Raw genomic sequence first — 62,373 nt, forward strand, 5'->3', positions numbered from 1 at the left:
AACAAGATGCAGGAAAAATACAAATGTGTAACAGCACTTTTGCATGAAGAATCTGTGATATATATTCCCAGATTTGGCATGACTCTCTTTGTACATCCACAATTTTTAGGAATTACTCGACTCGAAATGAAACCTTACAGTACTAAGTAATGACACATTGATTCGTGCATTCTGTACATTACGTACTGCATTGTCTTAGGTTAAAGTTAATTTATTGAGAACATTGTAGTAATGAAAGCATTCCTGTATGCAATATGTATGTATGTTGTAATAATCTAGGAGTTCTTGAAGATGAGTACCATGTATTATTTGTATGTGAAAGGTATGCGCATCTCGGAACAAAATAATTACATAGTATCAATTTCAAAAGTCCGTTCTCGGTACATAAAATACCCCGACCATAACTTCTCTCGCTATTTTCAAGATACATGTGTTTTCCTTTTCATGAAGATGTACATATGTTCTTCCTGTCACGTGTTATGGTTATGTCGTCACAATCAATTGTACTTTGGGTCACATGGCCAAACTACCGAATAAATAAATTGAATTGAAATGAATCAAATTGGTGCCTCCGTTTCGATGGATTCTTGTCTTCATCTTCATTTGAAAGTTTCTGCTGCACGATGTAAAATCAGCTGGTATTTGGTATACAACCAAAGAGGATGCCACCGGCTATAATCACATTTGACGTCATGTCACGTGACACCACCTCTGCTCATTAACTGTCGGGTGTTTCCGTAATAAGAGGAAATCCGAGGTCATTTTTCACGTTTTTTATTGCGATTTTACAAACCTTTTGCGATATTTTGATACGGAAAGTGATCTTTAGGATGGCATTTTCCATATATCAAAAATAGTTTTACGTTAGCATTCTCCTTTGAAGAGGACAATACAGTATAAAACACGGGCTATAGGTCACCAAAAACTGAAGGTAGATCACCATACTAGGGACCATGGGGATCTGAGATAGATACATTTCAGGACCAACTGCTCAACCAGCTTCAAAACACAAGTCAGAACACTCAACGAGGAAGAACCCCAAAATGAGCGAATAATCATATCCATTTTTTAATACGTTAGGATCCCTTGATGACATTGTCCCAGCAAAGCCATTCAGGGCTCATGGCTTGTCGCCATCAAGGAAGGTGAGGAGAAGATCTCCTATTTATCTTCCGAAGAATTTTTGAAAAGCTAACTGGACTTTATGAGAAACTCTCTGTCGTGAGAACCTTAAACCTGAACTTTTTCATAATATTCCCGATGCCATAAAATGTTTATCATATAAACTAAAAAACATAGCTGGCGGGTGTATCCCAAAGTCCTCTGCAGTTCCTCACGTCCGATAAGCATGGTTTAACGATGATTGCAAACAGGGTAGGAGTGAGTGAGTTTAGTTTTACGCCGCACTCAGCTATATGAAGGCGGTCTGTAAATAATGAAGTCTGAACCGGACAATCCACTGATCAACAACATGAGCATCGATATGCGCATTTGGGGACCGATGACATGTGCCAGCAAAGTCAGCGAGCATGACCACCCGATCCCGTTAGTCGCCTCTTACGACAAACATAGTCACTTTTTTATGGCAAGCATGGGTTGCTGAAGGCCTGTTCTACCCCGGACCTCCAAGGGTCAAACAGGGTAGGAAGGCGCGGATGAAAGTTGAGCATTATTTCCGTCGCCATCCTATGGTCCACAATTTAGACAAATGTAAATTTTAAGCGCGAAAGCAAGGGGTACTTTCAACAAAGTAAACGCCACTCTTGGCGAAATTATGTATCAAAAACTATTTCGCGTACGCCGATGTCAAAGGTGTGGAATATGATTCAGAAAATCAAGAGTAAGGGTTCTAGACCTAGCATCCACCATATAAAAGATGGGAACCAATTACTGACTAATAAAGAAGATATTGCAAGTAAACTTGGTGAGACGTTGGCGAAACATTCTTCCTCATCTAATTATGTTCCTGAGTTTCAAAAATATCAAGAAGGCAGGAAAAGAAATCTATAAATTTTAATGCAGATAATGGGGAAAACTATATGCTTCCTGATCAGGCTCAAAATACTGCTTCTGGGCTGATAGCATACCTTATCAACTCGTCAGGCACTTGCCTGAGTGAGTCCTGTTTGGATACACTCTTGGATACATTACATATTTTGTTATGATATTTGGACAGCTGGAAACTTTCCTTCATCCTGGCGTGATGCTATAAGTGTTCCCATCTCAAAACCTGTACGTGATCATACAGACACTTCCAATTACAGGCCCATTTCACTAACTAGCTGGAACGCATGATCAATAATCAACTTGTTTGGTACTTGGAAACCAAGAACCTAAAAACAGATATACAATGTGGTTTCCGTAAAAACAGAAGTACTATCGATCATTTAGTGCACTTGGGATCTTTTTTGAAGAATGCCATGATTGTCGATCTTTTTTCAGACCCTGGTGAACTAAATCACGGTCTATGTGCAAGCTCGAGGTGGCTGTACACGCTTTCTAAGGAGATTGCCACCTTTCGCGTTCAGGGATATCTCCATTTGACGGACTTTGATCTTACTGCAATTCGATGTCAACAGCAACTTCCATCTGTTAATCTGCCAGTGTTAATATAAAATAAATGATTATGCATAAATTTGTTTGTCTTCTATACAATACTTGTCTAAAAGCCAGATGTCTTTTTCCGTTCAGTAATACTATATATTCCTCGGTCCGCGCTACACACGCTAAATTAACGAAAACCATACATTCAATAAGTGTATCGTAAAAAGTCAATACTTACAGCTTAACCTTGAAAACTGCAACACCAGTATTTTCATTTATCTAGTCAGCATTGTATTGGAAAACGACGATCGTTTCATCAGCGAGGGCGAAAGTTGGTATGAGTGGGCGTATTGTATCCGTATGTGACTGCACAAAAGGCCGAATGTCATATGTAGTGCTGTATCAATATCAGTATGTTTATTCAGAAGGATTAGTTTATCGACTCATCGTTCACAAGGGACAGTTATTTCAAATCAAGAACTATGAAGGACCTTTTCAGTAACGTAAGTTCTCATTTAATTATTGCATTTTTGAAAGAATTGGATTTTTCGGACTTGTAAATATATACGTATTTTATGATCGGAAGTTGAATTAGAAACTGAGATTGTTAGTGGCTGAATCCTCGAGAGGGGTTGAAGTACCGTAAAATTATTGTAATCCTGAGAGGGTACGTAAGTCCCAAAACATCTGAAGTCAAATTTAATCTTCCATTTTTTTGTAGCCGTAGTATTTTTGTCATGTTAATTTGAGGGTAATCATGCACACAATCACCAGCAGCTGAGGGGATGGTGTAAATCCAGCTAAGGACCATGCGGGTAGCAGAAGTACTGTAAGTCCCCATGGCCTCTAGTATGGTGATCTACCTTCAATTGTTGGTGATCTGTAGTCTGTTTTTGTATATTGTATTGTCCAAATAGTGATATTAGTTTTAACCTTTCACGCTAGTGTTATTGCTTATTGTGATATTCTAGTTGTTTTACTGTCCTTCGTCGACAGGTTTTTTACCATTTACATCAATCCCTTTTTTCAAGAATGTTCTCGTCACATTATGGCTGCAATACTGCCGATGCGACGTTAAATATTTACTCACCCACTCACTTATTATCGACTCATGCGGTTCATTGAAAAGAGGAGTTATGTATATTGAGGGTAACAAATAAGGGATCACATGAAAGAATAAGTGTTTCTTAATTTTTTCCAACGTTTTATCACAGGCTTTGTCTCGCATTGCTTGTGAAGAAACCTGAAAAAAAATGTGATCCCTTATTTAACTCCCTGAATATATACATACATCATACAACGATACACGATAACATCGATAAACCAAAACTAGAAGATGCTTTCTTCAGGTACTTTTACAGATAATTAGTTGTTTAAGTTGTTTTTGTTTGTTTGTTTTTCGGTCATAACAGGATATGCAGGCAAATCTTCATGATGCACATCCGTAACTCCTGTCGGGAAAGAACGAGTACAACGACAGAAGTTCTCAAAAACTGAAATACTGATTATTGAAATTTTACAGACCCACTTAATTTTCCTATGGCTCGATTCTAGCATTAACATAATCAAACATTCCCGAGCCCACTTGCACAAAGCGACTATCTTAAGCCCATGTACAAGAATGGACAATCATTGTAGTGGTAAGATCGCGTTGTGAGCATCGGTGCACCCACTTTCAACACTGCTGGCGGGTGGCCAGAAGCGGCGTAAAATCCGGCTTTTGTTCTGTTTGTGTTTTTGTTTGTTTACTTATGAGCCAGCCTGGAATTTCTCCTGCTTGAGTTGACATCTGTTCACGTTTCTACGTGCTATAATATAGCATATCTATTACCCTGACGAAGCAGATTGGTCTCCACTGTAAAACCATATTTGTTGATAGCCCACCGAATGTATGGACTAAGGATGTTGAACATTTCATCCTACACCATGGCTCTTACCATGCCGCCTGGTTCGTAAAAGCACAAATGAAGGTGTGTAGAATCGACATAATCTGATGAAGGATCTTCTGACATCGGTGGTACCTTTTGCCCATGCTTATTGTCAGCTCATCTACTGACGAAAATCCTATAAAACTGAACATCTTCGCAGTCTCTAAGGGCATTCGAGGCGTCTGTTTATACTTTAAGGATGTTACACTTGTAACCAATTACTCTATGTTAGTGGAATGTACAGAGAGACAACGACCGGACAGTCTGTTCAAACTGAAGCACAGACTGAGAATACACCAGTAGCTGTCGTGCTTCTGATTGGGTACGGAAGCCCCAAAACATTTGATGTTAACTTAGGTCTACTAGGTTTTTAATCGTATTTTGGTTATTTTACTTTTGGCTAACATTTCTTATGATCGACAGCAGTCGAAGGGATGGTGTAAATCCAACTAAGGTCCAGACAGGTTGCAAATGTTCTGCAAGTCCCCATGGTCCTTAGTATGGTGGTCTACATTCCGTTGTGTTGATATATAGCCGGTTTTATTTTGTATTATCCAAAGAGTGCTATTAGTTTCAACCTTCGATGCTAGTTCTATTGTAAAATTGTGATAAAAATGTCGCGTTGTCGCATTGTCCCGTGTCGCGTTTTAGTAAATATCTTATAATACATGCCGTAGTCAATATTTTAACAAAGCGCGACGCGCGGCGATGCGTCAATGCGACATTTCATTAAAATGTTATTAGTTACGGCGGAATGTAAAACTATCACAAGCATGATTATTTTTCGATATTGTAAAATGGTTCAGATACCCAGGGATCGAAATCAGAACAATAATAAATGAACGCACATATAGCCGTGAAGTCCAGAGTGGTTGTGTGTCGTTACTTAACGGAATGGTTCTATTCAGACTGACCATTTTGCTGAAAATTATTATGGTATAGCAGCCGTAGGTTTGAAACGATACAAGTACATGTATATTGCTGGATATAGTATCCGTATGAGAAAAGTTTGAGGTATATTGTGAATCAGGCTATGTGCAGGAAAAATGATATAGGATTCAAACAGACATGAAAACGGGCACCACAATACATTATTGTAATGAAATACCTTGCTATTTCCCAATAAACCTTGGGGGAGTGGAGTGGAGCGGCGGAAGAGTGAGAGGAGCGGAGTCGAGTGGAATGAAGTGGAGCGTCGCGGAGTGAGGGGAGTGAGGGATTGAAAGCTGGTTTCTGGCACTACAAGTGTACGCAACTCTACCAAGTGATGTATATAATTGTTTCTAACATCCTACTGCCAACAGTCCATTTGTAAGGTGTGTTCCCATCATCACGTTCAAAGCCGACCTAAAGTGTCATTGAGGTGACGGATGGTTAAGTGATATCTCATTCTACTCGGCATCCATCCACTCCGGGCTAAACAGAGGCAGAGATCTCAGAAAAAGTCATCAGCGTCGGACAGGACTGTACCATGAAACTGTCAGGAGCCACATTATGGAACATAGTGATCCATTGGTCACCTGATGTTTCTGCCGATGTGGCTTGAATTCAACAATATTTTAGCTTTTCACAACCTGTCATCACAACCTGTCATCGAAATGCCCAAAGTGATTAATATGTATGGAGCTGGGATTCGAACTTATGATAATAGCTATCTGGTGTGACTAAGAGACTAACTCTGAACAGCAAACTGCCCCGCCTTACATAACGGGCGCAGTGTGTCATGAGTACAATGAATAGTTGCGCTAATAATTCATTTTGCTGCTAGAACACACTTGACTGCCGAAATACATTTGCAATATGTAAAACAATAGATCGACAAAGAAAGATTTGCATTACGTTCAAGAAGAGAAGGCTCATTGCCATTTCGAGCACTACTTAATTTTAAAAACCATTGGAGGTAACGAAAGACCTGTGAAGTCTGGAATAGAGAATAATATTTTCTGCGTATGCGTAGATTAATTGACTTTCTACACATGCGCACCGCTGACAGAAAAGGGCGACAATGCGACATATATTTTGTCGCATTGTCGCGTTTTAGTCAATTTGTTAAATGCATATTATGGTTAATATTTTAATAAAGCTCGACATCGCGACATATTTTGACATTGAAAAGTGTCGCTATGTCATGTGTCGCACTATGGAGGAACAGAGAAAATGTTATTCGAAACGAGACACGCGACAATGCGACAAATAGGCGAAATGTCGCGTTGCCGCATTGTCGCGATTTAGTTAATTTTTGCCCCATTTTGCTTGTTTTTGAGAGGATGACAATGCGACTACGTCCCTTCTTGACTTCCACAGTTACCACATATGCGAACCCTCAGTAATAACGCTATGTACTCGAAAACCAATAAACATAAAGTGCTCAACGAAACGCTGACCATATTAAAAACATTAGGCAAATAGTGAACTGTGTCAATATTCTAATGATATTCGTTTCAAGTATCGCCGGGGCACAAGGTAAATCATTAATAGGCTTTGTAGGAAATAATCCATACAACTTTCTTGTATGTCGCGATGGTCACAAGGTAAATATTTCTACTCCATTAGTCATTGGACAGTCGTCATTTCCAGCTCTTCACCGTTGCATCCACATGTTTGTAACTTGATACATCGATTATTTTCACTATATCTACCTATAAACCAAAACAGTGAGTCACTCCAGCTTTTTTTTGCGTTGTGGTACTAGAATGAGAAAATACCCTGTATGGCAGGCTATGTTTGGCCTCTTCATACTGTTTCTTGTGATCTGGATAGAATCGTCTTCAGGTAAGGAGACTTTTACTAAGCATCATTATTCAAGGGTCACCTATGGTCTGTGTGTAGTGAAAACGTAACGGTAATTTTCACTTTTAAAAAAACCCCTCTAAATTAAATAAAGTGGCATTAAGAATGCGCATTCTCATAATTATACATTGCTAACTGACCATTTAGACCTCAGAATCGTATTCATTTGTTGAACAAACGATTTGTTTAAAGAGAAATCGGTCGGTACGATTTCATTGGATACAGACTAGGTATGTGGAGTATCAAAAATATACCAACAGGCATATTTTTATGTCTGGCGTCTATATTGCCCAGTTTTTGCTTTATCTGTGATCATTCTGGCAGTTATAGTAACTTCTTCTCGACACGAATAGCTAGCAAAATACTGCTGTGGTTTAAAGCAATATTTATTTATTCATTCATTCATTGTGAATATTTTTTTCACTTTCGATGCTACCGAACTGCACCTGAATGCAGATGACATGACATGACGTTTTATCTGTTATCACATGTGTGATCTCTCGGCAACAACGCGGGGTACACTAGAATACTTTGTAAATTCAAACGAATTACACTTGCTCATGTACCGAAACCATGCAGACATACATAATGCAACAGTACGTCACATGCATCATAGTGATACTGTATTTGCAAAGGATTATCTGATGTATATCTTGGTTTCCTTTGTTCATATATGACTGGTAGAGGTATCTTACATTTTAGTAGGAATAATTTTGTTCACGTATATGTGTTATTATCGTGTGACCCCAGGGAAAGAAACAGGAAACGCAAACGGTAATCGACCTTCAGGCATCTCAGAATTGTCAACAGTGCAATCATTTGCTATCCGCGTTTCAGTTGTATCAATAAATTATGTTTTTCCCCGGACTACCTGCAACCTGATTTCCTTTAAATACGTAAACAAAATACTGCAATGCAAAGAAACGAAATAAGTGGTCATGTTTAATTGCATGCAGTTCAATTTAAAGGTGCACAACTCTCAAATGCATCATGTTAATCCAGAGCTCTTTTCCAAGATTCTGTCCCGGGATATGATACTCTTTACTGGAATCAAAATTCTGTATTTCAGTGTACTGATACATATACCACTTTGACCACTTTGTTTAAGAGCTGTTGCTGGAGAGTTCTGGAGGGGATTCCGACACCCTTTAAATTGTGTGTTACTGACCATTCAATCATATTATCAGATTCGTCATCCTGTCTTCAAGCTCCTAAGACAATTCATGTCAAAACTGAACTAGATAATGATACTGCTACTTCCCAGTGCGATATCGTCTTTTGCTGGCTGCCCAGCCATGTTGGAACCACTGGTAACGATGTGGGTGATGCAGCTGTAACAGCAGCTCTCAACAAGTCTGTGACACCACTTCTTACACCACGCTCTGCTTATTAAGCTGTGATTAGGTCATATATCCGCACTCCAAGGAAATAAAGTGACAGCTCAAACCAATACCGCATTGTTTTGTGGTCGCGTAACTGCCCTGAACATACAAACACATTTACGCACTGTCCATCTCCTGTGTCCGACGTCCCTCTATAGCGCACAGGCAACAGTTGCATTGCGTTTGGCTACGCGTTCAGAAAAAAGCGGGTACTGACGTCATGGAGGGGCAATTGAGATCACCTGATCTCAACCCCATACAACTATGCTTTTTAAAAAAATCATTATGCCTTGAGAACTGGGCGAGATGTTGCTTCAAGACTGCTGTTTTCACTGTGTTATTTGCGTTATTCAGTGAGAAATTATTGCCTTGGTGTTGTCTATGCCATTTGGGGGGCATACGTAGTAATGAGCTGATGACTGGTCCCTGTGAAATCAAAATTGACCCCAAGCGCACTTTAATGCCGAAACCTGTTTTAGTTTACTCTCATTACCTCCATAAACAGATTTACCCACAAAAAGCACACATAAGTCTATAAAGGCATGTATGGGATATAAAGTAACACATGCGTTATTTTTCTTTCCTTTCTTTAGCACTAATTAACCATATTTGTTTGCTTTTAGGTTCCAAAAATCTTGCACTCCTTCGTCCAGCAACAACAAGTCAGGGCATTGATCCCACGGGGCCAGATAAAGCCGTGGATGGGCTCAATATCACAGTCATGGATGTCTCGAATGGCCTTTTCTGTACCTTCGTGGAGACATATTCTATTTCAGGATGGTGGCAGGTGGATCTACAGACGACTGTCAGAGTAGGGAGTGTCAGGATCACTCCTGCCGAATATGCATGTATGTACAAATGCTGCAAGGCGAGTTTTTTCTCTGCATGTCAAGTTCTGTATAGTTTATATGCCACTGAGTATTCCGTTCATATAAATGTCAACTGTTTCATGCAAAAGGACGCTTGCAACTAGCACAGTTTAAAGGGTACCGTTCAATTTCACACACAGTAGTCAGAACTCCTGGCCCCGATTTCTCCAAACAAACTTAAGTATCAGTTTTTACTTAAGTTTGAGCTTCCACTCAATTTTGAGTAAACATCGGAATATTGATTTCCCAGAATGAACTGAAATCAATATTAAACTCGAACAGAGTAGACAGTTTGCGTTTGGTGGATAGATTAATTAAATGTGTATGGGCTTTCTATTTTAAAAATACAGTTGAGTAAATATTCAGCTGTATCATTTATCAGCTGTATAAGAACATAAGTTTGTTTCGATAAATCTGGGTCTGGTTGCAGTACAAAATCTGGTGTAGCCAGTCTTACTGTTGATCCTTTCTGTGCACTTTGACCTCGTACTTCTTAGTGGGTTCATGGTGTATGGCATCCCACACCTGGCGCAGAGCTCTCTGCAGTGTTCTCAGATCATGTGACACAGGGAGGTCTTCGGTAATCACGGCGTCCAAGTTCATCCCATCGGATTAAAGTCGGGGAGGAAGAAAGCTAGTCCATTTTCAAAAAAACCTGTTCTGAATATAGTCGTTGACCTGTCCACGGTTCGGTCAAACGTTATCATTCTTGGCGGATTGTGACTATTTGTGTACAGTATGTAATGCTTTGGAAGTTGAAGATGAGAATCATGTCCTTTTCAAATGCACATATTACGAATGTTGGTGTGAAAACTGTTTCTTACAGCTTCGAAAGTGTATAGAGGTCCATTAGCTTTAGAATCAATCCTTAAATCAAGAAACAGTCAGGTAATATATTTACTGCCTTAAGTTTGCATAATATATTATAAACAAGATCTGCACCCAGTTGACCTCTGGTCGACCATCGGTTATTATAGGCCAGGTATTACGCAAATAAACTGTCCGTCTTGGCGGATTGGGTCACTTGTGTAGTGGGCCTCATGAATATGGTACCACAATTGGAGCCACTATCGCATCCCGCATCGCATCCCAGTGCGATTTCCCACAAGAACAAGTAACCGTGCACTTGCTGCAGCTGCGATTCTACCCCAGATCACCTAAGAAACCACCACCGATTCAATAATGACTCACAAATGCAGCATCTTCTAAACGTTAACGACGTCGTCTCCCAGGGCCATCATGAAATAGAAAATTAAACCGGCTTTCAACAATCAACAACACTCACGACCACAAACGTTGATTCCTACACTGATGACGTGTGCACCCTAGTAAACGTGATGTCAGTGGCGAACGAACAGCTGGTAACGGATACTAGCTGGACGTCATCGGCATGTTGCTAATATGTACTTTAGAGGCGTTGTTGTATCGTCTTCTGCAATTACAATGTTATATTTTTTCATGTTAGTTTTATGTTTATATCTGTGATATTCTAGTATTTTAGAATCGTTGGCAGGTTTTTTATAATGTACATATTTTCCATCTCAATGTTAAATGTTCTCGTCACGATCTGGCTGAAATATTGCCGATGTGACGTTAATTATTAACTGACTCACTCAACTGGCGTTGCGTATAACAAGGCCGGTGAGGTTCTGCCTGTGGGTGGTAACCCTACATGACGTCCAGATCTTTGGACATACGACCCAGTTGCCCGATGCCCCCGGCCCGAAATCCAACAATCACGCTCTGAGTGACGTTAAAAAGTGGAGCGACCTGACGTTGGTTACGTTTCCGCTTTGAGCATTTTAACGATTCTGCCTGTGAGTGGTAACCCTATGACGTCCAGATCTTTGGACATACGACCCAGTTGCCCGATGCTCTCGGCCCGAAATCCAACGATGACGCTCTGAGTGACGTGGATCAACCTGACGTTGGTTACCTCCCGCTTGGAGCATTTGAACAGCCAGACCTCAATTTTCAATACTCGTAACATCACAATCTTTCAAGAGGATTTTCACTGTCAACCAGGCCTGAAAGCACGTGCTTGTCACCCGATTTGCACGTGACCATACCCCGATTTATATGTGCAAGTCGTGGATAGGTTTGCGTTTGACTCTAACGATATGCGTTTATACATGAAAATCGTCAATTGTTGGAATAATTCTCACCGTTTGTTTACGTTTTTCATTATTTTCTGAGGTTTACAATTTGTTCCCTGTGCTAATGTCACAATCGTTAATGATGATTTTAACCTCTAACAACTAAGTTTGTCTTACTGTCAACACTAAATATGATTAAAGTACCACCAGTCATTAGGTGATCCTTCAATAGTTGCTTTGAGTATATATCGTTGCGGCCATGGTTGTCATTGTAGATTCTACGTTTATTTAATTTTTGGCTAAATCTGACAAAATCGTTAACACTGGAATGGATGGTGTAATTCTACCTAGGCACCATGCAGGTAGCAAAAGTGCACGAAGTCATCTTGTCTCGTATGCGGATGTAGCTACAGTTGCTAGCGATCTGTAGCCCTTTTCATATCGAGTTGTTCAGAGGTTTAATTTAAAGTCCCTCTCCAGTTTTAATTCTCTATCTGTGGTAATCTGGTTGTTATTTTAACAGTGTACAGACTTATCATTTTACTGTAATGTGCATTTATACTCTTTCCCTTATTGTTGGGTTTAGTATTAATTTACAATTTTCACAGTCATGATATAGCTAGACTAATGCCGATCTGCCTTTAAAGTTTAATTTACTCACTCCAGCAATAATGTTATATACGGATAACAGGTATGTAAAATATTAAATATTATATGTGAAGAACAAATTCAAATAAAAGAATTTTGAAAATGTCAGACGGTGCGACACATTGCCAGTCATTTTGGTATTTATTTAAAAAATGAGATTTCGGAACTTATTTGTCTTACCTCGGTACTATGATACTCTTGTCTTTTACCCTTTGCGAACATTGTGTGTTTAAGGTATGTGTCCCTTGATTTATCTGTGTGCAAGATCAATTTGTGCTGCTTGTTTTGATTGTTTCAACAATTATTAAGACGTCCTAAAACAATAGTCATTCTTTGTAATTAGTCTTTCTTAAGTATGGCTAAAAACTGTTCATTCAGGATGGATGGTGTAAATCCAGCTAGGGTCCATGCAGGTAGCAAAGGTACTGTAAGTGCCTAGTGTGGTGATCTACCTTCAGTTGTTGGCGATCTATTGCCAAGATTTATATTGTGTTGTCCCTTACAGCTAAAGTGTTTCAGATTTATTTACTAGTTTTACATGTATATCTGTGATATTCTAGTTATTTTACTGTCTGTCCTTCGTTGACAGGATTGCATAATCTAGTCACGATATGGATTAAACATTGTCAAAGTGACATAAAGTTTAACTCACTCACTCACTCACTCATTCAGGATGGAATATTGATCATTCCACGGTCATTCAGTTCGTCTTGCTATAGAAATACGTTCCATATTCATTTGAAATTCACGTGAACAGTCTTTTTCACAGATGGGTTACCAAAGGACTTTCAACTGGTTATATACCCCGATCCAATGTGTCCACCAAATCCACGACTTTGCTCTGAGTATACTGGAACGTTACAAAGAAGTGTGGCGAAAACTATCTTCTGCTCCACGCCAACAAGAGGACGTTTTGTTCGCCTAATGCAGAAACAACAAATGTTCTTATGTGAAGTGGAAGTGTATGAATACGAAAACCAGTCACAAGGTAATCATGGTGTTAAACATTTGCATTTATTAACGCAGGTCACAATGCAGTTTTCTAACCCACTAAAATGTCGTGTCTATTCTTTAGTTATATATTCATGTCAATGGTACATTGTTCACTCATTAACTTAATTTAAAACGACACAGTTTTCAAGCTATCAACATGAGAAATAGACACGGGCGATTCTCATTTGAGTTGTCATGCTAGGACATGGCCATGCATTTTGACTATCCTTCAGTCTAAATTGGTTGTTGATAGTACAGCGTATCATGCCGTTCTGTCCACGGGGGCAAAGTGAAAGTCTTCATCAATAATCTTTCATAAAGAATATACGAAGGTTCTGCTTGGCTCAGATGAACATGCTTGGCCCTTACTGTGACAAAAGGGATAGCTATTTCAAATTTTCCTCCATGGAATATCTTGGTTTTGTCATTTCGATATTGCTTTTCATTGGAATCAGTTGAGGTTTTCGATTCATCGTGATAAACATAAGTATATATGAATAATATTTAGTAAGTACATATTATACTTTTGAAGAATGAACAGAAATGGAAATGGTATCAGAGTATTTATCTGAAAGTACAGTTCGATCAAGTCGCAATAATTTCAAAGTGACTTACAACATACCCACTCACTCACCAAATCAAAAGAAACAGTGACATGTGACAAATATGATACTGCCTATTTACGTTTGCACATCGTCAAACTTGATACAGACACTGTACTGCATCATGTTATTAGATTATCGTTGTGCTTTCAGGAGTCATATTTAACAAGACACCTGAAGAGAAGATTGATCTGGCAGTGCCTGTTCAGATGGAGACCAGGTCCGCTCTCGACTGTGCAAGACACTGCCTGCAACATGGTTCCTGTCCTGCTTTCAGTTTTAGAAGAGAATCCCAACTGTGTGAAATCTCATTGAGTGGGAACAGCAGTGGACTGACTACGGGAAAACCAGAATGGGATGTCTATGTACAGGATTTGTGCTTGGATATTTAACATTTCAAACGAACGGATTTGGCAAACATTACATTGTATTTGCCTGCACTTTGGTTCCTGTCCAGTTTTCAATTTTAGAAGAGAATCCCAAGTGTGTCAGATCTCGTATAGCGGGAACAGCAATGGACTGAATACGGGGAACCCAGAATTAAATTCCTACTCCGAGAGGGGTTGATGATAAGAGGAGATACATACAATGTTTTTCTGGATGCATTAGACAAGCAAAGGAGTCATATTGCAACAACTGGAAATAAATAAATGAGTAAAGATTTTGTTCAGAATATTCACATCGGCAATATTCCATCTATGCCATGTATTGATAATGATACTAGTAACAATCTGATAGTAAAATCTGCCAACAAAGGAAAGCCGAACAAGTCCAGTACCTCAGATATAAACTAGCATTTAACTTACAACATAAGTACTATTCGACTGAACAGAATTTAAACAAGCTCTAAAAAGATGCAATCATGCTGACGGAAAATCACCATACTAGGGACCATGAGGACGTGCAGTACCTGCATGGACTCTTACATCTGAGAAAAAAAGCATTAAAGAAACGTATTGAAACGGTTCCCATGCCAGTCCAGCACATATTGAATTCATATAATAATTTTAGTGTTTATTCACTGACATTTACTCAAGGGGAACACTGCTGAAACATTATAGCCGCTCCCCTATGGCTATCATACATCATTCAGTTCAGAACTCTGTTCTGTATGTTGATGATTGGAAATATTCATGTACCTCTGTGCCATTGGTTGTATTTACCGTTTTTGTGATATAATGGTGAATATTACCATTACAAGATGACTAATAAAGCATAATATATACTTGTCGGTTGGGCGTATGGTTTTTGTTTGTTTTTCTGTTTTTTTTCTTCTACATATTCCTTTTCCATTTTTGAATGCGAGATATAAGTGTACATGCATACAGGAAGACTCATTCCAGTGAGAGAGGATCAAGATCTGTCGAACAGACACAATTAAGCAAAACCTGTGTTAGTGGTTTTCAAGACCGAATTCATCTGAGTGTAATGTACTCTTTGTAAATAATTCGATTTTAAACTGGTTACAGCTGACTCACTCTTGGAGATGATGGAGCATCGCCCCATTCTTATGCCATGATTAGTTGTTACTGATTCATTAACACCTGGGCACAATTGACATGTGACAGCCAGCGAGTGTACAGCTTGGACACTTGAAGGTAAAATCCTTGCTGAATTATTTCAGTCCACTATAGTTGTTTCATTTCAGATTACATGGTGTAGCGCTCCATGCTCTGTCTTCTCAATGTGAACATTTAGTTCAGGCGAGGTGAGAGGATGATGTTAGCAGATAGACAGAGGAGCGTAAATCCAAAGTAGTCCCCAAAGTAGTGTCGAACAGCTCAGCACCCACTCCTTATATACAAACCTGTCACACATCATTGAATACTATAGCATTTGTTAAGCCTCACTGCGATTTTTCTAGAACTTGGCAAAAGAACGCCGAAGACCGGAAGCAGCAAACAACCAAAGGGAGAAAAGCGCAGCTCCTTCCCTGAACAGTCGAAATTAATTTGCCTCAGCTCAAAGTGCCACTGCAAATCACACTCATCGCGTTACACTTTTGTAGTCCATAACAATACAAAGACAATCAATACTTACTTGTACAGGTAACAAATATAGTATCCTGTACGTTCGCCACATGGCGGCATCATTGCCATCGTTCTCATGCCACCAGTGACCGTGCGAATGTCCCCAAGGCCGGTCGAAGGCTGCGCCGAGGCTGTCAGTGAAAGGAAGGGCTCTAAGAGATGATACCCTCCAGAAGCGAGCATCTAGTGGAATCATGGTCCGAACTAAACAGCGCGTAATGCACTCACGTATAATACGAGTCGGGAAAAATGCAGTGACCGTATCGAAGACGTGGAGAGGAACTGGACAAAGCCTTCCACACGACGGTAGCCAATGCTGCTGCAACCTACGGCGAGGACGTCAGATCTATTTTAGCACTCAGGATCGGGAACGATGGGGCCAGTCTAAGTCAGGGGCCCCTCGTACGACCTGATCCCCTACTCTACGGCCTTAAACTCCTGGAAAATGTCTTTAACCGAATCGTGGAGAACGTACGTAACCGGGGCGATTTTCTTTGTTTAAACAAAGACAAAGTTTCAGTTACATGTCAAAAGAAGGCCCTCTGGATACAGTGGCGCTTGGGAAAATTAACAATCCTAGATTTGTTTGCTTTTTCAGTGTGGTTTGAGTTGGGCTTATTCCACGATATAATAAACATATTCACACGGCCATCTTTGCGTATGTGCAATAGCCAATTCACAGACACTGAGCATAATATTGAATAAAGTGTATGCGCAGAACAACAGAATTCACCTATGCCTTGATGCACGAGTGACAATGTCTGTCATGGAAACGTTCATAACTTGTGGAAATAGAGTTATTTACACGAACATACGAGGTCAAGTAAAGGTTGTTGAAGATAATTTAAATCACGAAGAGGAATATAAGACGTTTTCGTGTTTTCAATGGGTTTTCCTTTTTTATATCCATTTTAAGGAAACATTCAGATATATTTTTCCGTCAGTCTTTCATAATTTTACAGCATGAGATAACTGAAGCATTTTTTTTTTACTTTCTCATACTTCAAGATCTGAGTGAGTGAGTCAGTTCAGGTTTACGCCGCACTCACCAATATTCCAGCTATATGGCGGCGGTCTGTAAATGATCTAGTCTGGACCAGACAATCCAGTGACCAACAACATGAGCATCGATCTGCGCAAATAGGAACCGATGACATGTGTCAACCAAGTCAGCGAGCCTGACCATCCGATCCCTGAAACACACACACAAACACACACACACACACACACACACACACACACACACAGAGAGAGAGAGAGAGAGAGAGAGAGAGAGAGAGAGAGAGAGAGAGAGAGAGAGAGGACTTCGATATGAAGCTGTATAGTCGATGCCAATGGACGGTATGCTCTCTATGAAACAGAACAAATAGAACCAATGGATTGTCATACATTCAGTTAATTAAGGGTGAAAAGAGATGAAGGGTAAATTTATTTCTAAAGGTACTAAAGACGTACATTACTGCTAGCCAGAAATCGTTAACCCTAACGTGTATAGGCTCCTTGAAGGAACGACATTGGTTCTTTAAAGGGACGAAACAATTGCCTGTCAGTAAAGCCACAAAAATCAATTAGCGCAGCAATTACACGTGTACTAATAACTTGACTTTACATCAAGAATGCATTACAAGATTCCAATAAGCACTGATTAATACTTCCAATTAGGGCGTTGTATTTACACAGAGCTTGGGGTAGTACCTTCATTAGAGTTTTGCATATAAGACCATTCGACCTACAGTACAAAACAGTACATGCTATAGTTACGTTACCCAGTGTGTGTATAGTATGGGCCGAAGACACAAATTTTGCTAATAGTGTTTCATATAATAAGAATATTTTAAATACACCACAACGTTGTTAATTATGTTACATGTGAGAATGTACAGGATCAGACGTTAAACCTGATATTGCGATAATGCATTCCATTCTTGATTGAGGACTTATTCTAATAGAGTATTATGTTCTGTAGATAGATGTATGTTAATGATTGGTAGTTTAGATTAGTAACTTGAATTATTACTGGCTCTACCCTCAAAGGGGGTTGAAGTTTTGTACAGTTATTGTCCTCCTGAGAGGGTACGTAAGTCCCAAAAACGTTCAAAGTCAATGTAAACTTACCAGGATTTGTAGTATATTGTTCTTTTAAAATTTGTTTAAAACTTCGTACAATCGCCTGCGGCTGAAAGGATGGTGTAAATCCAACTAGAGTCCATGCAGGTAGCAAATGTACTGTAAGTCCCCGTGGACCCTGGTATGGTGATCTACCTTCAGTTGCTGGCGGTCTATAGCCCGTTTTTTATACTGTACTGACATCTTTACACTGCTTACATAATGGAACATCAACGGACATTTTGTTCATTAATACGTTCACGCCGAAGACCCGGGTTCGATTCCCCAAATGGGTACAGTGTGTGAAGCCCATTTCCTTGTGTCCCCCGCCTTGATATTGCTGGAATATTGCTAAAAGCGGCGTAAAACTCACTCACTCACTCACTCATTAATACGTAGTGGCAGTCGTACAACTACACGAACTGTCGACGTCTGCGTCAGCTATTGGTTGAGTGGCTGTGACTTACAATAACAAACATGTGGACCGCTGTCTCTCTGGTTGCATTTACTTGACAAAACTACGTAGACACCGTCCATTTTAGACAGAAAGGTTTGGAATACAGTAAATCAACTTGAAACTGTCATCCGCTGTGGACTATACTTTCTGTGCAGTCAGAGTGTAGGTTAATGACATCAGATGCTGTTTCGGATGATGGAAAGGCTGTACTTTCTTGAATACACGTATGGTATAAACACGCGAGAAAAAGTAGCAAACAGCTCAATCAAATCAAAGTCGGTTTCTTGGCTTCTACCACTGTAACCTGAATCCGTTGCGTTTCCCCGCTGAAACGGAAATCGAAAACGTTCTGTGTACAAAAGGCAACACATCTCGAAAGTGGAGACTCAAGAGTGTACTGAGTGAGTGAGTTTAGTTTTACACCGCACTCAGCAATATTCCACCTATATGGCGGCGGTCTGTAAATAATTGAATGTGGACCAGATGATCAACAACATGAACGTCGATGGGAACTGATGACATGTGTCAACCAAGTCAGTGCGTCTGACCACCCGATCCCGTTAGTCGCCTCTTACGACAAGCATAGTCGCCTTTTATGGCAAGCATGGGTTGCTGAGGGTCTATGCTACAAGTCAGAGAGCCTGACCACCCGATCCCGTTAGTCGCCTCTTACGACAAGAATAGTCGCCTTTTATGGCAAGCATGGGTTGCTGAAGGCCTATTCTACCCCGGGACCTTCACGTGTCCTCGGGAGTGCAAGATATAGCAATTGCTTCATACTTTCATCGTTGCATGGTGTAATTTGGTCACAAGATTGCACCAGAGTTTTACTATGCGTAGTTTCGAAGCCAAGAGACGGACTTGTACAGGAGAAAGTTGAATGAAATTGATCATTACATGAATGACAATGTTTTCAGGTGGAATCAGATCTCTTATTGATAGGCTGTCAGTTGAAGTACGACAATACTTTGTCAATAAATGTTGCATAGAAGCTTAATCATTATATCAAAAATACATATGGCACAATTACTTGCTTAATGCCCACAGTGCGACTATATTACGGCGCCGTTCATCGCAATTTGGACATTGTGGCATGACTCAACGAACTTTGACTCTTGCGAAAAGGATAGCCGCTATTTGGACTGCTGAAGATTGTTCCCCTTCCCAACCCAGGTGCAGGCATTGAAAGTCAGAGGAGGTTGCTAGGCTGTTTGTTTAACCCCGCATTCAGCAATATTCAAGCTATAAGCGGTCTGCAGATCATCGCGTCTGGGCCAGACGGGCCAGTGACTGGGATAGGATGACACGTGTCAACCAAGTCAGCGAGTCTGACCACCAGATCAGTTACAAACATGGGTCACTGGAGATCTATTCCCAATTTGTTCATATAGGAAATAATACATTTGGGTAAAAACTAAAAACAAACAAGTACAAAATCAAAAACGTTTATTCAGCAGTCTTGTTTTGTTTCTGCACCTAATATTTTACAGTTTCATCATAATATTTCTTGTCTATTGATACTTTTAACCACGTGATCGCACCTCGCCCAGAGACTGTAGTATTACAGTGTAGGGAAGAGAAACCCTCCGTCTTCATCCGTCTTTTCGAAGATCTGTACAAGACAGACCTGAAAATATTCATAATTATCAGTGCCTGTATTAATATTTCATCGTTGAATTATAGTATTGCTTGTCAATTGCTACGGTAAGCCATGTGATTGTCCCTTGATGTGATACTGTAGTGTTACTATGTAGAGAGGAAAGTCCTTCGGTTTTCATGCGTCTACGGATTGACTTGAATAACAAAAATCTGTAAACAAAACAAGTAGAATAAAATTATGAATCAACATTTCAACTAATACATCGCCTCAATACAATTATGTACACAAAGTACAACTTTTGAAGCCGATTTCTGGAATCCCCCTGCGTAACACCGTGCCTACACGCTACCCAAAAACAATTCAAAACACTAAAATCAGATACTTTTCTGACTGGAATACTGGGCGAAATAGTGAGTGAGTTTAATTTTACCCCGCTTTGGGCAATCTTCCCGTTATATCACGGCGGTGGACACCAGAAAAGAGTTTCACCCATTGTAATCATGTAGGTACTCGAACCCGGATGTCCGCTGTGACGAGCGAACGCTTTCACCACTGACTTACCCCAGGCGAAACAGACTCGACTGGGTGTATCAGGCAAATTGCGTTAACGTTCATACGAACCTGGATGCGATCAGAATTGATGTCAACATTGTTTCTCAACCAAAACAAGATCATCCAAATCGCCTGTGTGCAATCATATAATATCTCCTTATCTCCTAGGAGATATCGTTTTGACAGTAGATTTTGTACAATGTCCTCATGAACTTGATGACGTTACAATGCTATGACATCGCTACACTGCAAGTCTGGTGGTAGAGCAGTGTTGAGAGATGTACATTTGTCATTTTTTTTATGATAAATAGTTCAATTATAACAACACTCGTTGATAAAGGTAAAAATATCGTCAACAAGTCTCGGATATTTTTAATATCATCAACTCATATTGATATAATTGTTATCAGACACTTGGGTTGGATTCTCTATTCACTGTCAGTCCTAAAATCCAGGGCCTAGTTTTTCGTAGCTTTGTTAGCGCTAAGATAGTCGTAAGTACCATACAGTCACATTAACTGACTTTAGTGATAAGAGAGCTTCTCTTATCTAGGCCCAGTTAGTAATGGTCTTCAGCAAGACCCTGGGATAAACAAGTGGTGTAAGGGTTCGCCCATCATAAGGCTGGGTTTGGATTCCACACATGGCTACAATATGTTGGTTTCCCTCGCCGCGATATTGCTAGAATAATCCATACTTGCAAGAATGTTTGGATTTGTTTGCTGTTAAACGTCACACATAGCAATATTCAAGCTAAATGACGGAGGTATGGTTACATAGGGTTGGGACCAGACAATCCAGTGATGAACAGTGGGAGCATCGATCTACACAGATGGAATACAATGACAGGTGCCTACCAATCAGCCATCCTGACGACCCGATCCCTTTGATGGAGTCTTAAAGAGCATAGATTACTGAGAACTGATTCAAACTCGGGACGTCACAGGTTATAAGTAACGAGAACGAATAAAAAATACGAAAACATGACGGAAGTAAAGAGAAAAGCTCTCATTTTAAGTACGCAATGATTGAAACCGTATTTAAAGAAATACATTCATGCTTCCAAATGAGCCACTAACAGACGTTCGTATAATAATATCGTTACGACCCGATGAAATATTTTATGAACGTTTCAAAAATGCTGCCGCGCTTTACGTTTAACTTTAACTCGGTTAAGTCCAATGAAGTGTCATTAAAATCACTGACTGAAGGAAGCGAGCGGGTGAGATTGGTTTGAAGCAATATCATGGTGAACGCCAGAAATGGGCTCCAGACATTAGAGCTATGAGGGGAATCTCAATGATTGAGTGAGTTTAGTTTGGGTATGACACGTGCAGCAATATACAAGCTGTGTGGTGGCGGTCTGTAAATAATTAGTCTGGACCAGACAATCCAGAGAACAGCGTCATGAGCACCGATCTACACAACTGGCATTCAAAGTCAACGTGACTGACCATCCCGTAAGTCGCCCTTTACGAAAAGCGTGGGTTACTGATCAACTTTAACCCGGATCTTCGCTAGACGTTTTCAAGAGGAAACAGCATCGCTTCGTGAGTGGTTCTATGCACACAGAGCCAGCTAATACCGCCTTACAAACGGAATGCCTTGACGCCACCTTAGCAATATATTAGCATTTGAACTTTCAGCAATATTTCAGCATTAAAAATGGACTTCACACATTTGTGTCCATGTAGTATATCGAACTCTGGTCCTTCGCAAACATGTTTCTATATAATTAACACATATGGCGCTCCATACGTCAAGGGGACACCGTTTTCGTGGGGACAACATGGCTTTGCTAAAATACTCAGAAGACGTGTATATAGCCCCAGCTGATAATTGTGGCAGTTTCGTTTTGTCAAAGGCTTTTCTTACAGTTCAGAATCGTCTACATCAGCCCATTTTGTAGCAATAAATTGGACTATTTATGGTTAAAACTGACTGCAGGACCGCCAATTTACTTCCATATAACCGTAGTTGGTTATATGATTTTCGACTGTAACTTCGAGCAAGCGACAGGGACGTACATACACAGTCAAATCGTCAGTTCGGTTTAAGCGTGTTGGCTATATAAGTAGTGGGTGAGTGTACTTTTAAGCCGCTTTTAAGACATGGACTTCACACATTAGGGAATCGAAACCAGCTTACTGTACAGTCAAGGGTAAGGGTAGAGAAAGCAAAAGCCAACATTCGTCTCATCAAGTACTTACTTTTTAGGGTTTTCCGGATTCAATTTATCTCTTTCATGTTTTATTGCGTAATATCTTCCTTGTCTTGGGGGATTTCTTTTGAGTCGCATGCCAACTGTTTTAACTCTGAAAAAATAAATCTGTAAATGTACATAATAGTATAAAAGTCTTCGTCAGTTATAAATACTAGCACAAATGACTGAGTGAGTGAGTGAATTAAAATATATCGTCACGCGGGCAACATTTCAGCCATATCGTGACGCGAGAAAATTATACATCCATATCCAATATATATGAAAAAGTATCTATACGATATGAAACCCTCTCTGCAAAAGACAATATAACAATTACAGCTTGTTCAGCTTCCCTGATCAAATGAATACCAATCCACTGCGTGTCACAACTGGTTCGGTCTATAAAATGTGTCACTTGATTATCAACATGTCCGAACAGCCGAGACAAGGTCGCCTTTTAACATTCTCTGCTCCCCTCTTTAATGCAGTTAACTCGACCTGTCGTTTGACCTCCTGGGTCATGACTATGTAGAGTAGCACAGGTCAAACTGAACAAACTGCAGATTATCACATTATCTTTCAAACTATACATCTGGAAAAAAGTATTGCAACACTAGGATTTGGGAAATCTGCTGTGACATATACATATATGATATGGTTGTGCAAAAAATGGATTAAACCCATCATCGAGATAAATAGACTATTGACAATAAAATAACAAGAAAACTGCATGTATTCTGTCATATTTTCAATCCATTCTTGTCACTTTAAAATAATCGCACAAAACACACAAAACCGGTTGCAGAATAACTATGGTCATAGCAGTAAGGTACTATTGGTCAGAAGTTAATGGAACACTAATGTCACTAGAATTACTGTTGAAGTCCTTAAATCAGACAAGAATATCAATATCTGGTGTAACCTCCGTCAGCAGCAACAACTGCAGCAACACGCCTCCTCATTGACAGAACAAGGCGTTGGATTTGCCTTTGAGGCTATTGGTTCCATTCCTGATGGAGAGCCACATCAAGCTGTGCGAGATTTTGAACTGGAGGTTGACTTTGTCGTATCCTACGCCCTAAAATGTCCCTCACATGCTCAATAGGATTCAGGTCAGGGCTTCGTGCAGGCCAGGGTAATGTTGTAATGGCTTCCTGACGAAGATAATCGCGAAACAGGGCAGATCTGTGAGGTCTAACGTTATCATCCATAAACACAGGCCTTGTACGGAGAGAATGGTTGTCAAAGTGTGGAACAACGACCTGTTGCAAGATGTCTCTTTGATACTTAACGCCTTTGAGGTTCCCCCTTACAGTCACCAGAAGCAGTTTGCAATCGTAGGAGAAACATCCCCATACCATCAAAGATCCACCGCCGAATGGGACCTGTTCCATAACTTTCCTCTGTGTGTAAGCGGTGCCTCTCTGTCGCCAAACACGGGTTCTGCCATCTGTCATGAAGAGTAAAAACCTACTCTCATCGGACCAATGGACCTTTCTCCACGATGAGTTCCCGTTCCTGTAGTCCCTACACCAACCCAGACGATCAGCTTTGTGAGCAGCTGTCAGCAACGGACGTTTAACAGGCCGTCTAGCACGAAGACCTGCTACTTTCAGTCGATTCCGGACAGTTCTGTCGGAATTTCGTCGATTGGACAGCCATTCTCGTTTTAAAACATTACTCTGCGCAAAAGGATTTCGCCGCACATGCCTCAGAAGGGCCCTGTCTTCCCTGTAAGAAGTGCATCGAGGTCTGCCAGAACGCCTTCTGTCCTTCATATCATTAGTTTCCCGTTACTTTTTTCAAAGTGCGGATGGTGGATGATGACCAATTCGAACACTAATTTGGCGCAGTGACATACCAGCGTTCCTCATTCCAATTATCTGCCATCTCAATGCTGTCGACAACCGTGGAGGACCCATTTTCTTCACCCATGTGCCCAGAACTGTTGTGCTCTTTGAATTCGGTACTGAACTGATCAAGTTTTTAAAGTGTCTTTTTATAGGGTTCTTGGTGCATGACTTAAACGTGCATTTTTTCCTGCATGCTTCTTGCATGGGTGTGTTTGGAAGATGGAGGAGATGAACAGATGGAGGAGATGAAAAAGTACGGGTTTTCTTCTACAACTAGGTCTCTATCAAAATCAAAGAAATTCCAGCCTTCAATTATTTTGGTGTAGCAATACTTTTTTCCTGATGTACAGTTTGGGAGCATATGCCATAGTTAATTCACTAAATTAACGACACCACATAAAAAGGGTTATACTGATGGTTGATCATGACAATGAGAGCAGCAACAGTATCGTGAACGAACGATCTAGTCTGATCTCTAAAAGCCACTGAATGAAATACAAACTGTATTACGTTTTCATGAATGGTAACAATGGACACATATACGTATTGCCTCAGGAGAAGAAATTGCCTTGGCGCTTTTCTATTTGTTAAACCAAACAAGAACGTATTAGATGTTTTTCGTGGTTTTTTGGTTTTTGTTTTTCTGAGATTATACATTGGCTACTATTGGCAAAACTAAACAAACCCAATTGATGACACGCACGTTTTGAAAAGTCTGTACTTTCACAACGTTTGATGAGATGAGCAGTTTCAGATAATTGCCCTTTCGGTTTATAAATGTTTTCTTCAGAACAGAATGTCTGTTCCGTTAGAATGTGACCATGAGGAAAAGTTACAGACAAAATGTACAAAATATTTAACTTCAAAATGTTTAAGGGCGAGATATTGTTTATTGTATATAGTTATGTAATTATAGTTATACAGACTGCCTGCTCCATTTGAAGATGAGCTTTCGTGAAAGGATACAGAGGAATTTCCATGGTCTTATGTTTAATACTGGTACCTTATTTCGAAATCGTCATCCTCCCCACCCCATCCAAAGTACCAGTTTGAGAAACCGTTGATCCTCTTGAACTGACTTGGAGAGATCGCAATATTACCTCCAGCATACGAGGGATAAGGAAGCCTGCAAGGAGAAGTGCACATGTGTTATTCGTGCATTATGCATGTACTCAGATTATCAGACTTGTTTCTGTACCATGAATTAACATTGAATCACCTGAGAGTTTTGATGTTATTATCATGTTATTTATACAAAATCTACATAACAGTTAACAACAAACCCCCGGAAAACGATCTCAGAAGGGTCCACAGTCTCAGCCAAATGCCGTTTCAGTTTTTACATATTTTCTTTAGATCGCTTGGCCCGTTTGTGTTCGAGCTTGGGATTAACATACGCAAGAATTCACACGGATGCCCACAGAGACATCCATGATGACACAGTGACGGAGAAACACACACAAAGAAATGCCCAACAGAGTAGCAACAGGGAAACAACCAGAGAAAGCCCAAGAGAAAACACTCCCTCAGAGAAAGCCCAAGAGAAAACACTCCCTCAGAGAAAGTCCAACAGAAAACACTCCCTCAGAGAAAGTCCAACAGAAAACACTCCCTCAGAGAAAGGCCAACAGAAAACACTCCCTCAGAGAAAGTCCAACAGAAAACACTCCCTCAGAGAAGGACCAACAGAAAACACTCCCTCAGAGAAAGGCCAACAGAAAACACTCCCTCAGAGAAGGGCCAACAAAAAACACTCCCTCAGAGAAGAGCCAACAGAAAACACTCCCTCAGAGAAGAGCCAACAGAGAGCTATCCATGGAGAAATGCTCATCTAGAGGCCAAGAGAAAACACTCCCTCAGAGGAGGGCCAAGAGAAAACACTCCCTCAGAGAAATGCCAACAGAGAGCTATCCATGGAGAAATGCTCATCGAGGGGCCAAGAGAAAACACTCCCTCAGAGGAGGGCCAAGAGAAAACACTCCCTCAGAGAAATGCCAACAGAGAGCTATCCATGGAGAAATGCTCATCGAGAGGCCAAGAAAAACTCTCCCTCAGAGGAGGGCTAAGAGAAAACACTCCCTCAGAGAAATGCCAACAGAGAGCTATCCATGGAGAAATGCTCATCGAGGGGCACCAATTAACACCCAAAGAGACAAACACACGAAGACACATGCACATAGGCACACTCACCCAGAGAAAGGCCTACGTTGATAACCCACGGTCACAGAAAAGCAGACCCAGAGACATGCCCAAAGAGAAACGCTGATTATCAAAGAACACAGAGACACGAACTCAGAAACGACCAAACAGAAACGACAGCAAGGAAATACCAACGGACCAAGACCCAAAGAGAAAGTAAACGTGATACCGTCAGTTCACTGTGTACATAACCTTGCACCTATGCACAGAATGAACTGAAAGATGTCACTACTTCCTCATCTCATTTGAACTGGTATTTCTGTTTGTTTTCTATCACTGCTTTGCAACAGCAAGTCCGTATGACGGCGTTTAGTGGATAATTGAGCATCATAAGTATCGTGGACACAATGACATGCACCAACCATGCCAAAAAGTCTGGCTACCAACAAACCGACACACATACATACTTATATCCATATTTAGCACTGGCAGTAGAAAGATGGAGCGGATTTTCTCGACAGCGGTAGTAGTTGTTGCTAGTCTCTGGGATGAGATCAACATCGTGGATGACGATGCAGGTGAAGTTATCCGCCTTCAGCGCGGCTGCAACTCCCGCGTTGATCATAAGACCTCGATTGAATATTCCTCCCGGCGTCTGTAAAAAGAAAAAAAAACAAGATATGGGGCAAACAAGGTACCAGTGAGCAAAACGCTTACATCACAATACGCATAAGTTGCCCGATGCTTAATTTCCCTTGCCCATATCATGGGATCGTCGTTAAATATGCATATCCTTGGGTATAACATACAAATGCAACAAAAGGCAAATAAGCAAACACACTCACAAAATCTAAAGGCGACACAATGTGCAAGTTCCGATACGATCCATGTATAGATATGGATCTAGCATTGGATCTAACAACAGTAGTTTAATTCAGACGAAATTCAGAAATATGGGTAATGGTCTTTAAAACCAAAATGCATATCCTGGGTATGTTTGGATCCATAACTACAGGATTCTGGCCTTTATACCGTTTTGTGGTCCAGGACTAGTAGGGTTCTGGACTGACTTCATTACTGGATTACAGAAAGAGTTGGTCGCGTGTTTGGAGTATGAAACACCACTGACATGTGTAAGCGAGAGTGTAGGTCTAACCAGGACGACACATTTAAAATAGTTAATCTCCTTGTAATACTAGCAATCGTATTTCGGGAAATAAAATTTATATTTAAAATATATTTAATATATATGTATATCGGGGCAAGTCTTAGGTGGCTTCATAATGTATGGTTGAACTATGCAGTTAACTACTACCTTGGCAGTGTTCATGTAGGTGGGGTCAGTATTTTACAGCTGACCTTGTTTTGTTGACGTTCATCAGCTGATGATGATAGTGATTTACGAGAGCCAATTTCATGATATTGCCATAACTATTTTCAATTCAGTAACTCTCTGTTCGACTGGAAACGTAGTTATGCGACATACTGAAATCGGGAAATGAAAGACTGTTGGTCTTTTTGTATCCACCTTGACGGGGTCACCCACTGCTGTCAATATTTATAGACGCTTTGAAGGTTTTCCGCGTAAAATATAATTCGAAAGTGCCTGTCAACATATACACCAACTTCTATGCGTGTACTGAACAGCTGAGTAGTTAATGCAAATTGACAATTGGCTGTCTGAGGTACGACCAGGTGATACTGGCGGCATACATTTTGTTGCCAGTAATAGTATTTAGAATAATCTAAACATAAAACATAATCAGGAACCTGACTATGTAGTTATTCATTAGCCATTGTTACAGGTTCACATATTATGCTGGGTCAAACCTGATCTTTCGCAACTCATGTTGTCGTAAGGTGGTCGTTCTCACTTACTTGTTTCATGTATGTCATCGTATCCTACTTGTGATGAGCGATGCTCATAGTGTCATGACCAAGTTATGTTTATCTGTTTCATGTATATCATTTAGATATTACCAAAATTGAAGCCTGCATTTTCACGAACGTTACAGTAGAAGCAATGTGTCCATGAGAATGTTACACATGAATATATTTGAGTTGTCCATAAAACCAGTCACTTAATCTTTTGTATTTAAAGCAATACGTTTCTGTCGTAATAGATCGAATATTACTCTGTGGTGAAGTTGCAAATATATTGAGACTGAATCGTTTCTGAGGAACTTCTTCAACTTCATATATGTGCATGTGTACAGTGTACAGAAAGCTGCAGCTGCAAGAACTTGAACGTGTGTACTTCAGCATTTGAAACTGGACTTGCAACATGAGACTGACTAACATGTCAGCTGGGAATATACGATGACGGTTAGGAACAAACGACACGAACTGATCTGAAGGAAATTGTTGCTTGCAGTAAGATTCCATGGCTGACTCATCATTCGTTGATTAGCAATTGACCTTTGACCAGATCAAAATATGTTTGTGATAAGCATATATGTAATTACAGTGTCAACACATTTAAACAATGATTAGAGCATTCCAGAACTACTAAATTGGTCAATCCAAATCAGAGTTATTGAATTAAACCATTCATTGATCGGTTGAAATATTAACACAACTGAAACATAATGTTGAACCTTTAAAGTGCCCCTGCAGGGTAGTCACGCGCGGTAGCTGATGACAACCGGCTTTAAATCAAAGGTAAATCATTTCTGTTTCTGAAGCATCACAACTCATTCGGTCGCCTGACCTTCACCACATTTTCACCATTTTCGGGTCTAGCTTCTGGACCACACATGCTCATCTGTATTATTTACCTGTTCTGCAACGAATATCGTGAAATCCGCCTGTTGTTTTTTGAGGAAAGGGATGAGATTGTTGAGTAGGATCCCCAGATGTTGCTCCCGATCTCTATAAGGTATGACAACAGCCAGCCTCACCCTGGATCGACATCCCTTGGGCCTGTATATGTCACCGGATTGGGAGGGGTACTTCTTCCGTAACTCATCTAGGGTGATGTTGGTAAGATTCAGCTTCACGGGTTCATCTTAAAAGGGGGATAAAATAGTGAAGTAAGATTGATTGTTAGTTGTTTAACGTTGTATTCACCATAAAATTCAATTTTAATGGCGGCTGTAAGAAAGGCAAATTCGAAGCAGACAAGCCATTGATCGACATATGAGCACCGATATACGCAATTGGGATACGATGACCTTGGTGGGTCTACAAATCAGCGAGCCTGACCACCCGATCCCGTTAATCGCCTCTAGAAAAGCATGGGAGGTTGAAGATCTATGACCCTCATCGCCTTGGGTAGTGAGATAACCCATGATTGAGCTTCGTGGGATCATCTTACAATAATGAAAACGTACCAGCTGGAAGTTATGAGAAAAGGAGTAACCGTCGCATGTTATTTGTGTTATTTCGAAATTTATGCCGATACTTTAGTGCTAGCTCACACGCATAAAGTGACGCCAAGGCGATCAGTCATTGGTTCAACTCTAAATGAAGAGCCCAAGCCACAGTAAAGGGAAGTACAATATTTAAATTCTTTTGGTGTGATAGTGCCGGGAAACGAACCAGGCATTAAGTTCTCCTGGCACTACGTTATCCAAAACACACGAAGCGCCAAAACAACAGAGAATGAGCAGGAAAATGGGTATGTGTCATTTCAGATATCGTCGTAATCGGCGTGCAAGTTTACAAATGGGCCCAACATTTTTTTCGTTGCAAGTAAAATTTATAAAAGTGCAAAAGTATACAGACAGACAGACAGACAGACAGACATTTTATTCAGTATTAGGCCAGTGGCCCAAAATACAAACATAGGTATAATTAGAATTTACATGCGTTTATCTAAATACATCAGAATCTCTTATTTTCCCAACATTATATAAAAATAGGCATAAGTTTTTTATAACATCTATATTTTTTGAAGTCATAATGTTTATAAAACTGTGTTGTGATATAGGGTGTTTCAAGTATTTATCCAGAATTTTTTTTCTTATGTCTAGGTAGGCTTTACAATAAAGTAAAACATGTATTTCATCTTCAATTACATACAAATTCATTTGATAGCAAAAGTGACAGAATCTTGAATCATAAGGGATATTGTTGTATCTGCCAGTCTCAGAACAAAGTTTATATTTGCCGCATCTAAATTTTGTTAAAGAATTTCACAAATATGGGGCAATATCTATAGAGTGATAGGATTCGACATTCAAGGTGGACTTAAAGAGTATATAATTAGAACACTTGGTTGTATTATGTAGCGATGAGAACCAGTCTTGTGAAAGATTATCAGATAGTCTTTGTTTAAAAACAGACATGAAGACATCAATATTACCAATATCCTGTGCAATCCAGACAAAGCCAAACCCATGTCTATATAATATATTCTTGATATGAGACACCCAAGTCGTTCGTCCAGATTCATCTAGTGACTTTAGCATTAAATAACACTGGTGGGGCAACCTACAACTTGGGAGAGTTAAAAGTCTACACCAATATTTAACTGCCCTTGACATATAAGTAAGCTGAAGAGGGAATCTGCCACATTCACCTAGTGCCATGTTGTTGCAAGTATTTTTACCAACTTTTAAGAAATATTTACATGTTTTTATCTGTATTTGTTCGATGATTTTACAGTGGGTAACACCCCAAATTTCTGAACCGTAGCAGAGAATCGGTTTTACCATAGCATCAAATATTCTAAAAAGATCTGCACATGACAGAAAACCTACACGTTTTTGGAATCTAAAGATAGCCATAACGGCTTTATTGGCTTGTGACGCAAGAGTAGTGTGAGCTTTAGTCCACGCTAACCTAGGAGTAAACACGATACCCAAATACCTGTAGTATGAAACAACTTCCATCTTTTGCCCAAAAAGAAACCACTTTTCATACTGTCTAAGGGGCCCACTATTTCTGAACACAATAACCTTAGTCTTATCAATATTGACCTTCATACCAGTGACTCGACAAAAATTCTCAAGGCCATGAATCTTCTTCTGTAGCTGGAATGCTGTATCTGAGACTGAGGAAACATCGTCCGCAAACATTAGAGCATATAGGTTATTAACGTTAGGTGAAATAAATACACCACGGCCGCCAAATTGCTCCATACTTTGCATGAGCTGATTAATGAAGATAATAAACAGTTGGGGACTGAGGATGCAGCCCTGCCTAGTACCTGTACTACAATCAAAATAGCTTGACAGACCTTTAGATGTTCTAACACAGGCTGACAACCTATCATACATTGATACCAAGATGTTATAGAATTTACCACCCACACCAACTCTTTTCAGACTTGACAGCAGAATTTTGTGATTAACTGTATCAAAGGCCTTAGAGAAATCAATAAACAGACAGTAGAACCTTCCTTTTTTCTTCACTGAGTATTTCTGAACCATAGCTTGAAGTGACAAAATGTGGTCAGTGGTAGAATAAATGCTCCTAAATCCTAAATCCTAAATAATATTCTTCTCCTCACACCAAACCTGTAATCTACTGTTAAGAATGGAAGTGAATATTTTACACACTGAATCAATAAGAGAAATACCTCTGTAATTATTAGGGATACTTTTGCCACCAGATTTATAAAAAGGACAAATAATGCTTCTGCACCAGTGCACAGGAAAAATACTTTCCTGGAAAATCTTATTAAACAGCACTGTTAAGTAATTACTGATAAATGTCTTAGAAGCTTTAATGAAGTCAATTGCAATACCATCTGGTCCAGGGGACTTGTTTTTTGCCAGTTTATCAATGTGAAATAAGACTTCATTTTCGGTAATGTCACAGTTTAATGTTACAAGCTCTTCATCCTTGTAGACCTCTGAATTGATATCTCTGTCATGCACATTACCAGAACACTCAGAAAGAAGCCTTGAAAAGTGATTGTACCAGTTTTCACAACTTATATCGTATGTTTTGTCAGATGTTGATATTGAACCTGATTGCTTTAGTGTTCTCCAGAATTCTCTTGGGTTGTTTCTTGCTGCCATAAGTTTTTCTTTTTGAATATCAAAGTAAGCTGTTCGTTTGTAGTTGAAAGTCTTCTTGAATGATTTACGTAGGGTTTTATAAATCAATATATCTAGGTTATTATCTCTATGGTCTCTCAGTGCTTTATATTTCAAATGTTTTAATTGTTCAAGTTCTTCATCCCACCATGGGGGCTGAGGTTTGGAATTAATGTCATGGAAACCTGGAAATACCTTCCTATTGTGTTCTGCAGCTCTTTGGTACAGCTAAGTAAAAACATTTAATGAATCTTCAATATTAATGTCTATATAGTGATATAATTCTCTACATAGTTTTCCATACAGACTTTGGAACTTAGAGATAAACATATCACAGAGCTCTTCATTCCACACGTATTTGATCCATACTGTTGTTGAATTACTCTCTATGCAATTGCTAGTTGGAGGATCTGTTACTACAGGTGACTCGAGCACACCAGTAATGTTGGGTGGCTGGATATTCAGAGAACAGTAAATAGGAAAATGATCAGACACATCACATGTACCAACACCAAAATTAGCAACTCTAGGAAACACAGATGTTGATGCAATCATGTAGTCTACTAGACTAGAACCATTATGTGTAACACAAGTAAACTGTCCTTGTTTATCCTCATACAGTCTACCATTCATGATATGGATTCCAAATGTACAGCACAGTTCCATCAGTTTTTTACCACAGTTGTTATGATGTATGTTGTCTTTACTTGATCTGGACATTTCAAAATCATCTGAGGGATAATCATCAACATCTCTTACAATAAAATCAATATTATCGTTAGGAATGAAGTCTAAAAAGTCTTTAGTCCTAGCATTTAGGTCACCAGCTAGAAATAGTTGTTTGTCCGGGTGATCAGCAACTATAATATCCAAGTAATGTTCAAGCATGGCAATTCCATCACTGTCACTAGCATCATACACTGGAGAGCCCTCTGGCGAGATATAAGTAAATATGAGCAGAGTGTCTTTATCCCAATGCAAGCACTTAGTTCAGAAAAGTAAAACAACAATGTTTTGAAAATGATCATAAAGTCTTGTAATTATATCATCCTGTAGCCATTTCTCCTTTATCAACACGGTGACTCCGCCACTGTGGCGGCCTAACTGTTTCATTTTATCTCTCACAGCGTTGACTGCTCGAAAACCGGACAAAAAGGCGGAAAATTCGTTATGAGCCTTCACAAATGATTCACAAAAACATACTATATCGAAATTATGACACAAAGGTTTCACCTGGGAATATTCATTGTCATGTTTATGTAGACCGCCGATATTCCACGTCAGAATGTTGAAAATAAGGCCATGGCCATCGCATCATTCGTCGGTTTGTTTATCTTCCGACTGGGTCCGTCCTTCACCTTCCTTGTCTATTTCATTTCCGGGTCCAAACAAACTGGCCCACGTGGTTGTGTTATTGTTTGAGTATGGCGGTTCTTTGTGCGATCCTTTCTCTTTCACGATGTTTTGGGAATTCCTATCATACACAAACACTTGACCATTTACAATAAGCTTATTTTGCCTCATCTTCGGGTTGTTTCCTGCATTCCTTGCCTTCACAAACCAAGGTGAAAGTGCTCGTCTGTCCTCTCGTATTTTCTGGGGGAAGTCCTCTGTCACACGCTTGTGTTGTGATCCCTCAGTCCTGTCCGCACGTGCTGCCTTGAAGATGTCGCTCTTATCTTTAGATGTCAAAAATTTCGCAATGATTGGAGAACCTGGCTTCCGCTGATTTAGCCGATGTGCTCGTATTATCACCATCTCGTAGGCGTTGCCCATATGTAAATCTTCAGATAGAAACTGACGCACCTTAAGCTTACACTCCGATTGTTCCCACGTCTCGCCTTTATCGCCGGGAATCCCATGGAAAATTAGATTTTCTCTTCGGTTCCTAGATTCGAAGTCAGTAATCTTATCTTCCATCGCTGATAGTTTTGACTTTAGCTCTTTGTTTTCTTGTTGTAGATGATGTTGTTGGCTGCTAAAATATGTCGCCATCTTGTCGACCTTGTCACTGAGGTTTACAAAGTTTTTGTTCATAGATTTGATATCAGTTTTCATTTCAAGGAGTATGGTCAATATATCAGTTCCGTCCTTTTCACTCACGTTTATGCCAAGTGCACCCGATTCGTCCACAGCCAGGGTTTGTTGTCGTGTAGTGGGTCCAGGGTTTGACTCGACATCGCCACATGTGATAAGTAGGACACTCATCAGACAAATTAAACGCACTCCTAGCGAGAGGTAACACCTCTCAAGTTTTAGTCCATGCATACTTAGGCCTTTTATCTTGTTTGGTTGGCAAAATGTGCCTATTTTGGCTCTGTATTGGGCTAAAGAAATGCCCATTTTTCGGAGCTCGTAACTGACACGTCCACACACGAGCTCACGCATGCGCAAGTATGTGCAAAAGTATAATAATACATAAATACATAAATGTGCGATCAAATAATGTTTAGTAAAACACTGAAACCATATAACATGTCCACACTTTGGCTAGTTCCTGACAAAGGATAGTGCATACTTCAGCATGCAAAATTAACAAAAATTAACACATTTTTTTTTATAAAACGGAATTTTTTAACTACCTCACTAATGTTTTTGAGTGAGTGAGTGAGTGAGTTTGTGCCGCTTTTAGCAATATTCAACAACTTCACGGCGGGAAACCAAAGTTTTGGGGGCTATGAATGAATGAAAGTATGTTTATAAGTGATTCAGCTAATTTAGAGCGTTATTTTGCAAAATAATATTTTCGCCCATATGGGCCAAACTATTTAGCTGAAAGGCGAGGTAATTTATTAACGCACTAAATTATCCGAAACATATAAATGAAACTTGCACACGTTCATTTGCATACAACCTCCAAAACATGAATTTTGAACATTTGGTTAAAGCATTTGCTCTTAACGCTGAAGACCCGGGTTCGATACCCTGATGGGTACAATGTGTGAAGCCCATTTCTGGCGTGCCTGTCCAGATGTTGCTGGAAAATTGCTAACGGTGGCGTAAAACCATATTCACTCATTAAATCAAGCAGAACACATTTCATGTGTCTTAACTGTGTCATAGACACATGCCTATGAATGTTGAACGATATTCCGAGTAACACATGTACAAACAAGTTAGTTCATGTTGTTAAAATTGGTCTTCAGCAATGCATGCTTGTCGACATATTCGACAACGGGAGGTCAACACGTGTCATCAAATCCCCGCTGCGTAGATCGGTGTTCATAATGTTGACCAATGGATTGTCTGGCCCAGATTCGACTGTTTACAGACCGCCGCGATATAGATGGAATGTTGCTTAGTGAAGTCACTCAACCACTGATATATATCTGGGTATAGACAGCCCGGAGCTAACATAGCTCCCGTGTCTCTCTTGTGTCATGCACACGTGTACAGCTGATCCAAGATGAACCTATCTCATGTGCAAACTAATATCTTGGGGCCTTTATCCTCTCAAAATCCCCTGTATTTCCGTTGTGGCCTTCCTGAGTATACCCACGGTAAACGTGAGTTCTGTGGGTCCCAGTACACTGTGACACGGTCCCTGCGTCGTCTGAACAAATATTGAGTCCATCCAAACATCACTGACACGTTTTTGTGCTCCGGGCCTGCGTTTATCAAACGGGAATCGACCTCCTTGTCAGCAGCAAACACAATACTATCACACGCTGACGAAAACAAAGAAGGCCGTCTGCTATTGGAGCTCCTGGAGCAGACGACATCACTTACATAATGCACAACACGGTAAAAAAAATCCACTTCTAATATTCTCGAATACAATCACTGACGACGGTAAGGGGCCATTCATAACTGTGTAACCCCTGAACTGCAGATGCCCCTCTGCAAGGTGGGGCAGTGGGACGTCTAACGGTAAAACTGTTCGCTTGTGCCGTCGAAAGTTTGGATTCCAAGTCCATTTCTGTGGCCAATGGCCGTAACGTTGGTGGAATGGTCCTATAAGCGCTGTAAACCTTTGTGCAATATGCCTATCAATGGGTGGCGCACAACATCCAATATAACATATATTCCTAGTTCTTTCATGTATACCTCATTCTGGGTTCGACTTCCGGATGAATCTCCACCCAAATAAGTAAAAACGTGCAGTTTCCAAAGAAGCCAAATCATACAACTTTCCGTGAATCAAAAAGACTTTAACGCGACAATGCGACAATGAAAATGACGTTCCTTATAAGAATCCATGCCTTCATTGAAGCACATTCCACTAGGGTGACAGGTTATCAATTATGAAAGATAACACTGACCTGAGCGTAGTTATCTTCATCAATGTTGTGTAGAAGTACTGATAATAATCGGCACTAACCCAAAACGCACCGCCCGGGGTCATTGTCTTAAAGAAGTGACCTAAAATATAATTGAAAATACTAGCAATAATAGTAATGAAGTCTATACTCACTTATATTTGGCGGTGTTTCAGGACATTCCGGGAGTGACTTCCTACCCACTGGCGTCTGCGTTGTTGTCAAATAGTATTTTGTAGTATGGACAGTCTGAACACCGATGTTACGGAAAGACACACGCTGCCTCATCTGACTTAGATGACCCGAGAACAGTACACCTACACTGAAAACAACCGCCATTATCAAAGTGCCGAGAAATGCTCTTTTGACGAAGCCCGAGAAGGAAACCATGTTGAGTCGAGATAACTCGCCTGGGTCCGGCTGATAACGTCTCCCAAGTTCAAGATGACCTCATTCAACAGTGCATGTTGTGAGCCAGGACGGTCACTGCTTGATCATGTATTCAGGACTTCCTGTTGGTGAAGAAAATACACGTGTTATGTTAGACCTCTGGCTTGTATATTTAGACAATAACTAACGAATAACGGGGAGTGACTGATTAATTAATGTTAATTACGTAATTGTCGAGCATTGACGTTTAAAACGAGGGGAAAATAATCTGTCATACCCCAAACTAGTTTTCGATATAATAAAAGGCAAACTGAAAACAGCTTTTTTTTTGTCTTTAAAGAAACAAGCGATGTGGAGACAATTCATAACGCTACGCGTTGATTGACTGTTATATTTCTGAAACAGCGAGACAACGTCCATCAAAAAGTGTACCCTCACTAGAGACATTTCCAAATATATAAAAGTTAAATCTAGAAAATTAAAAGCAATCATGGTGCGTATGTGCGTTACAGACATGACACAAATTGTCCTAAATTCCTGTCATCATTAGTCACATCATGTGCGTACTGCTTTACTTAACCCCTTCATCTAAATAATCAGTTATCATTGGAAGTTGAATTAACAACCAAGATTGTTAGTGGCTGTATCCTCGAAGGGGTTAAAGTACCGTAAAATTATTGTCCCCCTGAGAGGGTATGTAAGTCCCAAAACAGTTGAAGTCAGATTTAATCTTCCACATTTTTAGTCGTAGGATATGTGTCATTTCAAATTGTGGCTAATTTTGCATACAGTCGCCAGCAGCTTAGGGGATGGTGTAAATCTAGCTAGGGACCATGCAGGTAGCAGAAGTACTGTAAGTCCCCATGGCCCCTGGTATGGTGATCTACCTTCAGTTGTTGGTGATCTATATGGCCTGTTTTCATATTGTATTGTCTGAATAGGGATATTAGTTTTAACTTTTCACGCTAGTTTTATTTCTTATTGTGTTATTCTAGTTGTTTTACTGTTCTTCGTCGACAGGTTTTTTATCATATAAATAGATTACTTTTTCCAAGAATGCTTTCGTCACGATATGGCTGCAATACTGTCGATGTGACGTTAAATATTAACTCATTCACTCACTCAATAATCACTAAATAATCAGTAAACAATATATACTGAACAGCGAAGGAAAAGCGATTACGGAAAGAATAACATTTCATGAAAGTCAGCGTTCGTTTATGTATTCTATTTAAAATGGTGACAATAAACAAGAGTAGCGTTTATTTTGTTATTCCGTATATATAATCATTGTTATTCTGGGTCGCGTGCTTTCGTCCTTTGCGCATTAAAAATGTAGATCTTTGATGTTTGTAAAGAGATATAGTTCTAACTTATCTCGCTGAAGAGGGCTATCGTTTTGAGCAATCTGAACTCATGCTCAACGTTTCTCAGGTGTTGACATTGTAAAGTGACTGAGCGAGTGAGTTTAGTTTTACGCCGCACTCAGCAATATTCCAGCTATGTGGCGGCGGTCTCTACATAATCGAGTCTGGACCAGACAATCCAGTGATCAACAGCATGAGCATCGATCTGCGCAATTGGGAACCGATGACATGTGTCAACCAAGTCAGCGAGTCTGACCACCCGATCCCGTTAGTCGACTTTTACGAAAAGCATGGGTTGCTGAAGGCCTATTCTATCCCGGGACCTTCACGGGTCGACATTGTAAAGCATACAAATCGGTGTACTGAAAAAAACCCGAAGAGCTGCTATCTCGATTCATCTTGTTAGAGTATTTAAGTCTGCAAGACAAAATTAACCAGTCTCGTTTTCGCGACTACAAACACTAACACCCGAATACGTATAATGTCCCACAACTTAGATGCTTGATAGGCATTCAGAAGTGGTTAGGATAAAAAGAAGACACTTGATATGGCTGTGCAACATCTTTATTATTTACCCACCACGTTTCTGGGTTAATACTTGCTACTTAATTCATCAACGCACTCCGACGGTATAAAGGTGAGGTGACTCGTGAACGTCCCGGCGTAGATTAAGCCTTCAGCAGCCCATGCTTGCCACAAAAGGCGACTATGCTTGTCGTAAGAGGCGACTAACGGGATCGGGTGGTCAGGCTCGCTGACTTGGTTGACACATGTCACAGGTTCGCAGTTGCGCAGATCGTTGCTCATACTGTTAATTACTAGATTGTCTGGTCCAGACTCGATTATTGACAGACTGTCACAATATTGCTGGAATACTGCTGAGTGCGGCGTAAAACTAAACTCAGCACTCAATCAAAAAGGAGGGGAGTTGAAATGGGTTTTAATGTCGTACTTAAAAATATTTCGCTCACATGACGACCTGTTTGCATGTGCACGTGTGGCTGCTTGTACTAATTCAAAGTGAAGCTGGTTTTATAGTGTTTGCTCTCTGAGATACCATGTTGATGGTACGCACTCAGACAGACAAAAATGACTCCGAGCCAACCAGTCCTTCTTGTACCCATTAATGCCAAGCGCTAGGCAGGGACCAACAAGTACCATATAGCCTGCGACCTCGTTGTATCGCGGTACTTGACATATCAGTAATCGGAAATGAATTCTGAGTCCTATTTCATTGTAAAATCCTATTAAAATGACATTTAATCAACATATCTGTGGAAAAAAATATTAATTTAGCTTTGATAGTGAGTCAGCGAAAGCCATTTGACGAACGGAGCCTATTAACATTTACCAAAGGAGAGAACTCCATCGTATCGCGGTAAAAAATAAAAGTCATTTCCCAGGAGATAAATATAGCTCATGACATCACTATTTTTGGCAACAAGGATATGCAGACGACGTAGTTCAGATGAAGTTGGAAGGGTCAAATATAAAACGCAAATATTATAGCAGGTATTTCATGGATGGGGGTCAGACAGATTCCAGAGTTTAATGTTAATAATTCTGCTGGATTCGATACACCCTGCCGGTTTTAAAAACTTAAACAAGCCACTGACGCTAGGCTGTCGACTGACATATAAAATCACCCACAAGAAGTGTGTCTAGCGCGTTAAAACGGAAATACCAATTTGCCTCGATACAACGAGGTCCGAGTATACACTGCCTTTTGGTTTGACGTTCGCGAGGATCGAACTCGAAAGCTTCAGCTCTCCGGGCGGACACCCTGACCACTACATCATATAGGCGTTAAAAATGTATTAATTTGAAATCCAATATTCAATATTAAACAAACTTTATGGCTAGGTAGGTCACGGTTCAGCATTTTAGATAAGCTTGAACGAACACTAATTTAATGGATAATTCATACAAATTGGCTAAATAATTCTTGATGTGTTCCTCAATAATTCATCCAATAAGACCACTTCTTCTGTCTATAGAAAACCAACACACACTGACCAGTATAGTCATTATTTATCCAACCACCATCCACAAATTAAATGAGCCATTTTATCAACTCTAACCAGACGCCACAAGGCTATCTGCGACCCAGCACACTTCCAAGATGAAATCGACCACCTCAAAACAACTTTCATCACCCTCAGTGGATATCCTAAACAACGAGTAGAGCAGACCGTTGCCACCACCCTTCTATGAACGAAATAATCGCACGCGGAAAACTGAACCAAATCCCATCAGGATTAATATTCCATACCAAGGCCAGATTAGCCATCACATCAGCCGCCTCATTAGAAGAATTACAAGTTTGGATGTGACATTTTATTCTGACAAAACTTTAAAAACCACCCTGAGAGTAAATGGGAGAGGTGGCAGCAACCAGAATGAGTCCAATTCCAGAGGATGTATATGCAAAAATTCTTGTGATTGTGGAAGCAGCATTAGACTAAAAGAACACAAAACTTCAGCTGAAATATCTGACCTTAAATCTGCAATCTCAGAACACATTGTGAAACAATCAAAATCCCTCTATCAACTGGCACCACTCTCAAATCTTGACATCTAACGTCAATAATTGTCGGAAAAGAAAACTTCTTGAGTCAAACTTCATTAGAAGATTAGTACCGGAGATCAACAAAGATCTAGGGGTTTACCACCCTAGTGCCTGGTGCAAAGACCGACAAGGGCACCCATGGATGAACAATAATTTGTATGTACTGTTAATAGTAAAATTACTTTACATGCTATACATGCAATACATTATAAAAAAAAAAATCTTTGTACATGTCCAAACTTACAATTTGGTATAATAAGGATCTGTCATTTCTAATTTAATCCAACAACACTGCTATATATTCACAATAAGACGTATTCATTCTGTGAGTCATGTTAGTTGTAACCATTCACTACTAATTCTATTATGTTGTCATAGCATTCCTGTTAGCTGCTGGTATCATGCTGTCATAGCATTGTGACGTCATAAGCATTGTGAGGTCATGGGCAGAGTTAACAGTTAAAAGCTGACGCCAGTTACACATAGGCCAGGAGCGACACAGAGCCGCTGAGTTTGCAATACTTTAATTTGCCAGGTGACCACCAAGGCCTACTTCCGCCTGCAGGTTTTAAAATCTACAGGCCCTGAAGGAAATATGCAAGTCCATTTTGTTAAGTCAAATTTTAGAAAAAAACCCCAATACACTACCCTGTACAGAGTTTAGTAAAGACTGTTGCTATTGATGAATTGTGAATGGTTCTCGAACGAGTAATTAAAACAAATATGGGAAAGATTCTGGTTCAAAAACACCAAAACAATTCATCGAAGGCCACAAGGGCCTGCAGATACTTGAAACTGCCGGTGCGGTGCGACACAATAACAACCGGCGCTGGGCCTCCTGACCGGCGGTTATTTCGAACGCTGGCTGTGTTATAGGTTTAGGGTACTAAACTCACAAACTCAATGTGTTTTCTGCCATACATCCATGAATAATATATGTGGAGCTCGGTGGTATAGTGGTTAGCATGCTGGACTCACACGCCAAAAGCCCCAGTTCGAATCCCTGTGGAGACACCAAAGTTTTTGACCTTGGCTTCATACTGTGTTGTGTCTCTGAGCAAGGCCACTTCGTCCACACTGCACTCATTCCACGCAGGTGCTTAAAATGGGTACCTGAAAAGGCGGATCTGCGGAACAATACGGTCGTGCTTAACGAGTCAGTATAATTATGTGTAGCGCATTGAGCATACTTGATGTATGGACTATAAGCATCCACATTATTATATAGCTTTCTCTCTGATTTAAGGTGATAGTTGAGTAAACAGCTCTGTCAAGTTAATTCCCCAACTACTGTCATTGCGACGTAGTAATTCACGAGGAACCACAACCAAACGTGCCAAAAGGTCCCCGGACATTTTTTTATTTACATATATTTTTCATGAACATATTTATATTCATGAAAATATAAATAAGATCAATATGGATTGGCACAACAGGCCAAAGGCTTCTGTAAGTTCCTCCCCATTAACTACAATATCATACAATCAAAATGTATACAGTACAGAATCAATGAATTGTTTCAGTAAAAAGCAAAAAAAAATAATAAATAAATAAAATAAATAACAGTTATTTCCACAAAGGCATGAGGTCATTAACATTCGGGAAATAAGTCTGCACAAGTTGCATTAAATTAGTAACTGTAGTCTAGAAAAATATGAATCTTTTTGAAAACAGTATGTATTTATGAACAGAGTCAATAATAAGTTGATTAATTCTGTTGCTTGAAGTTTGATTACCTTGAAGAACTGAATTTAAGTCAAAGAGACTTTGTAGAAAAAAATTGATCTGATCTTATTAAGTAATAATAAGAGCAAGAAAAGAAGTAATTGAGAGAGTCTTCCCATGGATACCCACATGCACAATTTGGAGTATCTGAAATATGTCTATCAAAGCGATGAGGGTTCACATGTTATATTACCCATAGACAGTATTGTTAGCTTAACTACGAAAAACAGATTGTGCATTATCGATCCAATACGAAGTTATTCAAACCATTTATGAATGCAACATGTGTTTGCGAAAGTAAAAGCTGGCATATTGTGATCTCCTATAAAATCTTGTGCTAATTTACCAGTGCTGGCACATGCCAACTGTGATATGGTTCGAAATTTGCTAACTTACCACTCCTGGCATGTGTTCACTGTGATTTCATATGGCATTTGCTAACTTACAAGTGTTAGCATGTGTCCAGTGTTATCTAACATGACATCATGTGCTAATGTACCAGCAGTAACAACACATTGTGATCTCATAAGACATTTGCTAACTTACCAGTGTGTTCTCTGTGATCTCATGACATTTGCTAACTGACCAGTGCTGACATGTGTCCACTGTTACCTAATATATCATCATAAGCTAACTCACCAGCAATAACATGTTCATTGTGATCTCATATGACATCATGTGCTAACTTACCAGTGTTGACATGTGTCCTCTGTGATCTCATGTGACATCATGTGCTAACTTACCAGTGTTGACATGTGTCCTTTGTGATCTCATGTGACATCATGTGCTAACTTACCAGTGTTGGCATGTGTCCTTTGTGATCTCATATGACATCATGTGCTAACTTACCAGTGTTGACATGTGTCCTCTGTGATCTCATGTGACATCATGTGCTAACTTACCAGTGTTGACATGTGTCCTTTGTGATCTCATATGACATCATGTGCTAACTTACCAGTGTTGACATGTGTCCTTTGTGATCTCATATGACATCATGTGCTAACTTACCAGTGTTGACATGTGTCCTCTGTGATCTCATGTGACATCATGTGCTAACTTACCAGTGTTGACATGTGTCCTTTGTGATCTCATGTGACATCATGTGCTAACTTACCAGTGTTGGCATGTGTCCTTTGTGATCTCATGTGACATCATGTGCTAACTTACCAGTGTTGACATGTGTCCTTTGTGATCTCATGTGACATCATGTGCTAACTTACCAGTGTTGACATGTGTCCTTTGTGATCTCATGTGACATTCCAATGCTTCAAAAATGTGTTTAGAAGCTTCTTGCCACAGGGCAGGTGACAACAGGAAAGTTGCTTGTCCTGACTTATTTTCCACTTGCCTTTATTTTATGACAATGTTTGGAGTTAATGTTTACTGGGCTATTTATCGAAGAGTGATAAATTTCAAAGAAGGATATTTCTACTTTATTATTAATGCGAAATTTCATAGCTAAACTATCAGCAGATACGACATGAAATCCAAGTTTATTTGCATTTTGAAACCGTGAGTAGAAATTATATAGTAGCCCACAGACAAGTAAGATGCCAACATTTGATTGTTAAAAGTGAAACTGATTTGTCCCAGGCATCAGGTGACTGGACTTTTTAACTTCTGCATCATGTGCTAAGTTACCAGTGCTGACATGTCTTTATTGTGGTCTCGCATGTGCGAACTGAAAACGGGTAGCTTCGGAACTGCTTTGCCTGGTCAAGTATATGTACATTAGTACAGTACTGCATTAATAAGACTAATATATGAACGACAACTTCTTTTTATTGTCTAACACGACGTTTCTGGGCTATTTCTGGAGCCTTCATCACCATCATCATCATCATCAATAAAAATAGGTTGTCATCCATACACACGTCTTATTATATTCACCAACTTCTAAACGCCTCTCAAGAATCTACAATATTGCAGCTGATTACAAAATACATGCTTGATATGAAATACAATAGCTTCAGTATGGCTGAACATTGCTCAATAAAACACTTCCTTATCACAGTGATTACCTACCATATGCCGATTTCACACATATACGAGGTTATTGAAACTCAGGGCCTTCTCTTAGCGCTAAGATGGTCGTAAGTTGATGTTGATGTATGGCACTTATGAATACATTAGCGCTAAGAGAGCTTGGAAAATCTAGGCCCAGGAACAGTGATATGGTGCTGACAAAATGAGGAGCCAAGGTGTCAAAAAGAGAGATTCAAATCCACATCCACATCCACTTGATCCTGCACAGTTCACAGTCGTAGCTAACATAGAATGATTGTGCTTGTATGTGGCTGCTTTTCACTGTTTGTAAGTACATGGAAATAAATGATTAGTCTAATTAAAACATAAACTTCAGTATGATAAAGAAATTTCAGGTAAAGTATAAATAGGATATACCTTTGATGTCAACATTCATGATGCTTAAAATGTACCCATTGAATGGTTACCAGACAAATATCCATAGGAGTTAGTGAGTGAGTTTAGTTTACGCACTTAGCAATATTCCAGCTATATGGCGTCAGTCTATTAATCATCAAGTCTAGACCAGACAATCCAGTGATTAACGGCATGAGCATCAATTTGCTCAATTGGGAACCGATGATGTGTCAACCATGTCAGCGAGCCTGACCACCCAACCCCGTTAGACGCCGTTAGACAAGCATAGTCGCCTTTTATAGCAAACATGGGTTGTTGGAGGCCTACTACATCACTAAGTATTGTCTACAATCACTAACACAGGCTGAGTTCTCTAAATTTTAAACTCATTCCGAATCTCTGCCAGGTGGAATCTCTGCTTGTATTAGTCACAAAACACTAATTCGTTCAAAAACATCCTGCCTCAAATTCCTTAAAACGAACTCCTACCTCAAATAAATGCAGGGTCCAAAATTACATTCACTGCTCACATGTAAGGGCTTTCCTAAATGCATAGATTTCGAGCATGTGTAAATTTTGCGGGTAAAAAATTACGGCACGCTGCGCATTTTGAAAATGAGATCTTTGTCCATGCCGTGTTAACAGAACCACACTTCCTTTGAACTACTGTCATGCAATTTGTGTGTCGGGTACATAGATCCAATGTGACGGCTACATTCGGAAAGTATGCTACATCGCCGCCTCGTTGTTGAAACAAGGAAGTGCATTCAACCTGTAGGGTACATTGATGCATTCATAAAACAAAAAATGTAACTGAATACAAATATTGTAGATTTATTGTGACATGTTATACTGTTTAAACTTACCAAGTACTCGTTTCGCAATTCCATTTGACTTTCATACCTTCAACATCCCCTACGAACCACGTCGCTCTGTAGGTCAAGGTGAATACAAAGGGACATCACTCTAACGGTGACAATTACTTCGTTTGTCTCATTAACAGAATAATGGCAAATTGGTTGAAGTTCGGACCTAATCTAGCAGTAGACAGGATTTTAACTATGTACGTTTTTTAAGATTTTTTAAGTTTAGAAAAGTATAACGTGTTATTAAACATACCTAAGAACAAATGTACATAACACCCGTCTGAAGGACGTTGCGCAAGGTCATAATGACACTTTGATTTGCTTTCACGGGGAAAACACGAACAGCACAGGTCGGTGAGTCGGTGATCAAAACTCATTAGCCACAGGCGATGATTCATTTATTCTAACGTTATATACACATGCATATTGTTCCAGGCTACATAATTACTTCGCATTTGCAGTGTCGAATATATAATATGAATGTCCCTTGCAGAGTGTAGAATGGCCCTGAGGCCCCCTATCCCCATTCCCCCATGCAAGTAATCTTACCTTAGTTGTCGTTGTTCAGCCTAGACGTTCTTCTCAGAGAGAAAAGGTTTTAACTGCTAATGCAACGAACTGTGACAGGCGTTTTACAGCGATAGTCTTTCGTGTTTATGACCTCAAATAAAGTTGCTTGAGGGACAATTGAATGTCATGAACTTAATGAAGGAAATATGGAGAAGATCTATGAAGGCAGAGATAAGGTCACGGGTGGGCCTGGGAACAGGTTCAGCAATGTGTCCACGATAGACAGAATTAGTAGACATGTCAATGGCCTTATGTGCTAACAGCACGAAAAGGATTAGGAAGTAATGAAGAAAATTAATCGGCAATAATTGGTCCATGAAAGACAATCAAATGAAATTAATTAGGCAAAAGAATGAGATTAGTCTACGGCACTCATTTAATATAGGACTAAGAAAATATATTTCCGCTGCATAAACATATAAAATTACTGAAGTAACTTTTGTGTCCTCGTTTCTATAATCGACGCGACAGACATTTAATACAGAACTGAGGAAATTATTTATCAGTAGTTACCTTTTGTGTCATACGTCGTTTCTGTCATCGTCGTGTTTGATAGACAAACCAACCATGGTTTTCCTTCTAGTGGCAACAGCGCCGTGTGTTGCTGCCACAAATACAGTAAAAACTGTCGAACCCTGAGTTCTCGAAATGCCGATATCTCGAAACTAATCTCTATTCCGACCATATAACTATATCATCGACACAGTCGACTGCCTTTCGTGAATGGCGGAAAAATACGTCCATTTGTGATATGTGTCGCATTCATAAATGTCGGGAATAAATTCGAATTGTTACGGATGAATAATACACTTTCTGTTACTCACTCAAGCTAACAATGCTGTCTATTTTCATAAATATTTTATACAAAGCGTTTAACGAACTTGAGAGAGCGAGATAAAGTACCATCCACTCGTCATATTCACACACGTGTGTATTAATTTTGTCAAAATATCTTTCGCAAACACATGTTGCATTCATAAATAGGAGGCATAAATTCTTTTTAGCTTGATCACACATAATCTGTTTGTTTGGTTTTTTTTCATTGTTTAAGTATCTGTCTATGTTTGATAAAATATGTTAATGAAAATGTTTGGAGACTTTATTGGCACGTTTGGTTGTGGTCAGCTTACTACATAATGACGACAGAGAGCGACTGAGTGAGCATGAGCTTACGAAATTTTAGCAGTATTCCAGCACTGTATCTGAGGGATACCTACATTGTACCCATGTGGAGAATCGAACACGGGACTTCGGCGTGACGAGCGAACACTATAACCACTAGGCTATGTCACTGCTCCTCCCAAAATTAGAACATCATCGTGAACTTAGAATCGGAGTCAGTAGGAAAGAAAAAAAATCCAAACATGTTGTTACAAATTTTGATTTCATAGATTTGTATCTGAGGGCTAGCTTACAGGTTTATCAGTCACGCATATCGAATCACGTATACAAATGGTACGTATACAAAAAATGCGTATCAAATAGACAACGGAATATTACTCAGAAAGGCCGTAATTGTCAATATCGTCGTCCAGCTAAACTCTCTAAATCTTTCCACAGGGTCCCACCAAAGTTGACAATAACATCTTTATTGCCATTTTAATCGGAATTACGTAATACCTGGAAACGGTTTGTTTGTCTATTTGTTTAATTGTCTAATTTTATCACATCACCCAGCAATAGTCAAGCTATGTGATGACAGTATGTAAATAATCAACTCTAGTCCAGTGGTCAACAGCATGAGCATCAGGGTAGTTTGATCCCCGGCCAATCGATATCGAAAATACATATAAAATCTTAATAATATTCATGTTTAAACAGTGCATGCGTCACAATTATGTGAGTAGGAAAATCCCAAAGTTGGTGTTTTTGTAATAGGTGAGTTTAGTTTTACGCCGCTTTTAGCAACATTCCAGCAATATTACGGCGGGTGGCATCAGAAATGGGCTTCATACATTTTACCCATGCATGAGGAGAATCGAATATGGTCTCCCCCAGATTAAGGCCAGAACACAAAATCAGCCATCTAGTTGGGCCACCCGGTGCTTGATCATGTCTCTGGGGTGTGGGTTCAAATCCCGGATGGGAATCCACCAGTCAATTGTGCATGTCATATTGACCAATTTCTAGATGCCATTCGTGAAGCGTAATACTGACGTTCTGAGACATACACACACTGCTTGTTTCAGAAACAATAGAAACGTAAAATGAGGCAAAAATGACGTCGCTCAATTAGGGCCTAGTTTTCATAATAGAAATAAACTATTTCTAAATGGAAACTTTGCCCCAAGGTCAAGCGTATTTTCCTTTACTCAAAAAAATATGAAAAATCGGTTCCTGGTTTTCAAGAAACACAACAGTGTCACTGCATGTTTAGTGAGTGAGTGCGTTTAATATATATATATAACAATGCTTTTAATATTCCAGCTATATCACCACGTGCACGGTATCGGCAATTGTATTAGGAACATGAACAATCGATTTTCATTTACACATATTATTTCCGTCACCCAATTCCAGAGCGAACGGGATACGCTACAGAAGTACTGCCAGGTCGGGCAATATTTGATGATCAGAAGGACAACAGATGGTAGATTTGTAATATTTTGGAATGAGGCTTTCACGCAGAGACAGTGTGTCAAGTATCTGTGTCCACGTATACGCTGAGACAGATAATAATATGCAGACCTTTGTTCAAAGTTCACGTGCACTTGATTATTGTTGTGTTAACGTTAAATAACCTTGGCTGTCATTTAATCTATTTGAATCGCATATCATTTATATCGTTAACACGTTTGTGGTAGCAAACCCGCTAATTAAAATCTTATTTTGCTACCTGGAAAAAACACAGCAGCAATATCTTGCTACTTGTTATTATTTAGTGAAACTGCTTACATTCACCAATGAGTCATTCAAAGGATAGATCCCCACTTGTGCACTTTCACTTGTAAATTTACAGATACTGGTATATCACTTTCCCCCAAAGTGTTGGTCACTAGTAATTGCGACAGTGAACATTCAACTCAGTGTGCATGCGCATCAGTGAAAGAGTGAGGTAGGTTTTACGCCGCACTCGGTGGTCTGTAAATGATCGAGTCTGGACCACACAATCCTGTGATCAACAGCTTGAGCAACGATCGGCGCAATTGGGAACCGATGACATGTGTCAACCAAGTCAGCGAGCTTGACCACCCGATCCCGTTAGTCGCCTTTTACGACAAGCATAGTCGCATTTTATGGCAAGCATGGGTTACTATTCTACCTCGGACCTTCTCTGGTAGTTTTTGTAAAAGATTGTTATAATTGAATAACATAGGAGGACGTGCAGTTACTGTGGACTCATCAAGTCACTTCTCGATATTCTAGCCTCACATTTACCTAGTTGCATAATACTATAGTATGGTTAACATTAAGAGTGAGTGAGTGAGTGAGTTTAGATTCAAAGTCACATCGGCTATATTTCAGCCATATCGTGACTAAAACTAGTTCTATGTCATAAGGTAGACATATATTTTATAAAATATTGTCAACCAAGGACACTAGAGTATCACAGATTGAGTTAAAACTAGCTAGCAGACATCTTAAAAACTGAGAAAAATCATTTTGGACAAAACAATGTTAAAATGAGTTACTTATCGCCAACAGCTGAGGATAGATCACCACACCAGAGTCCAATGAAATTTCTATCGTTTGAGCTGTGTGAATTAGATAGAAATTGATTTCTCTTCTTGGACAAACCAGATAAAAGGGGAGGTAATGCATGGTCTAGAGGGCGCTGTCAGATATGTCAGATGTGACGTCATAGGGAGGTAAGTTCATTCTCGGCAGCGACGACCAGTACTGAACATACTGATTTGTTACATTTGAAATAAGCGTTTTGTTTATTGAGATGGTGCAAGCAGGGCTTTATATAAATATTACCAAAATCGAGATGTGAACACTGCTGCAGTATTGTCATACCTACCTCCTAGGATGAAAAGATGTTACAGTAGCATCTGATATTTTACACTGATAATATGATTACTTTTACTTTTAGATGCAAACGTAGAAGCTGCCTTGCAGAAAAGCCGTGGAGTTTAATGTGATTGACAGCTTGTAAGCTTGGAACAAGTCGAGGAGTTCTAGGCTTATATCATCACTGATGTCATGTGTTGTACCATGTACAACTGTAATAAACGCCTCGGTTAGTGTCGCAGGGGACTTACAAAGATGTTTGTTCTTTCATCTGGTTTGTGGTGGTGGCGGAAGGAGACTAGGGATTGACAGTGCCTTTGCTACCTGCATGGTTGGATTTACACCATCTACTCAGCCACTGCCTGTTGTAGGACAATCTAGCCGAAAATTAAAATAACAAATACGCTACAGTTAAAAATTTGGCATGTTTGAATTTTTCCTTGAAAGTTTTGGGGTCTTACGTACCCTCTCAGGGGGACAATAATCTTACAGTACTTTAACCCCCTTTGAAGGTACGGCCACAGACAACCAAAGTTACTAATCAAAACTACCAGTCATATTAAAACACATCTATCTACAGAATATATTTATCAAATTTCAGTAGTTACATCAATTTATTTTAAAAAAACCCCAAGAATTAAGTGATAATTAACAGTATTAAAAAGATCCTTAACAGAGTTAACATTAAGAAGCTGAATAAACTTAAACATTGTTTAAACATTATAATAATATGGTTTAATATACATTCTTCTATAAGCACCATGTTATGTACTTTTTAATATAAAACGCAACTTATCTCCAGGATCATATTTGCACAAAAAACAAAAACGCTGATCATGCTAATCGTAAATGTTTTTTTTGTGCAAATATGACCCTGGAGAGACAGCTAAATTATGGGAGCTGAGTCGGAGGTTTGATCAATCCTTCCTACAGAGATAAGCAAAAGATTCATGCAAATAATACCGAAGCAAGTATTGACTGATAACAAATTCATAAATTACACATTTCCACGAGTTTGACAACTGACTAAACATAATATGCCTAGCCTGATCATTTATTCCTTGCTCAATAACAGCTGACATGAGATATTGCTTGAAGGCGGCCAGGTAGCCCAGTGGTCAAAGCGTTCTCTCATCACGGGTTGGATTCCTCACACAGGCAAAATGCGTGAATCCCATTTGGTGTACCCGTTGTGATATGGCTGGAATGTTGCTTAGAGGGGAGTAAAACCCAGCTCACTCACTCTATTGCTTGGAGTTCATTATACTGACACCTGTGCTTGACAAAATACATTTAACCTGATACACCCAATTCTTTACACTACTGGTACACAACTCATCATACAAATACTAATAACAACCCCCTAAAATACTATCAACCGGCGCAAGACGCTTACACCAATATTTAATCATATTAACCAATATTGCCTCTGAAATAATAGCGGCTAACGATGCACTAACCATAGAATTACACGTTGATCCCTTAATCCTGAGAACCTTTTACAAAAAGTCCAAATGCAACCTTTGAAAGTTCGAACCTATTTTGTACCCTAATATCTCTACGTAATGAGATAACATACTGCCGAAGTAACAATCCAAGGCAAATAAAAGATTGTTTCAGGATTAAAAGAAATAGAGCGCGACCTGACATATTTATACATGGAAAAAGGACCTTTCTATCTTGATCAGACACCTGCATCTAAGCCTTGGAAATTCGGTTATTGTAACTAAAAACTCTTTCTAAATGGTAAATGTATCTACGAAACTACCTCTGTAACACCAGTGTTCTGAAGAATAACCACGTATTCTAAAAACAACAACATTATGTGTGTTTTAGCAGTATTCACGGACGATTTGAATAAACCGACAGGAATTTAAGGTGAACGGGATAGGCAAGGTTTGTCCTCAATGTGCCCACATATGAATGTTTGGGTAAGGGGTCACTAGATTGTGGTCTGATTGACTATGGTCTGATCTTACTTGTTTCGCTGCTAAACACTTCTCACTAGAAGGGAAATAAGGCCATTTGGGGGAAATCATTGTATTTATAAACTGTGAACTGTTTTAATAGGGCTTGATGTAATAATTAATTGGAAATAAAACAAATAAACTTCTGACATTTAATCATAGCTTATCATTTTGACATAAATAACTCATCTGAATCACAAACGATCAATTTTAGTTACAATGCTAATACTAAAACTGGCCAAAATTAAGTGTTAGATGGTTTCCCATTCAGAGTTTAGTATAGACGTAATATTATTGCAACATGGCTATGGTGGAAAAACAAAACAAAAAAGAACAAAGAAAAAAACCCTGCAAGGCCAGAGTTACCATTCGCGGGGGTATTCGAGCATCGCCTCTTCCTCAACACACTCACACTTCACAGGAGAACTTGGTAGCAGTCCAAGACGTCGTGCATTAGTTGAAGGCCAGAGTTTGACTGCAGAGACGTACCTTCTTTGTTAAAGACTATACCTTAATGGACCTTGGTTAACTAATTGGTCACAGCCTGGTGGACTTAGACCCTACAAGTAAATGTGGGGAAGGTGAGGTGTCCCCATAGGCAATGAGCATCGGATTAACTTTGTGTGACTTAGCTCTGTGAGTAGACTAATGCTTTTTCTCTGAAATTATGTAAATTTGATGGCAACAAATAATATCATTTAATCTGAAAAGGAGACCCAATAAAGGCGAAATGAATCTAAACTTGTTTCATTCAGGGCTTTAGCTTTGCAGGGAGGCCAAGGCAGTAGGGACTATGTTGTTCAAGGGCAGTGGGGCATGGTGACGATGTGACCAATCCCCTTACTCACTAAATTGAAGGACGGGTGGGTAGCCTAATGCGCTATGCTGAAGACCTATGTTAGATTCCCCACCCACGAGGGTACAGTCTGTGAAGTCTGTGTCTGGTGTTCGAAGCTGTGACATTGCTGAATATTGCTAAAGCGATGTAAAACCATACACACTTCCTTGAACATACTGCAGTTCTGCTTCGCTGCATAATATTGGACTGAGCCTTTCCAATACCTGATGCTGATAATGGGTGAATGAGTGAGTTTAGTTTTACGCCACACTCAGCAATATTCCAGCAAATAATCGATTCCGGGCCAGACAATCCAGTGATCAACAGCGTGAGCATCGACCGGCGCCATTGTGAACCGATTATATGTGTCAGCAAAGTCAGCGAGCCTCACCACCCGATCCCGTTGGTCGCCTCTTAGGACAATCCCAGTCGCCTTTTATGGCCTATTCTGCCATGGATCTTTACGTGACGCTGATTCTGGAATCTCTCTGGTATCAAAAATTCTTCATGACAGAAAGCAACACTGGAACATTCAAGGAATTAATGTTCGGATATGTTTTTCCAAATCTCCTAATATTGAGTGTAATCTCGACTGTACTATAATTTTCGTGATACCAATCGGCAGATCGATAAGCGGGGAACCGGATCGGGTTACCAAGGATTATGCAATAAAGATCTGAAGCCATATTTTTATTGCTATTGTTGATTACTGTGTTCAGGGCTTGAAAGGGTGACGCTTATCGGTCAGCGTCATCTTATCTCGGTAGTAGTATTAGTAGTAATGGTTGAGTGCAGCGTTATATAGCCTGGCTTTCAGACCCTGAAACAAATAAATCCAAAAAGGCCATGCAAGTCTTGAATATGTACAGATAACTGGAGAGACGATATCATATAGAGAACCGAAGATAGACGTCATCATACAGAGAGCTGGAGAGGCAAGAGCATACAGAGGCGTGGAGAGACGTGGATAGGGAAATGGACAGACGTGATCATACAGAGAACTGGAGAGACAGGATCATACAGAGAACAGGAGAGATGTGATCATACAGAGAGTTGGAGAGACGTGATCACAGTAAACTGGACAGACGTGATCAATACAGGGAACTGGACAGACGTGATCATACAGAGAACTGGAGAGACAGGATCATACAGCGAACAGGACAGACGGGATCAGACAAAGAACTGGCGAGATGGGACATACAGAGACCCGAAAAGAGATGTGATCACACAGAGAGCTAGATAATCATTTGGGGCTATACAATGAATATTAAACAAACGAGGTATCATACCAGTTTCTACATGTGGGTTGCGGGCAAGAGAAGGGACGATGGGCGAGCTGGCTATAGCTATTAATCTAGCAAGCTTGGAGGTGCCGTGATCGAGCCCACCTGTGACCGGGTGTAAAAATCCTTTGAAAGTGGGCATTCGTCATTTCTTGCCCAAGGACGATAAATCATCGTCTGCAAGTACAGTAGGACCTAGGTCAAATCCATGTGACCAAAGACAGTAAAGGGACAGAGAAGGAGTGAACAGCAGTATGAAAGAATGCTGCCATCTTGTAATGGATCGTGCTACCTGTTTTTAAACCAGGTACCAAGTACTTGTTTGTTGCTAAACACGTTCATTTCGAAAACTGGTTACATATAAGGGCTTATTTTACGGAAATAAATATGTTTGAATTAAACTCATAGAGCTCGATGGGTGTCACACGTGTAATCTTACTTATTGCCACCTTAATCCATTACGCCGACCAGTGTATGCAGATTAGTATCTGTCGGGGTCTTGCTAATCAGACAAGAAAACAGGACATGTGTTCAGCTGTCACACCTCCTCTATCACAAGTGACAAAATGCCTGACATGTTAGTTTTATATATTCACATATATGCGGCGTCATTTAGCTCTGCTCACAAGTTCCACTTTCGCGCTTGTTAATAAGAACATGTTGGCCTGGTATTTGAATCATAAAATTTATCTCACCCAAAACCACGTATACACTGAGTAGTTACAGAAAATAGTCTCTGTTTCAAAGAATATCTTTTCATGTTTCCAGTTACCTGAATCCCGTGATCACACGCTATGTTCATGTATCAGAAACAGTAACACAGGTGTAACGGTACACATATTACTGTTCTAAAAATACTCAACTCTTGTAAACATACTCTTCGGAGCAACTAATCATGATATTCATTATAGCTCAGTATCAGTAGTTGACAATATGGAAGTCTCTTAAACGTATCAGCTATCTGGGACGACATGAAATCAATCCCTGACTGCTTTGCGTGTCAAAGTAATGGATAGCGCTGGCGACACAAACAGATGGCATTAGGTAAATGGGAACAGGAAAAAAAAACACCAACAGACGTTAAACATTAATGCATTGTTAAGTGATCGTGTAACACAGCTATGCGAAATCTTTATACAGTGACATGCCCAATGCGTGTATGTGTAATACTGATACAGGTAACAGTACTTCTCTAATGCTAATACTGCTAGGAGATTAGTCTCTGTAAACACCTTTCCCTCCGTGTATGAACACTTTGTCTCTGTATCGCTGGGACTTTATACAAACTAGTCTATGTCATACTCCAAACTCTCGGGTTAGTCCTATCTGAATGTCATAGTCCAAAATGAGGCCAGACTAATTCTGTAATCTCTCTCTCTCCTCCCCCCTCTCTCTCTGTCTATCTATCTATCTATCTATCTCAAATTTGAACAAACTGGGAAAGATGAGTTGGATCGCCTTTCAAAAGACGTTATAGGACAAAAATGATTCCTGCTCGTGCCTCTATTACCTCAACGTGTACATGTGTGCAGGGCTTTCCAATATGAACTCTCCTCGAATTATGAGAAATGTCACATACCTCTCTTGCAGCCGGTTGCGTGTGGAGAATGAAATTCTGAGCCCCTGTAAGTGGCTTTTGTTAGCGTGAGAGCATATCGTACACCTCACTGATAACAATACCAACAAAGTCCACAGTATTCATGAGGTCATTGTATTGATTACCGTCAGTTGTAAGCGTACCTTAGCTTTAATGCGATAGGGCATGGAGACTTAGAAGCGGAAGTGGACGACATTTCTTCGAGACAAAAGCGACAAAAACTCTTTCAGTAATCACACGAAATATAACCTAGACCAATCCACTTTACGATTATATAATCTTTAGAAGTTGTATTACCTGTAGGTGCTGTTAAAAGTACCGCTATAAATACGTGAGTTTGTGTGCTTAGTTTTTGTGTGTTCTACGCTTGTGTTTGTGTGTGTGTTATGCTTGTGTTTGTGTTTGTGTGTTCTATGCGTTTGTTTGTGTGTTTTGTGTTTTTGTGTTTCATGCTTTTATGGTTGTGTTTGTGTTTGCATTTTGTATTAATTTTGTGTTTTTCGTTGTGTTGGTGTTTGTGTTGTTGGTTTTATGCTTGTGTTTGCGTGTTTTGTGTTTGTATCTCTGTGTTTGTGTGGTTGTATTTGTTTGTTTGTGTCTTTTGGTTTCGTGTTTGGGTGTGCGTTTGCGTTTTTGTGTTTGAGTTTGATGGTTGGATTGGGGGCGAGGGGAGTTGAGTTGTTAGCTGTTTCGTCGCAGTGACATGGCTTGCCATTCCAACTACACGCCCTAACATATATCGAATGCAACTCGCTCAAACCAAATGTTTAATTAATATCTGGCTTTAATTTACACATAACTATGAAGTCAAAAATAATCCAATACTTATTATTGTCCCTGATTACATGCACGTCTTCTATGAAATTACGCGCGGAAGGCAAACAATATTTAAATGTGTTTGTATACTATCAACAGTAGAATCGATCTGAAGTGATGTTATCAGCCTATTTGTGTGATGAGTTAATGGAACGACTGAGTTAGCTGTTTAAATTAAAGGGACAAAATCCTTTCGACACCCATAACAAGTTTCTGGTAAAAGTAGAGCTGACTGTACAACTCCTACTGTATTAGGAGGATGTCTCAGTCATAACACAACTGTTGCGGGCCGTAAACAATCACGTCTGGACCAGACATTCCAGTGATTGAAATCATGTAATCGAGTACGGTATTTGTTTATGAATCACTTTAATCTATGGTGATGCCAGGAGTTTGGGCAAGGGAACAGATTTTTAAATGCCTTGGAGCGTGTTATCGTCGTTATAAAAACCGCACAGCTGTTTAAAACTAGAAGCATGGTAATTAAATGCTGACAGGGCTCGAGATTCGGTAAACATGTAAACAAAAGGTATAGAAACTCCATTCGTTTGTTTTGTCTTTGTTATTCTAATGCGGGGGAACTCGATGTTAATTGTACACGTGTAAGTGCTGCGCCAATTGACTTTTGTGGCTTAATTGACAGGAAATTGTTTCGTCCCTTCAAGGAGCCAATACACGTTCGATTTCTGACTAGCAGTAGTGTGTTTTTTCTTGAGTGCTTTTAGAAATAGTTTTACCCTTCAACTCTTTTCACCCTTAATTAAGTGAATCTATGACAATCCATTGGTTCTATTTGTTCTGTTACATAGAGAGCATACCGTCCACTGGCATCGATTATACAGCTTCATATCTAAGTTATATCTTGCCTCTGTCTCTCTCTCTCTCTCTCTCCCTCTCTCTCTCTCTCTCTCTCTCTCTCTGTATGTGTGTTTTAGGGATCGGGTGGCCAGGCTCGCTGATTTGGTTGACACATGTCATCGGTTCCCAATTTTGCAGATCGATGCTCATGCTGTTGATCTGTGGATTGTCTGGTCCAGACTCGATTACTTACAGACATATAGCCGTAATATTGCTAGGTGCGCCGTGAAACTATACTCACTCTAAATGCCATTTACCTGATCTCCAAACTACTACCTATGTTATCGAGACTGACGTTTCAAACGTCATTTCTTCTTGCAAACTTTACTTTGCTTTGTTTACAGTTTGCACATTCGTATGTAAAACCTGCACAAAGTTTATGGCAAGTCCTGATGGTACCTGACACATTGGTCTAGAAAATGCCGCAAGGAGCTGATTCCAGACTGAATCTCTCCTCCGTTGCAAGTTGTTTTGAAGGGGTGCATATTATCATAATTGTCATTATAGCCACAATTGCTGTTCATGTCTTGCAAATGCTACTTTATTTTGTGAACTTGGTCCATTTCAGCTGTTAATTATAGCACATTTTTGTTGATTTGTTTATTTCACAGTTTCAATCTGGTAGTCAGTACCCAACAAAAACATTTACGGTAATGGTCCCTGCTGTATACAGTGACACAAAGGTCCATCACTAATAATGAAGAGGATCAGTTGCAAATCGTTATTTAAATATTGACAAGCCAGACATACATTACCTGCAGCTATATAATTACTACAGGCGATGAAGGCCAACACACCTTAATGTTAAACATAAATCTTCACTGTCTGCCCTTCACTCTTCCTTAATGTTACATAAATGAAAAAACAAAACAAAACCAAACAACCAAAAAAAACCCAAAAAAAACAAAACAACGAAAAATTCCCAAACCAAAAAACAATACCCCCCCAAAACACAAATAAACAAACAAACAAAACAAAACAAAAATACAAAACAAAAAAACATAAACAAAGAAAAACAAAGAAAACCAAACAAACAAAAATGTAAAATCACATTAGCCTCCATTGCGTTCAAATACAGTGTTTCAGTTTTAGAACAAAATATATATTCTTTCTGTTGATGCAATAAAATACTTTCTATCCCTTACGACTTGCCTGAAATTTATAATTGGAACTTTGAGGCGAACAGTTTCCACACACGGAATACATGGAACGTAAACAATTGCTCCGTACTGTGTTTGGTGTTTGCCGAACTTGCTACAATGACATAGCTCTATGGGGGTTCGCTTGAATTAATATTCGGCAGGTAGTGGACGATTTAAAGCAACTTTGCATTAATTCAAAAGACATATTTAATTTAACATTGTAATATAAATATATATTTTAGCAACTTGTATGGAGGCTTCCTTGAGGGTTTAGGGTCAGTATTATTGAGAGAAATGCATTATGATTTTAGAGTGTGATGTGACATTGTGCCTTTAAGAATCGAAATTTTGAAACTGTGGATATTTTTAGACACACATTTTAACACACATTCCACAACACCGATTGTTACAGACTTACACACAAACAACAATAGCTTGCATGTACTTACATGAGGATGCATGAATAGTCCCTACTGCGAGTGTATCCCCTTTCCTGTGCCAAAGCGTATATTTTACGAATGTACACGTGACGTATGTATATTTGACAAGGATATGTTCTTTCTGCGTGAGTATGGTTCCAGGGACAGTCCATTAATACGCATAGCTTTCTAGATCATCTCACAACTGGCATGCCTTATCTTCGGAATGTGTGGGCTATTATTCTTTCCGGTCATGCGCTTCAGCAAATTTTACAAAAAATATTCTTCCTGCATTGCGCATTACTTTATTCTATGTGTGTCAACTGTATAAGCTCGACAATACATTGTGTTTGATGCCGATCGCAGCATTGTCTGACATTTGCGGCAATTAAAGATTTATAATGCCATTCCCAGCAACATAGAATATGTGGCATCGGGATCCACTGAGCATGTGTGTGGATGTCAAGTTCCTTGGATACAGATAGTCACATGCAGATAGAACGAATATAGACAAGCCATTATATGAGTTAATCAATCGAATATTTTTCATAAAAAATCTTCCTTCAAATGATTAAGGTTCTGCTATTTGAAATATTTTTTCATATCAATTATTCATATTTAAGGATTCATTACGAGTAACTGAGAACAGTATGCAATCCACCGTAAGGTCCAATACAAACCAAAACACTCGGGCGCGCAGGCACATCCACAAAGGCACGCACCCACGTTTCGAAAAAGAAGCATATGTGCTTCACATTATGGTGGTATTTTTGTGGTTTTAAACGATAAACAGCAAACACCCAGAAATATGGACATCCGAGCCATTATTAACACAAATCCATAACGCTGATCCATAACTGTCTAAAACATTAATACCTTACCTTATTTCACAAACAGAAGTCTGTCATTCAGTACAAAGAAGCAGGTGGATTGTATCGTGCCAGAAATGGAATACATTCACAGCCTCCTGCAATAGCGGTGGCAGTGTGGTAGCATAGTTGTTAAAACGTTCGCCCGTGACGACAATGTGTGAAGTCCATTCCTGATGTCACCAGCCGTGACATTGCTGCACTATGGTTCAAATAGGCGTAAAACCATATTCAGAGCGCCATGCATTCGCCCTCGTTATAACAGTTCTGTGTGTACTGTTATAACGATGAATGCATACTTATTAGTAATTTAAACTGTGAAACAAAAATACTCAAATGTAATCCTATACCGTCGAGAATGTGGGACACGTCTAGATTACCCCAGTCCTAAAATATGTTCATTTCAGACACCAGGTGTTTTCGTATTGTCGACAAAACGGGCCGGATCGTTCCTGCCATCTGACCATAGTCGGGGTAGGTCTGTGCGTGTATGCGGGTCGATGCAATGAGTCAGTGTGAATTGGATAATATTCCTGTCTGCAGAAAGGCGATATTAAAAATTGCCATGCGTTCGTGAGTTTGATATGGAGACTTATCATGTGTCCGAGTTAAATATTAAACGAAACCTTATACAGAATCTTCATGTGTTTGAAACGAATTACTCGTAATATCGGTATTTTGGTGTATATTGTGGCTTGTCTAAACTGTATTCCCGTTCACCGATGTCGAATGTGTCGAACATGATTAAAATTAAGGGTAACTTACCACAGAGTGTTTCTCGCGACATTTTGGTAAACCATTCCTCCTTATCATATTACATCCCTTAGTTCCAATGGTATCAAACCCAAGACGAAAAGAAACCGGCCAGTCTATCTCTGATGACGGTGAGCATTAAACTGAAACTTTTTGTCTCCATGACGTACACACGGGCTTGCGACGCTGCGGAATGAGCTGATGATATTCAGCGTCACCAGAAACACCAGTCTGATTCATGTCTGGAAGCACGACGCAATGTGTTTGGTGACATGCACATTTGAACAACTGGGAGCGTTCCCAAAATCCCGATACCAAAGCCCAAGGCATAATACTGATCCCTCAAGTTATCGTCATATATCAATAACTAGCTGTGTTTGTAAAACCATGGAACGCATGGTTAACAGTCGATCAACCTGGTTCTTGGAGACCAACAATCTCTTGTTTGACCTTCAGTGTGGTTTCCGAAAAAGTTACCACTGACCTCCTGGTGCATCTAGAATTATTGACGTTAACTCCAGTGTTAACAAAGAACGTACTGTATATATAATTTGACTTAGAAAAGGCACATGCTGCAACGTGGAAACAAGGTATATGAAAAGATTTGTGTGAATTTGGATTGAGGGGCAGATTATCTTAGTTCATAACTCAGGCTTTATGCAACAGATCCGATTATTTTATCCACGATCAGGGCGATGTGCTCAAGGCAGCACCCTGTCTGTCACACTTGCATCAAAATTAACAGCCTCACTAACGTTTTGAACAGTTGTGTTGATGCGTCCCCTTTCATGGATGTTTTCGATATTTTATTCCGTGATAAGAATATGCACACAATAGACAGGCAGCTACAACTCTGTGTCAACAAAATTTGAAAACAAATTTGTCAATGAAAAGGTTTTCAAAATCAGAAACAATTTGCTTTCACTTTTTGTATCCTCTACACAAAGATCCAGGGGCCCGTTTCAGAAAG

At 39.7% G+C, this 62,373-nt stretch overlaps 2 protein-coding genes across 6 annotated transcripts; one reads left to right on the plus strand and one right to left on the minus strand.

Annotated features, from left to right (window-relative positions):
• Positions 1 to 7,165: 7,165 nt before the first annotated feature.
• LOC137257383 (uncharacterized) lies at positions 7,166 to 14,244 on the plus strand. Its single transcript, XM_067794716.1, has 4 exons — positions 7,166 to 7,244; positions 9,268 to 9,492; positions 13,027 to 13,245; positions 14,006 to 14,244. The coding sequence occupies exons 1-4, from the start codon at positions 7,166 to 7,168 to the stop codon at positions 14,242 to 14,244; spliced, it is 762 nt and encodes a 253-aa protein (XP_067650817.1).
• Positions 14,245 to 19,874: 5,630 nt separating this feature from the next.
• LOC137258054 (beta-1,4-galactosyltransferase 3-like) lies at positions 19,875 to 56,733 on the minus strand. Of its 5 annotated transcripts, none has more exons than XM_067795598.1 (7): positions 56,529 to 56,733; positions 37,194 to 37,550; positions 29,570 to 29,799; positions 27,260 to 27,447; positions 25,657 to 25,779; positions 22,808 to 22,912; positions 19,875 to 20,254 (listed from the first exon to the last, which is right to left on the minus strand). In XM_067795598.1, the coding sequence occupies exons 2-7, from the start codon at positions 37,426 to 37,428 to the stop codon at positions 20,104 to 20,106; spliced, it is 1,032 nt and encodes a 343-aa protein (XP_067651699.1). In that variant the 5' UTR covers positions 37,429 to 37,550; positions 56,529 to 56,733; the 3' UTR covers positions 19,875 to 20,103. The 5 variants fall into 5 exon arrangements, with proteins under 5 accessions (XP_067651699.1, XP_067651702.1, XP_067651700.1 ...); XM_067795601.1 differs by having other exon boundaries at positions 19,875 to 20,072; positions 56,529 to 56,698; XM_067795599.1 differs by lacking the exon at positions 56,529 to 56,733 and adding an exon at positions 47,421 to 47,619.
• Between the last annotated feature and the right edge of the window lie 5,640 nt (positions 56,734 to 62,373).

This window comes from Haliotis asinina, chromosome 12 (genome assembly GCF_037392515.1).
Source record: "Haliotis asinina isolate JCU_RB_2024 chromosome 12, JCU_Hal_asi_v2, whole genome shotgun sequence".
NCBI classification, from domain to species: domain Eukaryota; kingdom Metazoa; phylum Mollusca; class Gastropoda; order Lepetellida; family Haliotidae; genus Haliotis; species Haliotis asinina.

Coding starts and splice junctions, on each gene's coding strand:
- LOC137257383 (XM_067794716.1), top strand. CDS start 7,166: ATGAGAAAATACCCTGTATGGCAGGCTATGTTTGGCCTCTTCATACTG. Junction 9,493..13,026: donor CACTCCTGCCGAATATGCAT/GTATGTACAAAT, acceptor TCTTTTTCACAG/ATGGGTTACCAAAGGACTTT. Junction 13,246..14,005: donor ATACGAAAACCAGTCACAAG/GTAATCATGGTG, acceptor TTGTGCTTTCAG/GAGTCATATTTAACAAGACA.
- LOC137258054 (XM_067795598.1), bottom strand. CDS start 37,428: ATGGTTTCCTTCTCGGGCTTCGTCAAAAGAGCATTTCTCGGCACTTTG. Junction 27,448..29,569: donor CGATATTCGTTGCAGAACAG/GTAAATAATACA, acceptor TTCTTTTTACAG/ACGCCGGGAGGAATATTCAA. Junction 22,913..25,656: donor GATGACGATTTCGAAATAAG/GTACCAGTATTA, acceptor TTATTTTTTCAG/AGTTAAAACAGTTGGCATGC.